This window comes from Oncorhynchus masou, chromosome 5 (genome assembly GCF_036934945.1).
Source record: "Oncorhynchus masou masou isolate Uvic2021 chromosome 5, UVic_Omas_1.1, whole genome shotgun sequence".
Lineage (NCBI taxonomy): Eukaryota > Metazoa > Chordata > Actinopteri > Salmoniformes > Salmonidae > Oncorhynchus > Oncorhynchus masou.
In genome coordinates, this window is record NC_088216.1 from 35,635,494 (window position 1) to 35,707,582 (window position 72,089).

The window sequence follows — 72,089 nt, forward strand, 5'->3', positions numbered from 1 at the left end:
ATGAAGAACAAGGAACACACCAGGCAGGTCCGAGATGCTGTTGTAAAGAAGTTTAAAGCCGGATTTGGATACAAAAATATTTCCCAAGCTTTAAACATCCCAAGGAGCACTGTGCAAGCGATAATATTGAAATGGAAGGAGTATCAGACCACTGCAAATCTACCAAGACCTGTAACGTCGTTCTTCGTTTGTAGAAAGAGAGTCGGACCGAAATGCAGCGTGGTGGTTACTCATGACTTTAATGAAAAAAGTGACACATGAAATAACTATACAAATACAAAAACAACAAACGGAATGTGAAACCTAATTACAGCCTATCTGGTGAAACTACACAGAGACAGGAACAATCACCCACGAAATACAAAGTGAAACCCAGGCTACCTAAATACGGTTCCCAATCAGAGACAACGAGAATCACCGAAATACAACAACATAAACCCATGTCACACCCTGGCCTGACCAACTAATTAACGAAAACACAAAATACTAAGACCAAGGCGTGACAGAACCCCCCCCCCCCTAAGGTGCGGACTCCCGGACGCACCTCAAAACCATAGGGAGGGTCCGGGTGGGCGTCTGTCCATGGTGGCGGTTCCGGCTCGGGACGTGGACCCCACTCCATAAATGTCATAGTTCCTCCCCTTTGCGTCCTGGGATGATCCACCCTCACCGCCGACCATGGCCTAATAGTCCTCACCCAGAACCCCACTGAACTGAGGAGCAGCTCGTGACTGAGGGGCAGCTCAGGACTGAGGCAGCTCGGGACTGAGGGGAAGCTTGGGACTGAGGGGCAGCTCGGGACTGAGGGGCAGCTCGGGACTGAGGGGCAGCTCAGGACTGAGGGGCAGCTCGGGACTGAGGGGCAGCTCGGGACTGAGGGGCAGCTCGGGACTGAGGGGCAGCTCGGGACTGAGGGGCAGCTCAGTACTGAGAGAAAGCCCAGCACTGAGAGGAAGCCCAGTACTGAGAGGAAGTCCAGTGCTGAGATGAAGCCCAGCCAGGCAGTTGAATCTGGCAGATCCTGGCTGACTGGATCTGGAAGAGTCTGGTTGACTAGCGGATCTGGAAGAGTGAGGTTGACTAGCGGATCTGGAAGAGTCTGGTTGACTAGCAGATCTGGAAGAGTCTGGTTGACTAGCAGATCTGGAAGAGTCTGGTTGACTGGCAGATCTGGAAGAGTCTGGCTGACTGGCAGATCTGGAAGAGTCTGGCTGACTGGCAGATCTGGAAGGGTCTGGCTGACTGGCAGATCTGGAAGAGTCTGGCTGACTGGCAGATCTGGAAGAGTCTGGCTGACTGGCAAATCTGGAAGAGACTGGCTGACTGGCAGATCTGGAAGAGTCTGGCTGACTGGCAGATCTGGAAGAGTCTGGCTGACTGGCAGATCTGGAAGAGTCTGGCTGACTGGCAAATCTGGAAGAGACTGGCTGACTGGCGAATCTGGAAGAGACTGGCTGACTGGCGGATCTGGAAGAGTCTGGCTGACTGGCGGATCTGGAAGAGTCTGGCGGATCCTGGCAGACTGGCGGCTCTGGCTGCTTCATGCTGACTGACAGCTCTGGCTGCTCCATGCTGACTGGCGGCTCTGGCTGCTCCATGCAGATTGACAGCTCTGGCTGCTTCTTGCAGACTGGCAGCTCCTTGCAGACTGGCAGCTCCTTGCAGACTGGCAGCTCCATGCAGACTGGCAGCTCCATGCAGACTGGCAGCTCCATGCAGACTGGCAGCTCCTTGCAGACTGGCAGCTCCTTGCAGACTGGCAGCTCCTTGCAGACTGGCAGCTCCTTGCAGACTGGAAGCTCCATGCAGACTGGCAGCTCTAACTGCTCCATGCAGACTGGCAGCTCTGGCTGCTCCATGCAGACTGGCAGCTCTGGCTGCTCCATGCAGACTGGCAGCTCAGGCTGTTCCGAACAGGCAGGAGGCTCCGGCAGCGCTGGAGAGGAGAAAGGCTCTGATAGCGCTGAACAGGCGGGAGACTCCGACAGCGCAGGAGAGGAGGAAGGCTCTGATAGCGCTGAACAGGCGGGAGACTCCGACAGCGCAGTAGGGAAGGAAGGCTCTGGCTGTGCTGAACAGGCGAGGCGCACAGAAGGCCTGGTGCGTGGTGCTGGAACTGGTGCTACAGGATCGAGGACACGCACAGGAAGCCTGGTGCGGGGAGCTGCTACCGGAGGACTGGTGTGTGGAGGTGGCTCTGGATAGACCGGACCGTGCAGGCGCACTGGAGCTCTTGAGCACCGAGCCTGCCCAACCTTACCTGGCTCGATGCCCACTCTAGCCCGGCCGATACGCGGAGCTGAAATATACCGCACCGGGCTATGCACCCGCACTGGGGACACCGTGCGCACCACTGCATAACACAGTGCCTGCCCGGTCTCTCTAGCCCCCCGGTAAGCACAGGGAGTTTGCGCAGGTCTCCTACCTGGCGTAGCCATACTCCCTGAAAGCCCCCCCCAAGAAATTTTTGGGGCTGATTCCCGGGCTTCCATCCACGTCGCCGTGCTGCCTCCTCATACCAGCTCCTCTCCGCTTTAGCCGCCTCTCGTTCCTCCTTGGGCGGCGATATTCACCAGGCTGAGCCCAGGGTCCTTTTCCGTCTAATATCGCCTCCCAAGTCCAGAAGTCCTTTTATCGCTGCTCCTCACAATTAACAAGGAGAGTAGGCTCAGGTCTGACTCCTGACTCTGCAACTCTCTCCCTGAGCCCTCCCCCAATAAATATTTGGGGGTGACTTTCGGGTTTCGCTCTGCGCCGCCGTGTCTTTCTTTTCGACTCCATTCTCCTATAGCCCTCTTCGCACTGCTCCAGCGAATCCCAGGCGGGCTCCGTCACTCTCTCTGGGTCGGCCGCCCACCTGTCTATTTCTTCCCACGTCGTATACTCCAAGCCTCTGCTGTCCATAACGTCCTCCCTTCGCTGCTCCAGCTGCCTGTTACCACGCCACTCGGTCCGTGTGTGGTGGGTGATTCTGTAACGTCGTTCTTCGTTGGTAGAAAGAGAGTCGGACCGAAATGCAGCGTGGTGGTTACTCATGACTTTAATGAAAAAAGTGACACATGAAATAACTATACAAATACAAAAACAACAAACGGAACGTGAAACCTAATTACAGCCTATCTGGTGAAACTACACAGAGACAGGAACAATCACCCACGAAATACAAAGTGAAACCCAGGCTACCTAAATACGGTTCCCAATCAGAGACAACGAGAATCACCTGACTCTGATTGAGAACCGCCTCAGGCAGCCAAACCTATGCAACACCCCTACTCAGCCGCAATCCCAATAACTAAAAAACCCCACTACGAAATACAACAACATAAACCCATGTCACACCCTGGCCTGACCAACTAATTAACGAAAACACAAAATACTAAGACCAAGGCGTGACAAGACCTGGCCGTCCCTCTAAACCTTCAGCTCATACAAGGAGAAGACTGATCAGAGATGCAGCCAAGAGGCCCATGATCACTCTGGATGAACTGCAGAGATCTACAGCTGAGGTGGGAGACTCTGTCCATAGGACAACAATCAGTCGTATATTGCACAAATCTGGCCTTTATGGAAGAGTGGCAAGAAGAAAGCCATTTCTTAAAGATATCCATAAAAAGTGTTGTTTAAAGTTTGCCACAAGACACCTGGGAGACACACCAAACATGTGGAAGAAGGTGCTCTGGTCAGATGAAACCAAAATTGAACTTTTTGGCAACAATGCAAAACGTTATGTTTGGCGTAAAAGCAACACAGCTCATCACAATGAACACACCATCCCCACTGTCAAACATGGTGGTGGCAGCATCATGGTTTGGGCCTGCTTTTCTTCAGCAGGGACAGGGAAGATGGTTAAAATTGATGGGAAGATGGATGGAGCCAAATACAGGACCATTCTGGAAGAAAACCTGATGGAGTCTGCAAAAGACCTGAGACTGGGACGGAGATTTGTCTTCCAACAAGACAATGATCCAAAACATAAAGCAAAATCTACAATGGAATGGTTCAAAAATAAACATATCCAGGTGTTAGAATGGCCAAGTCAAAGTCCAGACCTGAATCCAATCGAGCATCTGTGGAAAGAACTGAAAACTGCTGTTCACAAATGCTCTCCATCCAACCTCACTGAGCTCGAGCTGTTTTGCAAGGAGGAATGGGAAAAAATTTCAGTCTCTCGATGTGCAAAACTGATAGAGACATACCCCAAGCAACTTACAGCTGTAATCGCAGCAAAAGGTGGCGCTACAAAGTATTAACTTAAGGGGGCTGAATAATTTTGCACGCCCAATTTTTCAGTTTTTGATTTGTTATAAAAGTTTGACATATCCAATAAATGTCGTTCCACTTCATGATTGTGTCCCACTTGTTGTTGATTCTTCACAAAAAAATACAGTTTTATATCTTTATGTTTGAAGCCTGAAATGTGGCAAAAGGTCGCAAAGTTCAAGGGGGCCGAATAATTTCGCAAGGCACTGTATATGGTCTTCAGAGACAGATGGGAGGTGTTGATTGTAGCTGAAAGCTGGGACTAAAAAAAGAAAAAAGATGACTAATGTAAAATATTCTGCCCGTGAAATGTATGTAGTATGTACAGTATAAGCTGGAAGTGGATGCCTAAGTATTGTTGACCATTCGTTCACTCCAGTTAGGGGAAGGGTGGAAAAGCTAGGTCAAAATAATAAATAAGGAAATATTTTACAAAAAAATATATACACTACATGACAAAAAGTATGTGGCCACCTGCTGGTCAAACATCTTATTCCAAAATCATGGGCATTAACATGGAGTTGGTCCCCCCCTTTGCTGCTATAACAGACTCCACTGTTCTGGGAACGCTTTCCACTAGATGTTGGAACATTGCTGCAGGGACTTGTTTCCATTCAGCCATTAGGCCTTGGTTAGGTCCAGCACTGCTATTAGGCCATTAGGCCTGGCTTGCGGTCAGTGTTCCAATTCATTTCAAAGGTGTTTGATGGGGTTGATGTCTGTACTCTTTGCAGGCCAATCAAGTTCTTCCACACTGATCTCGACAAACCATTTTTCTATGGACCTCGCTTTGTGCACGGGGACATTGTCATGCTGAAACAGGAAAGTGCCTTCCCCAAATTATTGCCACAAAGTTGGAAGCACAGAATTGTCTACAATGTCATTGTATGGTGCAGGGCTAAGATTTCCCTTCACTTGAACTAAGGGGCCTAGCCCGAACCATGAAAAACAGCCCCAGACTATTATTCCTCCTCCACCAAACGTTACAGTTGACACTATGTGTTCGAGCAGGTAGCGTTGTCCTGGCATCCGCCAAACCCAGATTTGTCCTTTGGACTGCCAGATGGTGAAGGGTGATTCATCATGCCAGAGAATGCTTTTCCACTGCTCCAGCTGAAGCTTGGCATTGCGCATGGTGATTTTAGGCTTGTGTGCTGCTGCTCAGCCATGGAAACCCATATCGTGAAGGTCCTGACAAACAGTTCTTGTGCTGACATTGCTTCCAGAGTCAGTTTCAAACTTGGTAGTGAGTGTTGCAACACAGGACAGATTATTTTTACATGCTACGTGCTTCAGTACTTGGTGGTTCCGTTCTGTGAGCTTGTGTGGCCTACCACTTTGCGGCTGAGCCATTGTTGCTCCTACACGTTTCCACTTCACAATAACAGCACTTACAGTTGTCTGGGGCAGCTCTTGCAGGGCAGAAATTTGACAAACTGAGCAGCTTACCGATCGCTGCAGCTGTACACAGCCCACCTGTACATAGCCCATCCAACTACCTACCTCATCCCCATATTGTTTTTATTTACTTTTTTTTGCTTTTTTGCACACCAGTATTTCTACATGCACATCATTATCTGCACATCTATCACCCCAGTATTGCCTACCTCCTTACTCCATTTGCACACACTGTATATAGATTTTTCTAATGTGTTATTGACTGTACATTTGTTTATCCCACATTTGTTCATCCCAAAACAACTCTGTGTTGTTTTCTGTCGCACTGCTTTGCTTTAGAACTTGCTCTCAACTTGCCTACTTGGTTAAATAAAGGTTCAATATATATATATATTTTTAAACTCCTATATTTTAGAACTATTTGTTTAACATTTTAACTTTCTCACAAACAAGCATTTTCTGTTTGGAGCTCATTTTTGAGTGCCTGTCAGAGATCTGCAGTTCTCACACTGAGAAGCTTGGGAAAGCTCCTTTTCACCCACAAATAATTATAAATGTGCAACCAGAACAAGTCAAAACAAAATACATCAAAGACACTTGTTTATTTTGGACCTGTGCAAATATCTATACATTTGAAAGCCTCCGGGTCAAAATGACACGCGACATTATGTTCGTATACAAAATATACAGAGACATTCCACAACATATCAGTGTGTCCACATTTTGAAGTTAGGTTCATGACCGTAAAAGAGGTAAAGTAATTTAATATCATGGAGAAGAAGAGAGGTTAACTAGTATTTTAGACAACTCAAAAGTGGAAATGGGTCAAATTGACCAGCAACATAATAGGAAGGATAATCAAGGCATCTAGCACATCACAAGTACAAAATTGTTGGAACAAAAACAAAGATTCACTACAAGTTGACTGATCTTCCATCGAGCCAACTGGAGGCTGGGTGAGGGAAGAGCAGTCAATTGACTGACCAGGTTAAATTGAAACATAATGTCTTCAAATAAAAATCCTGCCGAGATAAAATGCTGATTAGAAGTATCACTTATCAACATTTTCTCAGCAATGATGACAGACTCTGATAGAAAGGAGAGGAATTTCCACGCTTCAGTGCATTTCTTGTTTTTCAAAATTTGGATGGATCAGCAGTCTGACATAAAACTTAAAAAGTAGCTTGACTTAGCTTTCTTAATTGAGGAAGTGCATATATTTATCAATTGCCTGAAAAGCTGCCAATAAACCCGCGAGTCAGGTTTTCTAGCCTTGGCCCAGGTCTGATTTCTCATCAGAACGAGATCTGAAATTTCTACATAAACCAAGGATTTGTTCTATTTCTAACTCTTCGGCGGGGTGTGTCTGTCAACCAAAGGTATGAAAATAGATAACAATTTTAGAGCCAATCCAAGGTTAGGCTTGCAGCTGATAGAGAAAAGCTCAGAGCAATAAATATCATAACGGAACGCCTGTGGAGAATAAAACAATATATCTTCCTAATTATACGAGGATCAATGTTTTTCTGTTATGTACGTATCTCTAATACATGCAATAGTAGGAGAGGGATCACTGAGGTCATTAGCTTGTACTTGTGGGGGCTATTTGTCAAAATTAGGTCAATCAGCAAGGTGTTTGATTGGTTTCCTTAAATTTAACCTTGTAGTTTCGTTGAGTCAGGTTAAAGTTGAGACATGATGACACAACGGTCAATTTCACATATATAGCAATCCCTTGCCCCCATTTCAGTCTAACACATCTGAAGATGTAATAACCAGCCATTTCAATGTCCTTCTTCATGATGGAACCATTGAGCCAGGTCTCTGTGAGAACCAGAATATCAGGTCTCGTATCATGCTCCCAGACATCAAGAAGGTTCATATTTGACATCAAGCTTGGCACGTTTACGTGCAACAGTCCAAGCCCTCTACGTGATTTGAAAACAGTGGGGTTATCTATATAGGTATTTGAAATAATAGCACTGGATGAGCTGAATACAGTGGACTTCCCATTTGGGCTAACAGAGCTAACAGTGGAATACAAATTTATGGGCACAAGATTGTCAATGACAACACCCCTGAGAATATGGATATCTTTAGCAGTAAGATGATAACTCTGAAATAATGGGAATGGGAAGCATTACCTGAGCAGGGGTTGATCTGTTTTTGAGTCAATGTTTTACAAGAGCCTCCTCGATGTTGGCAGAGAGAACTCATGCCCCCTCCTATATGAATCCCTCTTGAAAAACATGGGCCTCTCCCAGAAGTTTTCAAAATTGTCAATGAACTCCAAATCAATTAAGGTACAGTAAGATTTAAGACAGTATTGCAGACTGTGGAGAAGACTAAACTGATTAATTCCGTGACCTACTGTTGTTAGAAGCCCGGAGATTAGAACCTGCTTGTCGGTCTTCTTGGAGCACTTTGAAGTGAGCTTTGAATTGCTCTGACATTGTGGCTGATGCCTATTGTACCAACATGAATGACTACTGTGTGAGCATTCGGGTGCTTCTCCATCACAGTAGGGACCTGGTGATTTATGTCACAAACACAGGCTCCAGGGAAGCATTGGGTCCTTGCTGCCGTGACCATCACATCCCTAGTTATGGAGCTCCTTATAACAGCCAACACCACCGGAGGATGAGGAGAGGATCGTTGTGAGCCTGTGGAACGTGTTCTGGGAGCTGCTCCAGGCAATGGCCGGTTTAGTAATCCAGGACCAGATTCAGAGGACCTTGCTCTTGGCGCTGAGGTGGAGTGGGAAGGACGGTGAGAACAGCGAAGGACCTCGTCGGAGGGCCCCGGTGAAGTCAGAGAGTAAAAATTTGGCGAGCCGCAGGTCTGGATGAGAGGGCAGAGGCAGGATACATTGGTATATTCTTAATTTCCTACCTTTAACTCGATTCATCTTTGCCTCTGATAGTGTAGAACATCGTCGGTGGGATTTGGTAATACGGCAAGTGGTCCAAGGTAGTATCCTCAGTAGCTACTGCACAGTAGCCCAATCTTTTAGAGCACTCTGGATTATCCCCTCTGACGTTTATAATTGTTACATCAAAAACAGCATGCAGTCTTGAAGTCTCTTTAGCCAGATTGAGATGTTATTTTAGCACCGTTCTCCCCTTGTAGGTCAATGATCTTTTGAGGCAACAAGTTGCTTACATTTTTCACAAATGTATAAAATCAGTCAATTCTTCCTCTTTCACTATGCTGAACGTATCACAGGTCTCACATTTTATGGCTTTACTGTCCATATATGGATCCGAATCCAAAACAGAGCTGTCTGACATTCTTATACTCTTATACTTGTAGCCAGTACAGCTGTTTATAAGAGCCAACCTTGACGTGAGAGAAGCTTTGCCGGTGACAGCCAGGTAACCTAGCTAGCAGAGCTAGCCAGGGCTAGGCTGCTAATGCTAGCTCCAGGAGACCATAAAATCCAGAAAAACACGGTGGGTTAAGAACAGCAGTAACACTGTGGTCCTGAAATTACACACTTAAAACAAACGTTTTAAAGTTATAACATGTTTAAGTGTCTTAGAAATATAAAAAGTATGGCGAAGTGTTTTTTTTAAACTATATTTTAAACTATAGCGCTGTATTGCCACTGAAAATGTTCTGCTTATGGAGGAGAATGGAGGAGAAAACAAAAAGTAGCTGTTATTGGCAGAGAGGTTTGGAACTCTTTCATATTGGTCTATTAACTAATTTACTACCTGGCAGGCCAAAACTCCATCCCACCAAAACAGTCGGAAACTTCAGGGGGTCTTTTCAAGCAGCTCCTACAGGAAAAGTGTAATGAACACGACACGAGGGGAGACTGAGGTGGTTTCAAGCGCAGGGTGCAGCAGGTGTTTATTGCAAAGGACCACAGGAGGAGTCAGGTAGCTGGGTCCAGGGGTAGGCAGAAAGTTATGCACAGGGGGACCAAAAGGGCAACAGTACAGGCTGGGAAAAGGCTAGGAGCATAGGCCAGGAGATCAGGCAATAGGTAGATAACAGGAAATCCAATATGCTAAAGTACAGGCAGGGAATAGGAAAAAACTATCATACACTGGAGGAGTGGAAAAACATCACTCTGAAAGCCGTGTGTCACAAAACAAACTATACCTCACAGTGATGAGGTGCAAAGAACTGAGCGTTTCCGGAGTGATAGTGAGTGATATTGATATACCGGTGTGTCAACAGATGATTAGAATTCAGGTGATTGGGATCTGGAGAGTGAGCTGCGTTCAAGGGATCTAGGTGTTTGAGAGTGTGGGTTGGAAAGTGAGCTGCGTTCAGGAGATCTATGTGTTTGAGGGTGTGAGTTGGATGCAGATGTTACAAAAAGGGCATTATCATATTCACAATTTCATAGTATTATTCCAACATCAGTGTGGAATTTTTTTGTGACTGCACTGGGCCTTTAAACTTGGCACTCTCATTCAGCATATCAGGAAGGCTCAATGTACTAATTTTAAGATTACATTTCATAGAATTTGTCCATATGAGCCAATGAATCAGTTGCATTTACTGCCACTGTCCTCCTGCTAAGTCCTAATGCAAGGACACGGTTGATGCGAGCTGTTCTGTCAGTGTGATGTAAATGTACGCCGATAACAAAACCTTTCAATATCTGCCCGCTGTCCTTGGGGATTCGACACAAGAGTGTTTGCATTCAAATGAAAAGCATGGAAGGTGGGCGTCTCTAAGCCCCTATCCCACCGATTCTTTCCCTCCTACCTATCATTTGCAGTGAGCACTTTCATAAATATTATATCCTGAAGTAATCCTCAAGGTACACCTACGGTTTTAATTATTAATTATTAAGACCCTCGAAATACAAGGAATTTATGGATTATACACATTAACAAACAAATACATGCACACACACACACACACACACACACACACACACACACACACACACACACACACACACACACACACACACACACACACACACACACACACACACACACACACACACACACACACGCATGCATATTGTGCAGCAATTATTTAACGTTTCTGTTTACATGGGGCTACTTATGTTCTTCAATTCAAGGCTTGTTTTTCCTCTGAGCATGGCCAGATTACTTGAACGGCCTCTCCAGAAGATAAGAAGGTTGTTTTTGATAACTTTTGCAAGCCCTCTTTTCCCCTCTTGCGGCGTAGCAATAACTGTTTATCTATGCTACCATCGTTCACATCCAAGACAAATTCATGCAGGTGAAGCCTGATCCTGCAGGCACCACAGAGCTGCAAAATCAATTGATACATTAACAAAAACTATTATTTGATCTCTAATAGTCTGTATAAAAAATAGCAAAGGATCACTTACTTTCCTGGTATTTTTGTAGTTAGAACTCAGTCATTGGTAGAATATCCTTCAAATAGCTTGCAGAAGGAAAATAAAGTAAGCAGAACACCATATAAACATGACAACATGGTGTTCTTATGTGTTATATCCTAACTGTCAGACTGAACTGATTGAAGCTATCAACCCTACATCAAGGCATATAATTTCAACTCTCCACAGGTTCTCTTAATAAGTCAATATATTATAATGCCTTTTTCCCCCGCAGGTATTGTGTTTAGCACCACATTGTTTTCCACTTTTAACCGGCAATAAAAACACCAGCGGACAAGGCCTGTTCTCCAACAGGAAACAAAGCAGTTGTGGGACCTCCAACCACGTCAATTCAACAGCCATCTTTCATATTAACAGCGACAGCAGGGAAAATACAGAACTCTCACAGCACAGTTTAATGTTTCAGACAGAAATGGAACACCTTTTTACAAAGGACCAGAGATCTCATCTGGGGGTGCTTGTTTATTTTTGTGCTCTTGATCGACAGACATGCTTGCGGTACATAAGTCGGTCCCTGTGGGGAGAACAGCACTGCGCACGGAGTGTGTGTAGCCTTCGCTCGGGCTACGAAGGCGAAACGTGTGCACTGAGGTTTGTTTTCTCTTGGTTACTACCTACCCTGACTATTTGCATAACCCCCCCCCCAATTTTTACACTACTGCTACTCTGTTTATTATCTACATGTACATATTATCTCAATTACCTCGACTAATCTGTGCCTCTGCAATACCCCCTGTATAGAGCCTCGTTACTGTTATTTTATTGTTGCTCTTAAATAATTTGTTATTTTTCTATTTTATTTTTTCAGTTTAATTTAGTAAATACTTTAACACTTATTTTTCATAAAACTGCATTGTTGGTTACGGGGATGTAAGTAAGCATTTCACTTTAAGGTTGTATTCGGCGCATGTGACAAATAACATTTTATTTTGATTTAATACATTCTTCCCATTCAGCTTCCTATACATTATTCCTGTCACGGCTTTCGTTGTGGGAAGGAGGAGCGGACCAAAATGCAGCGTAGTTGTGATTCATTTTATTTAATACGGAAACTATACACGATAAACTAACAAATGTACGAAAAAACCGAAAACATCCCTATCTGGTGCAAAACAGAGACAGGAACAATCACCCACAAACACACAGTGAAACCCAGGCTACCTAAATATGGTTCCCAATCAGAGACAATGACTAACACCTGCCCTTGATTGAGAACCATATCAGGCCAAACACAGAAATAGACAAACAAGACATCCAACATAGAATGCCCACTCAGATCACACCCTGACCAATCAAAACATAGAAACATACAAAGTAAACTATGGCCAGGGCGTGACAATTCCCCCTCAGCTTCCAATACCATTTTTTTTATAATGACCTGTGAACTAGGGAAAGAGAAACAGATGCACCTGTTCATTCGGATGAGTCCGGTTGAACTGTCTGATGACAAATGAAGATGTGATCTGTTCAAACATGTTCAGTTAAGATTCTGACAGCCTATGTCAAGTATTTCAGAAACAAACATGACTGAAAATGGGGATTTCTAAGGCATGAAAAAATGGCAATTATCAACGTCTTGTTTTTTTCTGCCAGGCTCTAAATTGTTATATTCACTGTAGAAAACAAACTGTCAAGATACACAATTTTAGCAGCATGGAAACCACAATTCAGTTGTTGTTCAGCCGGGTAATGTTGTTGCCTATCACGTGGGGTCATAGGACAAGCTGTTGTTGTTTACACCTGTTTGTCTCTCGCCTATTCATCGCCTTGTTCTTCAGCGGTCCTCGAAATTGGCTTCCATCTAAATGCCAATTGAAAGGAGAGTTCACACCTCTGCTCTGAGTGACTTCCCCAGTGATTTATGCCTCCCCAGAGAAGCGTGATAAGGGGCTTATGTCCAGCTATCTGCGGCAGCCAGGCCCCTAAACAATCATTCAGGATGCCTAAGAACATAATGTATCCAATGCTCGGTGACTGATGTATAGACATATTATCTCCTGCTGCTGGCTTTAGATAGTGGCTGACAAACAGTCCTCCTGTGGGGGAAATGTGAAATATATCACCTGTGGTAAAGATAATTCCCTGTGGGATGAGATTTGGTTATCCTCTTTGTGAGGTGTAATGCCCGCCAGATAACAGAATTAGGGGAAATGGTGGATAGGGACCTTTATGGACACTTTCACACTGTCATCAGCCATTATGATCGGTGTTGTCACATCGCCGCGATTGCAGTCATAGTCTTGAGCGACGAGTTGTCTTTCAAACGTATGGTGCTAAACAAAAGCTGTGGCAGGAATATAGTGATGGATGTGTTGATAAATAAAGTTGGCTGCCGTCACTCTAGGGGTGCGTTCTGAAGGCGCCAACGGAAAACCCTCGGTAAACTAGGGTCAACTAGGGTCAAGGCAACACTTTACTGTAGGAGTCCTTATGAATGCATTCATGAAGCCTTTATAACAGCTATATAACACATAACATTTGTCATATGATGTAAGAAGTAGTTTTGGTCCTGCTTTAAATTATGTGCAGCTTATAGAGGCTTCATAAAGCCTTCAAAAACACCACATCAATGTGTTACACATCATCTATGTCATGCTCTATAAAGGTTCATAAATGTGGCATGCAGTAAGTGTGACATAACCACCAATGTTAAATGTGACATAACCCACTATTTCAAATATGACATCAACTTGTGCTTTATAAAGGGTGGCATAAGCACTGCTTAATAAAGGCATTATAAACCATATTAAATTGAGGCTTTACAAAGCATGTATAACCCTGTCATGCATCCAGGTAAAGCATTGCAATGCCAGGATATTGGGTTCGATTTCCGTGACCATTGCATGAATGCAAGTTGCTTTGGATAAAAGCATCTGCTAAATTTGAAATATTATATTTCACTAAAACATTTCTAGGATGGCCGAACGTCTTTCTTTCTTGGGTGCATAGACAATATTGGACCTGATCTCAACTTCCCCAAAAATGCTGTGCTGCAGGATGACACACATTCATGCAAAACACATTGGTAGGGCCTTTCATGTTTCGGATTTCCCCATTTCTTTCTTGATTACCCCAGTTTTTTCAAACTTTTTTAATAGAAAAACTATTTTCTGTGTTCACAAGAATGCTCAAACCACCTCAGGGTCTGACTTTTGAGGTCTAGGAAAAACCGAGGCAACTTTATTTTTAAGTGTAGTTGCCCTTTAAATCAGTGAGACTGCCCTGCACTGTTGTTTCGTTGGTGGGTTTTCTGTAGTACAGTAAGTGCACGTGATGTGATTTGGACTCCAATGGAATGGGTGGAGTAACAGTCCAGCAACAATCCATATAATTCAGATCCCTATGAAATGAGTGAAAGTACCATATATACTTTTTACAGACCCTCCTGTGTATTCCCTACAATACTTTTACTTCAGCACCCAGAATAGTTCTTACTCTAAGCCAATACAGTATCTATTCCATATACAGTGATTCGCAATTTAAAAAACAAAACAAATGTAATGCAAATGTCACTTAAATATGAACAAATATGAATCATTGTTAATGTCCAGACAAAAAAATGTCATATATCATAAATGGTTATTGGCATTTTCTACTATTACTGTAACGGCGTTCTTCGTTTGTTGAATGAGAGTCGGACCGAAATGCAGCGTGTTGGTTACTCATGTTTTTTAATGAAACAAATGAATCGCGGTACATGAAATAACTGATATAAATAAATAACAACAAAACGGAACGTGAAACCTAATTACAGCCTATCTGGTGAAACTACACAGAGACAGGAACAATCACCCACGAAATACAAAGTGAAACCCAGGCTACTTAAATACGGTTCCCAATCAGAGACAACGAGAATCACCTGACTCTGATTGAGAACCGCCTCAGGTAGCCAAACCTATACTAAACACACCCCTAATCAACCACAATCCCAATGCCTACAAAAACCCCAATACAACAACACAATAACATAAACCCATGTCACACCCTGGCCTGACCAACTAATTATCTAAAACACAAAATACTAAGACCAAGGCGTGACAATTACATGAGAGACATAAAATATATATATATATATATATGTATATATATATATATATATATATATTTGATGACACGGAAGTACCATTTTGTGTTGACGAGAGGCTGATCATGATCAAAAGTCCCACTTGTGCTGCCACTGGACAGCAAAAAACAAGTAAGTTATGTATTGTAATTTAAATGAGTTTGTAGTGGTTAAGTGTTCAGTTAGATTACATACTGTAGCTACCCCAATTGGTATTTCAAATAAGTTAGCTGACTTAACAGCAATCGCTAGCTAGCCGAAATGTAACTAACTAGCAGGCGTAGCTAAATAAAAATCCCCCTCGATACAGCCACGTCATGAGATATGTAAATGAAAGAGGAATATAATAATACGAATTAAATGGAGTTTACCATTTTCCCATTTAGAGTTTCTGGCACAGCACAGAAATGCCCTTATCCAGATGGTGGGACAAAGGCATTTCCTGACAGACTTGCTAACTTTATCAAAAAGAAAGAAGGACCAAGGCACTCTTCATATAATTCATTAAAATGCCTTTATTTGTATGGCATGTTCAATATAAATAAAGTTTAAAAAATTCGGCTGCATGGTCTTTGTCAGGGAGTACTAAGAAATGATAATACAATGTCCTCTTTTGAACAGCTTTTTCCAATCAGCCCTAATTAGAAGGAGTGGTTACAAAATTAATTGGACAACAACTAGTAAGAAATAATATAATAAAGTGAAAGTTAAAGTGAAATACTGTAGATATGTTAACTAACTTTCTTTGTTGATACTTTTAAGGTTGGAACCAACATGCAGTACATCCAGCAGGAAGAGAGGCAAGAACCATTGGTCCGCCAGTTCAGGGACAAGCTAAACTATTCACAGCCTTTTGTCATTTTCAGTGCAATTGCATTGCTGGACTTTTTGAAACTATGTATTTGTATTGTTTTAAAAATGTATAAATTAAAGGAAATGTGTGGATTAAACATGTCTTTAATGTTTATGTGTTTTAGCTGTTAGTGATAATTCCCTAAGTGTTAATACATTTGTAATTACCTCATTAAGTCTTTATGTAATGTATGTGTTATGAATGACGAAAGGTCTCTGACTTTATAGTAGGTATTAACATTCTGCTGACTTATGAAGGTTCTCTCATGATCCACAGGTTATTGAAATGATTTCTTTGGACCTGCAAAGCTTGTGTTTGTGTGTCAGAACCAAGATATTTTGGAGGAGTCCAACCTGAGACTACCACACAAGGTATTCCTCTCCTGTTCCAATGCTGGAGACCAGGGCTTGATTACAACCTGTTGAATTGGTGCTGGTATTTTGTGGCTGATCTTTCAGCGGGATAGTGGGTGAATGTGTCAAAGAACTGACTGGGCCCAGCACCGTGAGGTATGGCTAGTTTTTGTTTGTGTACTCAGGAACATGCAACTTGGTTCCAGAACAAAGACACTTAATTTCTTTAGGTTGGGGACTTCCATCAAGGTAAGTGTTTCTTGGTGTAACGTCGTCCCCAGGTTATTGCACGCACAGCACATATAAGCCTGGGATATCAACTATTCAAAGTTGGCCTTAGTGTGAGTGACCATAGAAGTCTATAGGAGTGAACTTCCTGAGTAAAGAATTTGTCATCGTCACTACTTAACACAGTCAAAAATACCTAATTATGGCTAATTAGGCTAGACCTAATTACCACAATTTAGCTTCTTAAAATTAGATTTTAATCCTAACCCTAACTAATTAGGGCTGGTCCCTCAGACCTTCAGTGCATTTGGGCGGAAGTGTCTGGGAAGGAGATTAGGTGTAATGTGATTAACATGACATCACTTTAGAGCATATGCCATCCTTCAGTACAACATGTCGTCCTTTATAAAGCACATGTTTATGTCACATTTGACATTGGTGATTATGTCCCACAGTGATGTCACACTTATTAACCCTTTATAAAGCATGATTCATGGTTATAGATGCTTTGCAATACATGTAGTGCCGATGAAGGCTTTGTGAAGCTTTTCAAAGCTACACGTCATTTAAAGCGGGACCGTAGTTGGGGGGAGGGGGATAGATTGGGAAGCTCTGTATTCCTGCTGTGTGGCATCTGCGAAGCCTCTATGTTATACCGATCGTACTGTACATTGCTGTGTGTAGATATGGTTGTCCTTGTTTGATAGAACCATTGGACGTCTTTCAGAGATGCTCCTATTGGCACATTTATTGCTAAATATGCAAGACTATTTTAGCCACACAGTTGCTAACCGGTGCATATAATTGCGCGCAAACACTCACTACAGAGTTCCAAATTGCCTCTGGAAGCAACGTTAGCACATGAACTGTTCCCCGGGAGCTTCATAAAAATGGGTTTCCATGGCCGAGCAGTCGCACTCAAGCCTAAGATCACCATGCGCAATGCCAAACTTCGACTGGAGTGGTGTAAAGCTAGCCACTATTGGACTCTGGAGCAGTGTAAACGTGTTCTCTGGAGTGATAAATCACGCTTCACCATCTGGCAGCCTTACATATGAATCTGAGTTTGGTGAATGCCAGGAGAACGCAACCTGACCGACTGCATAGTGCTAAATGTAAAGTTTGGTGGAGGAGGAATAATGGTCTGGGGCTGTTTTTCATGGTTCGGGCTTGGCCCCTTAGTTCCTGTGCTTCCAACTTTGTGGCACAAGTTTGGGGAAGGCCTCTTCCTGTTTCAGCGTAACAATGCCCCCGTGCACAGAAACTTGACCTCCAAACCCATCAAACATCTTTGGGATGAATTGGAACGCCGACTGCGAGCCACGCCTGATCGTCCTATATCAGTGCTGACCCCACTAATGCCATTGTGGCTGAATGGAAGCAAATACCTGCAGCAATGTTTCAACATCTAGTGGAAAGGCTTTCCAGAAGAGTGGAGGCTATTATAGCAGCAAAGGTGGGATCAACTCCATATTAATGCATTTTGGAATTAGATGTTCGACAAGTAGGCATCCACATACTTGTGGTCATGTAGTGTAGCCAGTAAACATCTTTCGGTAGCCATATTTATGACTAAAAAGAGAAGAGGTTTTACAATAAAACCTTTTCTGTTTTTAGTAGTAGATATAGTTACTAAACAGCAAGTTACAATGTTACAACCAGCCACCCTATGTTTACCAGCAGACATTAGTACATGACTGAAGTTGGCTATTTAGCCACACTTTACGTTTCTAACTTGTGAGCAAATATGTAACATCAGCAACTGTACATAATTGTGCTAACTAGTTATGTAACATCATTGACGAGGGTTCATATTGGTTATGATTATGACTGGATGCATTTTAATCTCACAAAATTATAGGCATGACACAATAAGATTTCAAACAGATGTAAATAAGCAAGCTAGCTCGCTAAGTTTACTAACAGTAAGGAAAAACAATAAAATAATTTACTATTGTAAATCTCAAACTGAAGCTGGTTTTATTATAAAAAATATTTTGCCTACGCATGCCTGTTAGACATGACTGTATCTAGATACTGTCTGCCTACCTACCTACCTAGGTACATTTGTACAGTCTGGTCACTATACAGAAGTTCAGGTTTATGCCATATTTCTTTCTATTAGGCTAGATATTTTTCTAAATGTATGCATGTTCAACTAGCCTACCCTACTGTTGACGTTATGCTGGCAAAGTTCAACTGTGAATGTAACATTATTGCTTAATACCCAGTTCTCTTTCTTAGTTAACATTGAACAGTGTACACTCCCCTGTGTTTTAAATTTTGACAAATTAAAATGATTTGTTCATCTGTTTGATGCTACAGAGCCCTGTACAGATTATATAAATATATTCAGTGAATCCATAAAGGTAGACAAATTTTGAAGATTGATAGAAAATATCCATATTTAATTTAGTAGTTCTACTTGGTCTTATGCTGAGCCACACTGGCTGCAATTACACAGGCAGCCCAAGTCAGATTTTTTTCCGTTTAACCAATCACTTCAGAACTTTTCACATCAGATGTTGTTCAGAACTGATCTGATTGGTCAAAAGGCCAATTAATGAAAAAAGGATCCGAATTGGGCTGTCTGTCTAAATGCAGCAATAGCCCTTGATCCGGCTTTGGCAACGGTGTTTGGCGTGGTGAGCTGGGGAAGCTGAGACTCTGTGCTTGTGGCAAAGGTTATTTTCCTGTCTGCGGTGTTCGGCCAGCTGGATAAGACTCTGCCGGAAGTGGTGTAGGGCTTCTTAACCACCAACTATTTGGACCTCTTGCAGAAGATCTGCTGGTACTGCACGTCTCCTGGAAAGACATGGTTGGGGCGTTAGCATTTTATACTTTTTTTGTAAGGGATGTAGGGCAATTCGCCTTTGTTGGTAAAGGTGTTAACCGAATGGGATCTAAGTGTTTAGAGACAGGCTAGTGTATTGTTTAAGGAAAACGAGGGACATTAGGAGCTGCCCTTGAGAGGAAGAGCAATCAACAAAGTGAACGGGCTGCAGAAAGTGTGAAAAGTCTTAGGAGGGCAGTTCATACAGAGTATGTATTGTTGTGTTTGGGAGATTGAGGCGAAATGGCACCTCTCAATCGCTCTCATATACAACAATACATTTACCGTCACTAAACACTACCATGCACAAAAAAATCCTTCCTCATCTCAAAGACCTGTCTGTAAACCTCCTCCAGCCTATTGACTTTGACATATAATTCTTGTCAATAGTACCCCTTGGCAGAGGATTTCTGTAGACATGTTTTTTTATTTGTGTTTTGAGAATCTTCAGAGAGAAGAATGAGGTGGTTGTGTCATTACTGTTGTAGTCTTGATTTTATACCTTTCAGTGTCCCTTGCTGGTTTCTATCCCACAATCTTGTTGCGCTCCCTAATTGCAAGGTGTGTCCACTCCCTCATGCTTGTGTACACAGAATTCCGCCGCTTTGGGGTATTTTTCAACAGGGCGCTGTGGAAAGACTCCAGATAACCAGTGTTTTACAAAGAGAAAAGGTGAAAGGGGGTAGTCTAAATTGATTACATGGTCTGGAAGGAACTCTGTGGTCCTCAGGCTACCTCTAACCACCCCATAACACAAACCCATACAAACACTACCCAATTCATACTTATGCCATGCTTACTGTAAATATATCTAAGCCGTTAGCTTGAAAATATTTTTGAGAACTTGCCTTCACCTTGTGCAGAGCTAGGGGTTGGAAGCACATGGTGGTGGAAACAGATTCTGTACCACCTAAAACAAAATACACAATAAACAATTGAACCACCCTATTATTTGTATTGATCGCTATCTGACTGGATTGCTTGGTACACTTAAAATGGACATTTCAATATGGCTAGCTTGCTCTTAGCTAGCGAGCATCACTAAATTGGAAGCGCGATTGCTAGCCAGCTGAAAACCAACTAACCAACCATAGACAATTTATGCACAGTCATCATTGCGACCATCACAGAGAGTGAGTTAGCTATATGGACAATTATATTTTTAGTAATGGAATGTTTTCCAGACAAGTGTGGAATAGAAGGCTACCAGATTGAGCTATTCATATTTGCTTACGTTAGCTAACGTTAGTCAAGATAGAATGAACAAACATGTTTATTCTGCTTCTGATAGCTACCAGTCTAGCAGTGATTATCATGGCATAGGTGAAATTGATAGACAGTGTGTATCCAAAAGATAGCTATATACAGGCAGTGGCGAGCCACATTTTTTTCAAGCAAAAAATATATACAGTTGAAGTCAGAAGTTTACATACACCTTAGCCAAATACATTTAAACCCAGTTTTTCACAATTCCTGACATTTAATCCTGAAATTCCCTGTATTAGGACAGTTAGGATCACCACTTTATTTTAAGAATGTGAAATGTCAGAATAATAGTAGAGAGAATTACTTATTTAAACTTTTATTTCTTTCATCACATTCCCAGTGGGTCAGAAGTTTACATACACTCAATTAGTATTTAGTAGCATTGCCTTTAAAATGTTTAACTTGGGTCAAATGTTTTGGGTAGCCTTCTTTTTCAGTTCTGCCCACAAATTTTCTATAGGATTGAGGTCAGGTCTTTGTGATGGCCACTCCAATACCTTGACTTTGTTGTCCTTCAGCCATTTTACCACAACTTTGGATGTATGTTTGGTGTCATTGTCCATTTGGAAGACCCATTTGCAAACAAGCTTTAACTTCCTGACTAATGTCTTGAGATGTTACCTCAATATATCCAGATAATTCTCCATTCTCATGATGCCATCTATTTTGTGATGTGCACCAGTCCCTCCTGCAGCAAAGCACACCCAAAACATGATGCTGCCACCCCTGTGCTTCAGGGTTGTGATGGTGTTCTTCAGCTTGCAAGCCTCCCCCTTTTTCCTCCAAACGTAACGATGGTCACTATGGCCAAACAGTTCTATTTTTGTTTCATCACAGACCAGAGGACATTTCTCCAAATGGTATGATCTTTGTTCCCATGTGCAGTTTTAAACCGTAGTTATCCAGGTGTTATAAATACATGCATTATAATTATGATAATTTCATTTTGTAAATACAAGTTCAATCTGTACTTCAACGCACATATGGTGTGCCTTATAAAACAAGGAAGAAAGACGAGGTGGAGAGAGGTGTAGAAGACAGAAAGGGAAGCAGGTAAGAACAGAGGCAGACAGCATATGATTAATTAATTATAGTGCTCCCTTAATATTATCTCAGTTCATCACAATTACAGTGTCTCTAGTGGTGTCTCCTAACCAGGCTTGGGCCCCCAGTTGGCCCGAAGGTTATCTTAAGAGCCAGTGAGGTGACGATGATGGGACTGAATATCTCTCTCAAAACATACCTGCAGACGAGAGACTGATGGATAGAGAGCATTATTAAGCCTTGTTTAAAAAACAAATCTAACACGGTCAGTCATCATCAGGAAGTGAAATGCAAAATTAACCTTTGATCATTAACTGGGACTACTACCTCTCTCTGTCTGTAATTTTAATGTAAAGCATCTCTTTAATAATACTTCCTGTTGACCCGACCAAGTGACATCTCACCTATGATCATGCTGTGCCCTCTGTGTCAGCCAATTGATATAACCTTGAGGATTTAGGTGAGAAGGGGGAGAGGGATGAAGTGACGAAGAGAGACAGTTATTGTGTGTGTGTGTGGTCTCACCTGGTGTCCACACTAAGTGGCTACAGAGTACTTTATGCTGAAAAACAGACACACAACGACAAACAATAGAAGATACTGTATGTGACGCAGACACCTATGGGAGTGTACCTGAAACATTTGAATATAGAGGGCTATGTGTTTCACCACTTGATTATTGCAAGGCTAACCCCCAGGGAAATCATGACTAGGCAGCAACAGATAGTCCAGTGAAAATGGCTGTGTTTATGTGGTGTAAATCTGAAAATTAGCAGCTGACATCTTAATTAAAAAAAAAAAATCTTAGCTTAGCTAAATGGTATAGTCGTTGTGCTTTATTAATGGACATTCGGGTGCTTTCGTAAATTCGCCCTGGCTATCTATAGGCTCGACAATAGAATGAGTCAAAATTCATCCATTGATGGAATCGAACATTCGCAGAGCCTGTTTTGACTGGAATGATGCTGAGAATTCCATTAACAATGTATCCCTTTAAAAAAAAATTCCACTACAATCTGTTCGGGCGAAACTGGAAAAAAACGACTTGTGTAGAAAGTAAACATCTGCACCTCGATGGTGTCAACTGTGCTTATATTTGCGTAATGAATAAGTAGGGAAAAAATAAAAACTTCTGACCATTTCTGGTCTAGTAATCGATGACAAACGAGCTCGCTGCCCAGACTTACATAATTATAAAGAGGAGATTCTCCTGATTTGCTTCCCTCCCTGTCCTCGCCCCTACCTGGGCTCGAACCAGGGACCCTCTGCACACATAGACAACAGCAACCCTCAAAGCATCATTACCCATCGCACCATAAAAGCCACAGGGAACAACTACTTCCAGGTCTCAGAGCGTGTGACGTCACCGATTGAAACGCTATTGGCACGCACCCCGCTAACCAGCTAGCCATTTCACACCAGTTACACCCGACTTGAAAGAAATATAAATTTACACATTGTGAGATATTTGGCGAAATCGACAGACATGCCTATATTTCCCCCATAGGAAACAATGGGAAGCCAGCAAAGTTCCAATATTATTTTTGTTGTTTAAATTAACTATAAAACAACGTGAGCAGGTCTCATTGCCAACAATAGCGAAGCAGGCATTGTGACGTTGAACAATAAGCTGGGAATAGAACGTTCCGAAGGCGAGTTGGTGCCATGGTGCTCAATATAACTAATTGGAGCATGCACTAAAATAAGGCCTGTTTTTTTGCAATTACTTTAAAACGATGGTAAGCAGCTGGGAAATCCTCCTCCATGCTTCACGGTGGGAACCACACATGTGGAGATAATCCATTCACCTACTCTGCTTCTCACAAAGACACGGCGGTTGGAACCAAAAAATCTCACATTTGGACTCATCAGATCAAAGGACAGATTTCCACCGGTCTAATGTCCATTGCTCTTGTTTCTTGGCCCAAGCAAGTCTCTTCTTCTTATTGTTGTCCTTTAGTAGTGGTTTCTTTGCAGCAATTCGACCATGAAGGCCTGATTCACGCAGTCTCGTTTGAACAGTTGATGTTGAGATGTGTCTGTACTTGAACTCTGTAAAGCATTTATTTGGGCTGCAATTTCTCTCTAATCTCTAATGACCTTATCCTCTGCAGCAGAAGTAACTCTGGGTCTTCCTTTCCTTTCCCGTGGCCAGTTTCATCAGCACTTGATGGATTTAGTGACTGCACTTGAAGAAACATTCAAAGTTCTTAATTTTCCCGATTGACTGACCTTCGTGTCTTAAAGTAAATGAGAGACTGTCATTGCTCTTTGCTTATTTTAGCTTTTCTTGCCATAATATGGAATTGGTCTTTTACCATATTGGGTTATCTTGTCACAACACAACTGATTGGCTCAAATGCATTAAGAAGAAAATTAATTCACTTCTTGTCGGCCGGTGGCAGTATTTGGTATTTCGAATGACTGACGTGCCCAAAGTAAACTGCCTGTTACTCAGGCCCAGAGCTAGGATATGCATATAATTAGTAGTATTTGATAGAAAACACGTTGAAAAACTGTTAAAATAATGTCTGTGAGTATAACAGAACTGATATATTGTAACAATACAGAGGCGGATGCAAGATGCAAGCAACAATGGTTTAATGAATATAGTTCACAGCAGCAACAGGACAGACAGACTGTACTCAGACGGAATCCGACCCAGGGACTCGGGCGCATCTTCCGATGATAACGTGCTGAGAAAACCAGGGGAGTGTGTCCGGATGAGTAGGAAGGAGTAACCCATCTGGGGGTCGATTAGAAGTCTTCCCAGTGGCACAAACCGAGCAAGCCAAGACAAAACTGTGAATGTCACGAGCCATCAGTGGCCACCAAAAGCGTTGCTTAACCAAAAAGCTAGTGCGGCTGACTCCTGGATGACACGCTATGTTGGAGCAGTGCCCCCACCGAATAACATCGGACCGACACCCCTCCGGCACAAACAACCGATTAGGTGGGCAACCGGGCGGAGGCGTTACCCCTTCTAAGGCCGTTTTGACCCTCGATTCAACCTCCCATGTGAGTGTGGAGACCACTAGGGTCCCGGGTAGGATGCACTCGGGAGTGGATGGGCGTTCGGAATGGTCAAAAATGCGAGAAAGGGAATCGGGTTTGACATTCTTGGAACCCGGGCGATACGAGAGAGAGAAGTCAAAACGTCCGAAAAAGAGTGCCCACCGCGCCTGCCTGGAGTTGAGTCGCTTGGCGGTTCTGATATATTCCAAATTCTTGTGATCGGTCCAAACTATAAAACCCTCTAACCAATGGCGTCACTCCTCCAGTGCTAACTTCACTGCCAACAACTCTCTGTTGCCAATGTCGTAGTTGCGTTCCGCAGGTGATAACCGATGGGAAAGGAACGCGCAAGGGTGCATCTTGTCGTCAGAAGAGGAACGTTGGGAAAGTACCGCACCTACCCCCACCTCTGAAGCGTCCACCTCCACCACGAACTGACGCGAGGGATCGGGAGCTATGAGGATGGGAGCCGAAACAAAGCGGCTCTTGAGTTTGGCGAATGCAGCCTCGGCTGTATCGGACCACCTGAACGTCACTCTGGGGGAGGTTAAGGCGGTAAGAGGAGCGACTATCTGGCTAAAGTTGCGAACGAAACGCCGGTAGAAATTGGCGAATCCCAGAAACCTCTGTAGGGCCTTACGGGAATCTGGGCTTGGCCAATCCACCACAGCCTTAACCTTGTCAGGATCCATGCGAATACCTTCAGTCGAGACGATGTAACCTAGGAATGGAACGGATTGTGCATGAAAAATGCATTTCTCCGCCTTGACAAAAAGTCCATTCTCCAACAACCTCTGAAGCACTCGTCTGACGTGCTGAACGTGTTCCTGGAGAGAAGAAGAAAAATCAGTATGTCATCCAGGTAAACATATATGAACTGATCAATCATATCTCTCAGCACGTCATTGACGAGTGCCTGGAAAACCGCTGGGGAGTTGGATAGCCCAAAAGGCATGACCAAATATTCGAAGTGCCCTCTGGGGGTGTTAAACGCGGTCTTCCATTCGTCCCCCTCCCTTATGCGAACCAAATGATATGCATTACGTAAATCCAACTTAGTGAACACGGATGCTCCCTGTAACCTTTCAAAGGCTGAGGACATCAACGGTAAGGGATAGGTATTCTTCACTGTGATGTTATTCAACCCATGGTAATCTATGCAAGGACGCAGAGATCCGTCCTTCTTCCCCACAAAGAAGAACCCCACCCCCGCTGGAGAAGAGGAAGGACGAATGAATCCAGATGCCAGAGAACCAGAGATGTATCTCTCCATAGCCTCCCTCTCAGGAACAGAGAGTGAATATAACTTGCCTTTAGGCGGAGACTCACCTGGCAATAATTCTATTGCACAGTCATAGGGACGATGCGGAGGAAGAGAAGCAGCACGGGACTTACTGAACACCTCCTTCAGGTCGAGGTATTCAACGGGCACGTTAGACAAATCCACTGCCTCCTCTAGAAACACAGAATCAGACACAGACAAACAAGCAGACACTAAACAGGACTCAAGACACTTGTTACTCCACATGGATATAGAGTTATGACCCCAGTCAACTCTGGGGTTGTGTTGGGTGAGCCAAGGGTGGCCGAGAACTAATGGTGCAAGGGGTGAGTCCATGAGTAGGAATGATAGTGTCTCAGTGTGATTGCCAGAAGTGATGAGTGTGATAGGTTCAGTGGTGTGAGAAATGTTGGGGAGTTCTTGACCATTGAGAGCGTTGACGGATATCTTGTGCGTGAGTGAGGTGATAGGGATCTGGAGTTTGTGAGCGAGCTTGAAGTCCATGAAATTACCCTCTGCTCCTGAGTCCAGTAAGGCTTGGGTGTCGTGCGTGTGGGTGGCCCATCTTAGTCTTACCGGGAGGAGAGTAGATGATGAGGTCTTCTCTGTGGTGACACCACCCGATAGTAGCCTCATGTTTACTACCGGGCCTGATCTTTTACCGGGCAGGAGTGGATAAAGTGGCCCGCTCTACCACAGTAGAGACAGAGTCCTTGGGATCTCCGCCTCTCCCTCTCTTCCCGGGAGAGGCGAGCTCTCCCCAGCTGCATGGGTTCGTGAGCGGAGGCTGAACTGGCCGTGTTCCCGCCGCTGGCATGCCAGCCCTCCGTGTCGTTATACGGTCTGTTAGGGCATGCTCGGCGGCCAATACGACTCAGACGAGCGTCGACCCTCAAGGCTAGTTCCACTAGTCCATTTAAACTCCTGGGAAGGTCCAGAACATAACTCTCCTTCTGGATCCGGTCCTCCAGCCCATGCAGGAACATGTCCCACTGCGCCTCCTCGTTCCACTGACACTCTGCGGCCAGAGTGCGGAATTGGATGGAGTATTCCGATACTGAACAGTCTCCTTGGCGAAGGTCAGCGAGTAGTCTGGCCGTCTCCCTACCCGCCACGGCCCGATCGAAAACCCTTCTCATCTCCTCGGAGAGTGTCTGGAAAGAGGTGCAGCATGGGTCCTGGTTCGCCCACACCGCCGTTCCCCAAAGAGCCGCTTTGCCTGATAGCAGTGTGAGTACGAATGCTACCTTAGACTGTTCACGGTTGAAGGTCCGTGGCTGCAACGAGAAATACATGGAACATCTCGTAAGAAAAGCTCTGCAATAGTCAGGATCACCTGAATAACCCTCTGGTGTCGGTAGCCGTGGCTCTAGCTGGGAATCCGGCTCTGGCGGGGCGGGTTGAACTGCCGGTGTAGGTGGCGCAGCGGAACCCCTCAGATGTTGCAATTGTTGGGTCAGCTGGGATACCTGCGTCGCAAGGGCTTGTACTGCCCGACCTGTGCTGGAGATGTTCTCCTCTTGTTGATCCATTCTCGTGATACTGCGGGAAATGAATTCGGTCAGACTCGTTGAACTCGCTGCATCCATGGTCTGGTCAGATCGTTCTGTAAGAGGCGGATGCAAGATGCAAGCAACGATGGTTTAATGAATATAGTTCACAGCAGCAACAGGACAGACAGACTGTACTCAGACGGAATCCGACCCAGGGACTCGGGCGCATCTTCCGATGATAACGTGCTGAGAAAACCAGGGGAGTGTGTCCGGATGAGTAGGAAGGAGCACAGCAGATAATCCACACAAGAGAAGAGCACGGACACACGACACAACCTCAGGGAAGAAACAACGATCTGACAACAAGAAGCACTGGTTACAGAACATATAAAGGGAAGATAAGTGGTTCCAGCTGGCGCAGACAATCAGGCCGAGATTGGGAACCACGCCCACACAAACACGGGAGATAGAGAGAGAGAGAGAGAGAGAGAGAGAGAGAGAAAGAGAGAGGGAGGCAGTGGATTCATGAACCGTGACATATATAGCAGCTGAAAGCCAGAGGAGAATCATTCCAGGATTTTATTTTTTTTGCTCACCACTCATTATAATGGCTGTCTATGGGAATATCAAAGGAATAGCTCCCAGATTGCAGTTCCTAGGGCTTCCAGTAGATGTCAACAGTCTTTAGAAAGAGTTTCAGGTTTGTTTAAAATAAATTAGCTAGAGTTTGTAGTTTTTCTAAGTGGCTCCCATTTTGGCTGTAGTGTTGTGGCGCGCATCGGTGAGGGCGTGCACTTCGTTATTCATCTACCGGTAATGAACATATTATTCTCCATTTTCAATTGTTTATGTACATATTAGGGTACCTGAGGATTGATTAGAAATGTTGTTTGACTTGTTTGGATGAAGTTTATTGGTAACCTTTGGGATTCATTTGTATGCAAGCGCGCCAACTAAACTGACTTTTGTGGGATATAAAGAAGGACTTTATCGAACAAAAATACCGTTTGTTGTGTAGCTGGGACCCTTGGGATTGCAAAAAGAGGAAGATCTTCAAAGGTAAGTGATTTGTTCTATCGCTATTTCTGACTTTCGTGAAGCCTCTGCTTGGTTGGAAAATGTTTAATGCTTTTGTATGAGGGACGTTACAGCCTTTTTGAAATCAGACAAAGCGGCTGGATTGCAAGAAGTTAAGATTTTAAATGATGCAAGACACTTGTATTTTCATGAATGTTCAATATTACGATTTTGTATTTTGAATTTGGCGCGCTCCGATTTCACCGGATGTTGTCGAACTTCATCCCGGTATTGGGATTTCCTCTCTAAGTTAAGAGGCAGATGCGGTGGGACTCGAGTTTCGCCATCAGTTGGTAGACTGTCCCCTCTCTAGTCAGTTACACTGAAGAAAGGGTGAGAGCAGTGACCTTGAGAGAGAGAGAGTCTCTCTCCCGCTCAAAAATATTTTTTTGATTGGTCATCCAACCTTGGAAACTCTGGCATCTTTCTAGAGCTCCAACCAGTTCCTCGTTGTCTTGAAAGCACCATGACCATCAGATGCATGTAGCATCAGTCTATTAAAATAAAAAAGCGAATTATTCCAATTTATGCTCATCTGTGCCTCGCAAGTGCTACACTAATTGAGCTATTATGTTGTCAAAGCTCGATTTTTGAAATATGATACGGTCTGAGAAGAACAATATTGGTGGGCCAAGCATATAGCCGATATGCTGTGATAATGTATTAGGTCTATTGCACAAAACTCATTACTACAGAACTGTTTTTAAAAGTTACATGTTTTCAGTTGTAGATCTCTGCTTGCTTTTTGACTGCAAAAGTGACCCTGACTCAAATGTTGGTGGCCAATGTTGTAAAGTCTCCTTTCACTGAAAGATGTGCCACCAATTAAGCCCCCGAGGATTGGAGTTAGATAGATAAATAAAACAACATGCTCCATCAATCCTAATCTGGAATACGATTTAACCATTTGCAACTATGACAGAATTGCATTTGTTGACCATCAGTCTTAGATTTCCAGGGTAAATACAGTACCAGTCAAACATTTGGACACCTACTCATTCCAGGGTTTTTCTTTAGAATAATAGCGACGACATCAAATCTATGAACAACAGGTTGAGATAATGCCAATAGTGTGCAAAGCTGTCATCAAGGCAAAGGGTGTGTAATGGTTTTCTTCCTGGGAAGGAGAGGAGGACCAAAATGCAGCGTGGTTATTTATAGACATCTTTAATGAAAGATGAAAACGTGAACACTATACAAAATAAGAAAACGTGGTAAAACCGAAACAGTCCTAACTGGCGCAAAACACAGAGACAGGAACAATCACCCACAAAATACCTAAAGATATGGCTGCCTAAATATGGTTCCCAATCAGAGACAACGATAAACACCTGCCTCTGATTGAGAACCACTCCAGGCAACCATAGACTTACCGAGAACACTCAACTGAACACAACCCCATAGACTACAAAACCCCTAGACAAAACAAGACACATAAATCACCCATGTCACACCCTGGCCTTGCCAACATAATAAAAAACACAGAATACTAAGGCCAGGGCGTGGCTCTTTTGAAGAATATCCGCATGTGTGGTTCCCACCGTGAAGCATGGCGGAGGAGGTGTGATGATGTGGGGGTGCTTGCTGGTAACACTTTTTTTTGGTTACTACATGATTCCATATGTGTTATGTCATAGTTTTGATGTCTTCACTATTATTCTATAATGTAGAAACTAGTAAACATAAAGACAAAACCCTTGAATGAGTAGGTGTCAACTTTTGACTGATACTGTATATTCTAAATGCAGAAGACACATTTCAGTTGAAGGTATTAACTAGGTATCCCCCTTTCGTTCAGTTGAGGATGTTTTTTTTCATCATTGGATAAGGTGGTTGTTAGGCAGAAAGAAGAATGAAAGTTTCCAGCCATTCAATATAATGTCATGTTAGTCTTAAACACTCAATACAGGTGTTTATTTTGTGCTAAGTCTGTTTACATCTCCACCATATAGCTCAAATAGGGAATACAATTGTAATATCTTTGTGCAGTAGGCTAATGTTGGGATAGTATGTAATCAATACTCAAAGTAAATTCTGGGTAGTTAATTTTCCTAAACAGCTTCGATGCCTAGAATTCTAGATGTCTACTATTTTATTAGATAAAACATTATTGTTATTGGCCAGCTAGGGGAAAGATAATGATGGAATAAACAACATGGTCAAAAATACTTTGGTAAACACAGACTACAGCAATCTGATTCTGCTCCAATATTCGACAATGGTGAGGCTGGAAACATAGGCTTGCCAGGTGTTGATGTCGATTTATTCCTTTTATGAAGGTTCAAATATATTTGAGAGCTTCTACGTCAAGTAATGAAGCCCAGTTCAGATACATCAGGCAAGACGAGATAAAAGTAGCTAGCTTTAGAATGGAGTATTACAATCAAGAAGAGATGCGCAGTTGATATTGTTTCCATGGTAACTATATTTCAAATTATGTGATTAAACTTTTAAAACAAAGTTGCCACTTGTAGCAAATGAGTGTCTGAAATAGATGTTCCAGAAACAGGGTACATTGACTTGTCAGAAAAATATCAGCAAGCTAGGCTAGCTATTTGCAGCAAAATGGCTAGCTAGTTCTCCATTTGGCTAGCTAGTTAGCTGTTTGGCTAAACACAAAACGTTAGTTCATTGTTCTTTGCTTAGCTAAATGGATCCGTCTCCTCGCAAGACATTGGCTAAACATTTAAGCTCTGCCGAGCTATATGCTGAATCCTCGAAACTCCAGCCGACGACATGAGATATTCTAAAAGTAGACCGTTCAGATCAAACAAACCATTGCATCATGCCTCATGTTCACAGAACCCAAAACAGCTGCGTGCGTGCGCCATCTTGCATAAATGTATTTTGTCCCCCCACACAAAATGCGAACACACCACACGGGATAAAATATCAAAACAAACTCTGACCCAATTATATTAATTTGGGGATAGGTCGAAAAGCATTAAACATTTATGGCAATGTAGCTAGCTAGCTTGCACTTGCTAGCTAATTTGTCCTATATAGCTAGCTTGCTGTTGCTAGCTAATTTGTCCTGGGATATAAACATTGAGTTTACCTGATATGCACAAGGTCCTCTACTCCACCAATTAATCCACACATAAAACTGTCAACCGAATCGTTTCTAGTCATCTATCCTCCTTCTAGGCTTTTTCTTCTCTTTTTTATATTTTTTATATATATTTTTTATAATAATATGTTTATTATTTTCCAAAAAAAAATAAATGTAAAAAGACAGCAATGTAAACAATGACATTCATTGTACTGTTGAATGGGATGGCCAATTTAGAGGACAAAACAAAACTGAACTCACACATACATACACAAAATAAAACAAAATCCTATTAGGTGGTACATGTATAAGAAGACAGCATATAGTCATTACATTACAACAGTGTAGTTAAGCCAAAAATAAATATTGAGTGGAGTACAGCACAGAGTAGCAGCAGATCGTTACCAGTTATGAAGCGGGACTAGACCATTTATCCAGTATCTGCTGCCATATTTTGTAAAACATTGGACATTCTATTAGAGGTATTGTATTGAATCTTTTACATATGTATTACATTCCCTAAATCCCGTAACCATATGTCAAAGGTAGGTACAGTCTCCAATTTCCAAAATTGCAATATGACCCTTTTGGCTAATCGAGTACAAAGAGGGACAGTTTTCCCTTCCTGGTTATTCCCATCAACTGTACCAAACAGAGCGATCAATGGGTCTGGGGCTAGAACTCTAGATACTGTGAGTAATCAAAAATGAGAGTAACTTAGAACATGTCCAGAATAAGTGGGTCAACGTCCCCTCATCCTGCTTGCACCTCTCACACAGTGGTGAGGTGTCCGGGAATATACAGTTTTATGCAGTTTTACTTTTGAGTAATGTAACCTGTGTATCACCTTAAACTGTACAAGGTTGTGTCTGGCTCCTGAGAGCTTCTAACCAGTCCTCATCTGAGATTTCTGAACCAAGTTCTTGTTCCCAAACCCTTTTAATGGCATCTGTGGATACCTCTATGTGGGCCTGTAGCACATCATACAGTCTAGAGACCGACCCTTTTGAATGGGGGTTGACAAGGATCAAGATATCTAATGTAGGACTATTTGGCTTCATGCCATACTGTGGGATATGTGTCCTTACGAAATTCCTGATTTGGAGGTATCTGAAAAAATGTGTTGGCATGTTGAACTTTCTCTGTAATTGTTGAAATGAAGCTAACTGACCATCTATGTATAGATGACCAATTGTTGTGAGCCCATTCTCCCTCCACTGTGAAAGCACTACATCATCCAATGCAGGGTGGAAAGCATGATTCGGGCTAATTGGGCTGTCTATGTAAACTAGAAGTCGACCGATTAATCAGAATGGCCGATTAATTAGGGCCGATTTCAAGTTTTCATAACAATCGGAAATCGGTATGTTTGGGCGCCGATTTTTACACCTTTATTTAGTCTTTATTTAAAAAAATCAAAAATCCAGTTAGGAACACATTCTTATTTTCAATGACGGCCTAGGAACGGTGGGTTAACTGCCTTGTTCAGGGGCAGAAAGACAGATTTTCACCGTGTCAGCTCGGGGGATCCAATCTTGCAGTTAACTAGTCCAACGCAATAACGACCTGCATCTCTCTCGTTGCACTCCACAAGGAGACTGCCTGTTACGCAAATGCAGTAAGCCAAGGTAAGTTTCTAGCTAGCATTAAACTTATCTTATAAAAAACAATCAATCATAATCACTAGTTAACTACACATGGTTGATGATATTACTAGATATTATCTAGTGTGTCCTGTGCTGCATATAATCTGACTGAGCATATAAGCATACAAGTATCTAAGTATCTGACTCAGCGGTGGTAGGCAGAAGCAGGTGCGTAAACATTCATTCAAACAGCACTTTTGTGCGTTTTGCCAGCAGCTCTTCGTTGTGCGTCAAGCATTGCGCTGTTTATGACTTCAAACCTATCAACTCCCGAGATGAGGCTGGTGTAACCGAAGTGAAATGGCTGGCTAGTTAGCGTGCGCTAATAGCGTTTCAAACTTCACTCGCTCTGAGCCTTGGGGTGGTTGTTCCCCTTGCTCTGCATGGGTAACGCTACTTCGAGAGTGGCTGTTGTCGTTGTGTTGCTGGGAGCCCAGGGAGGAGCGAGGAGAGGGACGAAGCTATACTGTTACACTGGCAATACTAAAGTGCCTATAAGAACATCCAATAGTCAAAGGTTAATGAAATACAAATGGTATAGAGAGAAATAGTCCTATAATTCCTATAATAACTACAACCTAAAACTTCTTACCTGGGAATATTGAAGACTCATGTTAAAAGGAACCACCAGCTTTCATATGTTCTCATGTTCTGAGCAAGGAACTGAAACGTTAGCTTTCTTATATGGCACATATTTTACATGGCACACGTTGCACTTTTACGTTCTTCTTACGTTCAATTGTATTCACTTTTGTTTTTGCATTATTTAAACCAAATTGAACATGTTTCATTATCTACTTGAGGCTAAATTGATTTTATTGATGTATTATATTAAGTTAAAATAAGTGTTAATTCAGTATTGTTGTAATTGTCATTATTACAAATACATTTTTTTAATCGGCCGATTAATCGGTATCGGCTTTTTTGGTCCTCCAATAAATGTCATCGGTATAGGCATTGAAAAACCATAATCGGTCGACCTCCAATGTAAACAGTGGGTATGTTAAGAAAATACCTAATCTGTTTCCAGATCCTAAGCGTATGACAAATGACTGGGTTAGTCATAAGTGGATTTTTTCACATATGATGGGCTATTAACAAGTGCAGGGAGTGAGGAACGTTGACAGGAGGCCTGCTCAATCAAAAGCCATGAAGGCATATCATTCTGTCGCATTGCAGGTAAACCTTCCCTCCAGAAAGACACAATGTTCAGATTAGCAGCCCAATAATACAGTTTAAAGTGAGGAAGGCCAAAGCCCCCCTCTATCTTGTACTTGCATAAATGCTTATTTGAAATTCTGGCTGCCTTGTTATCCCATAAAAATTGAGTTACTATTGAATCCAGTTTCTTAAAATAGCTTTGTGGTATGAAATTGGGTAGACATTGGAAGAGGTAAAGAAACCTGGGTAGGACAACCATTTTAATAGCGTTTATATGACCAACCAAGGAGATAGGCAGAGTTTTCCTAAAATCTATATTTTGTTTAAACTGATATATTTTCCTGTCCCAATTCGCTTTCAATAGCTGATCAAGGTCTCTTGTCACTACAATGCCAAGGCTCGTGAACTTGTCCATCACTGTTCTAAATGGGGTAGTGTCATGCCTTGGTCTTAGTATTTTGTGTTTTAGTTAATTAGTTGGTCAGGCCAGGGTGTGACATGGGTTTATGTTATTGTGTTGTCGTATTGGGGTTTTTGTAGGCTTTGGGATTGTGGTTGATTAGGGGTGTGTTTAGTTTAGGTTTGGCTGCCTGAGGCGGTTCTCAATCAGAGTCAGGTGATTCTTGTTGTCTCTGATAGGGAACCATATTTAGGTAGCCTGGGTTTCACTGTGTATTTCGTGGGTGATTGTTCCTGTCTCTGTGTAGTTTCACCAGATAGGCTGTAATTAGGTTTCACATTCCGTTTTGTTGTTTTGTATTTGTCTCAGTTATTTCATGTACCGCGATTCATTTCATTAAAGACATGAGTAACCACCACGCTGCATTTCGGTCCGACTTTCTTGCGACAAACGAAGAACGCCGTTACAGAATCACCCACCACACACCGACCGAGCAGCGTGTTAACAGGCAGGAGCCACAGAAGAGGCAACAGAAGCAGCTTCAGTGGGAGAGGCTGCACCACTTGGAGAATTGGACATGGGAGGAAGAACTGGACGGAAAAGGACCCTGGGCTCAGCCTGGTGAATATCGCCGCCCCAAGGAGGAACTAGAGGTGGCTAAAGCGGAGAGGCGCTGGTATGAGGAGGCAGCACGGCGACGTGGATGGAAGCCCGGGAATCAGCCCCAAAAATTTCTTGGGGGGGGGGGCTTACAGGGAGTATGGCTACGCCAGGTAGGAGACCTGCGCAAACTCCCTGTGCTTACCGGGGGGCTAGAGAGACCGGGCAGGCACCGTGTTATGCAGTGGTGCGCACGGTGTCCCCAGTGCGGGTGCATAGCCCGGTGCGGTATATTTCAGCTCCGCGTATCGGCCGGGCTAGATTGAGCTTTGAGCCAAATGCCATAAAGCCGGCTCTACGCATCTGGTCCCCAGTGCGTCTCCTTGGGCCGGCTTACATGGCAACAGCCTTGCGCTCGGTGTCTCCGGTTCGCCTACATAGCCCAGTGCGGGCTATTCCACCTCGCCGCACTGGCAGAGCGACCGAGAGTATTCAACCGGGTAAGGTTGGGCAGGCTCGGTGCTCAAGAGCTCCAGTGCGCCTGCATGGTCCGGTCTATCCAGTACCACCTCCACACCCCAGCCATCCGGTAGCAGCTCCCCGCACCAGGCTTCCTGTGCGTGTCCTCGATCCAGTACCACCAGTTCCAGTACCACGCACAAGGCCTTCAGTGCGCCTCGCCTGTTCAGCGCAGCCAGCGCTTTCTCCCTCTCCTGCGCTGTCGGAGTCTCCCGCCTGTTCAGCGCTTCTAGAGCCTTCCTCCACTACAGCGCTGCTGGAGTCTCCTGTCTGTTCAGCGCTAATCAGAGCCTTTCTCCTCTCCTGCGCTACCGGAGTCTCCCGCCTGTTCAGCGCTTCTAGAGCCTTCCTCCTCTACAGCGCTGCCGGAGCCTCCTGCCTGTTCGGAGCAGCCTGAGCTGCCAGTCTGCAAGGAGCTGCCAGTCTGCAAGGAGCTGTCAGTCTGCAAGGAGCTGTCAGCCTACATGGAGCAGTCAGAGCTGTCAGCCTGCATGGAGCAGCCAGAGCTGTCAGTCTGCATGGAGCAGCCAGAGCTGTCAGTCTGCATGGAGCAGCCAGAGATGTCAGTCTGCATGGAGCAGCCAGAGCTGTCAGTCTGCTTGGAGCAGCCAGAGCTGTCAGTCTGCATGGAGCAGCCAGAGCTGCCAGTCTGCAAGAAGCCGCCAGAGCCGCCAGTCTTTATGGAGCGGCCAGAGCTCTCAGTCTGCTTGGAGCAGTCAGAGATGCCAGTCTGCATGAAGCTGCCAGTCTGCATGGAGCTGCCAGTCTGCATGGAGCTGCCAGTCTGCATGGAGTTGCCAGTCTGCAAGGAGCTGCCAGTCTGCAAGGAGCTGCCAGTCTGCAAGGAGCTGCCAGTCTGCAAGGAGCTGCCAGTCGGCAAGGAGCTGCCAAAGCTGTTAGTCTGCATGGAACAGTCAGAGCTGTCAGTCTGCAAGAAGCCGCCAGAGCCGCCAGTCAGCATGGAGCAGCCAGAGCCGCCAGTCAGCATGGAGCAGCCAGAGCCGTCAGTCAGCATGAAGCAGCCAGAGCCGTCAGTCTGCCAGGATCCGCCAGTCAGCCAGACTCTTCCAGATCTGCCAGTCAACCAGACTCTTCCAGATCTGCCAGTCAGCCAGACTCTTCCAGATCTGCCAGTCAGCCAGACTCTTTCAGATCTGCCAGTCAGCAAGACTCTTTCAGATCTGTCAGCCAGACTCTTTCAGATCTGCCAGTCAGCCAGACTCTTTCAGATCTGCCAGTCAGCCAGACTCTTTCAGATCTGCCAGTCAGCCAGGATCTGCCAGAACTGCCAGAACTGCCATAGTCCTCACCCAGAACCCCACTGAACTGAGGAGTAGCTCGTGACTGAGGGGCAGCTCGGGACTGAGGGGCAGCTCGGGACTGAGGGGCAGCCCAGCACTGAGAGGAAGCCCAGCCAGGCAGTTGAATCCGGCAGATCCTGGCTGGGCTTCCTCTCAGTGCTGGGCTGCCCCTCAGTCCCGAGCTGCCCCTCAGTCCCAAGCTGCCCCTCAGTCCCGAGCTGCCCCTCAGTCCTGAGCTTCCCCTCAGTCCCGAGCTGCTTCAGTCCCGAGCTGCTTCAGTCCCGAGCTGCCCCTCAGTCCCGAGCTGCCCCTCAGTCACGAGCTACTCCTCAGTTCAGTGGGGTTCTGGGTGAGGACTATTAGGCCATGGTCGGCGGCGAGGGTGGATTATCCCAGGACGCGAAGGGGAGGAACTATGACATTTATGGAGTGGGGTCCACGTCCCGAGCCGGAACAGCCACCATGGACAGACGCCCACCCGGACCCTCCCTATGGTTTTGAGGTGCGTCCGGGAGTCCGCACCTTAGGGGGGGGGGTTCTGTCATGCCTTGGTCTTAGTATTTTGTGTTTTAGTTAATTAGTTGGTCAGGCCAGGGTGTGACATGGGTTTATGTTATTGTGTTGTCGTATTGGGGTTTTTGTAGGCATTGGGATTGTGGTTGATTAGGGGTGTGTTTAGTTTAGGTTTGGCTGCCTGAGGCGGTTCTCAATCAGAGTCAGGTGATTCTTGTTGTCTCTGATAGGGAACCGTATTTAGGTAGCCTGGGTTTCACTGTGTATTTTGTGGGTGATTGTTTCTGTCTCTGTGTCGTTTCACCAGATAGGCTGTAATTAGGTTTCACGTTCTGTTTTGTTGTTTTGTATTTGTCTCAGTTATTTCATGTACCGCGATTCATTTCATTAAAGACATGAGTAACCACCACGATGCATTTCGGTCCAACTTTCTTGCGACAAACGAAGAACGCCGTTACAGGTAGATTGCAGAATTGCATATCGCCGTGATATTGGCAAGTTAAGTAAGGGTGGAATAGAGGTTTTAGGCTTGGACAAAAACAAAAGAACATTGTCTGCATATAGGGAAATGTTGTGCTGTGTGTCCTTTATTTTAACAGAAGCTATATCGGCACATGCCCGAATGTGAGTAGCAAGGGGTTCCATGGCTATAGCGAAGAGAGCAGACGAAATAGGGCACCCCTGTCGGCACCCCTTGAACAAGCGGAATGACTTCAACATTTCCTGATTGGTTACCACGGACGCCATTGGGTGTGCATAAATCATTCTTATCCAATTAATAAATTCCTTTCCAAACCCGAAGTGCTCCAGAACCGACATCATGTACTTCCACTCAATATGATCAAACGCCTTCTCTGCGTCAAGAGCTATTACCACTGCCTTAACCTTATGATCGTGATACATTACGTTGAAAAGGCATCTCAAATTGTAGTATATATGTTGGCCCGGGATAAAACCTATCTGGTCAGGGTGTATGATGTCGGAAATATATGTTTTCAATCGGTTTGCCAATATCTTTGTCAACACCTTGTTTTCTATGGGGAGTAACGACACGGGGCGATAAGACGACACCTCCATGGAATCTCTATCTTTTTTCAAGATCAGTGCTATTATAGCCTCATACAGTGTTTGCGGGAGTTTGGCATTTTCTTTGGATTGTTTAAACATTCTCAACATAAGTGGAGATAGACTGGCGCAGTACTTCTTATAGAATTCTATTACATATCCATCGGGCCCAGGGGCCTTGCTGTTTTGGAGATTGTGCTATCGCTGTGTTAATTTCCTCTAACGTCATCCCTGCATCGAGTGCAGCAGCTGCCCCCTATCTAGTTTAGGAAGTTCACATTCAGCGAGAAAGCGTTCCATAGTTTGTGGATCAGTAGCATCACATTTTGATTGGTATAGCTCTGAGTAAAACTGCGCAAAGCATTTATTAATATTCTGCGGATCTGTTACTATTTTACCCTTCTTGTCTTTTATTTTGTGAATAGCTCTAGATGCCTGTACATGCCTTAGCTGTCTTGCTAATAATTTATGTGGTTTGTCACCCAGTTCAAAATAGCTTTGTTGCGTTCTAGCAAGTAAAGAGCCCACCTGTTTCGAAAGGATGGTATTGTATTCATATTTTAACTTTGATCTTCTCAAGGACTGTATACGAGGAATTCGTCCTAAAAACGTTCTCCTGCTCTTTCAATTTCTCTCAGCCTAGTATCGGCGTGTTTCTTCCTCTCTGATGTATAAGAAATAATGTAACCTGTAATCACAGCCTTTAGAGATTCCCAAAGGGTGGAGTCGTCAACATCCCCTGTGTAGTAGGTTCAGAGGAAAAAGGCAATCTGCTCCTTCAAATACTGACAAAAAGCCTCATCTTTCAAAAGGTATGCGTCTAAGCGCCACAGTCGAGCACCTGTCAACATATTGTCGAGTTTCAGCACCATGGACAGAGGAGAGTGGTCCGTAATTAGAATAGGGTGATAGGTAACCGACTCCGCTGCTGAAATTAGTTTGGAGTTCAACAAAAAATAGTCAATTCTGGAATATGATTTATGAACTGATGAAAAAAAAAGAATAATCCCTGTCTGTTAGGTGCGTCAGTCTCCAAATATCGACAATGTTAAGGTTTGTCATCAATGTATTTAGACAGACACTGGCCTTTGATTGTTGAAGTGACATTGATAGCTGTTTATCTAAAAGAGGATCTAACATACAGTTAAAGTCCCCTCCAACAATAACACTTGTATCCGAGATATTTGGTATGTCCTTAAATACCCTTCGAAAAAATAATGGATCATCGAAGTTGGGTCAATATAAATTGCCCCAGGTTACTGCTTTCAAATTCAGTGTAACAGCCACAATAATATACCAACCATTAGGATCAGAAATCGAGGATGAGTAAACAAAATATTTTTTTTCTTTTTCAAGATTGCTACCCCTCTCGCTTTTGCATCAAAGTTAGACTGGTATATCTGACCGATCCAGCCGACTCGTAGCTTGGCCTGAGAGGAGCGTTTAATATGAGTTTCTTGAAGAAGCACTATGTCAGTCCCCAGTGATTTAAGATGAGAAAAAATCTTAGCTGGTTTCACCACATGACCTAAGCCATTACAGTTCCAGCTGACTATCTTTATTCCACCTGGTCTACTTTGTGCTCTGTCACTATATGGCATTTCTTATTTTAGAGCAAATTGTTGCTGTCATACAAAACCCAGAAGAAAAAACGTCCCGCCGTGCGGGAGCTTGTCATGCCACGTGTACTAATAAACGTGAACATAAAACACAGACCCCATCCCCCCTCCCGTCCCTTTACTGAGTGACTTCCCCAAACAAAGCACTCCTTGGCTAACACACAAACCTTAGGGTGTCTAGACATACAGCTTGAACTAACTCGTCGTCTATAGATGCTCCGCATATAAACTAATATTAAATAACACTTAACTCTAACGTTAGGGGGTGAAAACATGATATGCTAAACAATGCTATATTAGCCACAACATCTCACCTATCATATAAGTCCCAATTTCTGATCTTCTAATCGAAAAGACATTCCTGGCCTGTATTTGGCCATTTAGCCGGCTGACACAGCCGTTCTGTATCCTCAGCCAGGGAGCTTGCTTGTCAAGAACAGATCGGCCTCTTTTGGGTTGGCAAACGTACGTGTTGATCCTTCGACTGTCACCTTAAACCGGGCAGGGAAGAGGAATCCATATCGGATGTTGGCTGCCCTGCATTTGTTGCGTACCTCATCATACTCTTTCCGTTGGTTCCTCACCTCCAAGGTAAGATCTGGGTAGAAAGACACCCTAGCTCTGTTGCAGTTAAGGGGGAACTTTTGACTAGCCAGCTTCAGGATGAGATCCCTGGTCTGGGGATAGTGCAGCCGTACAATGAATGGCCTTGGTGGCCCGCCCTTGGCCGGCTTCGTTGCCTGAGATCTGTGTGCGCGGTCGATCAGGATGGCTGTTTTGAAGTGTTCACTCCCCAGTAATGCCAGTATCAGCTCCGAGACAAATTCAGTGGGTTTCCCTTTCTCAGTGTCCTCCTGGATGCCACATATTCGGATGTTCTGGCGTCTTGAATGCGACTTGAGCATTTCCAGTCGGGCTTTCAGGGTTTTGTTGTCATTTTTGAACGTTGCGCACTGTTTTCTCTATGTCCTGTAGCCTGGCCTCGTGATCGACTGTCGTCTGCTCAACCTCATGCACCCTTCCATTAGTTGCCTTCACAGTTTCGGCCAAAGTCCCAATACTCTTTGAGATATCAGCCAACCTTGTGTCCAGCTTCTTGCTTAGTGAGTTTATGGCAGCCAGTATGTCACTTTGAGTAGGATCTGTGGGGAACTCTAGGAAACTAGCCTCTTCAGCTAACTCCTCGTGGGTCGGCGACATTGAAATTGGTTCGTTGTCTATCTCATTCAAATTATCTTGTTTAGCGCCCCCTTTTTTGGTGCCTTTTCCCTTTGTCATATTTGTTTGAAGTTATAGGTCGTGAGAGGTTAAGATAAATACTAATTTGTTTCAAAATAGAGCGGAGCACTAGCAAAGCACGTCTACTCCATAGCACGCTTTTCTTCTCTTGACTTTATATTGCGATTGGCAACTTTCAGAAAATTACATGCAATACCGCCACCAACCTATTTTGTCTTTCATTCACCCACATGGGTATAAGCAATGAGGAGATGGCATGTGTGTACCTGCTTCTGTAATGAGGAGATGGGAGAGGCAGAACTTGCAGCGCGATCTGCATCAGAAATAAAACTGACTTCTATTTTAGCCCTTGGCAACGCAGACGCTCGTTGGCGCAAAAATTGAATAATATAGATTTCTACATTTATTTTGCAATGCTCGCGTCGTGTAGTCATCCTGTTATGTATCTGAAATGGCTTTATGATTATGGCTAATTCGTACCAGTAGAGTAGTGTGATGTAGATTTCAGCGTGGCTTTCAGACCACAAACATCAGAAATATAACTCAAGGTCAATTAACAATAGCTATATACATAATTTAGCTAGCTAGTTACGATAAACTAGTGAAGCGACATTTTATATTCAAATTAAACAAACCATGTTGCAGTCAGCTAATAGGCTACACTAGCTAATGTTACTTAGCTAGCTAATAAGAAGCGTAATGGATGTGTGGCTTGGAAACAACAATCAAAGCAATTAATCCCAAATATAACACTTTGTATACAGATTAAAACTTTACTGAACAAAAATATAAACGCAACAATTTTACTGATTTACAGGAAATCAGTCAACTGAAATAAATTCAATAGGCCCTTATGGATTTCACCTGCAGGTGAAGAAGCCAGATGTGAAGGTCCTGGGCTGGCGTAGCTACACATGGTCTGTGGTTGGATGTACTACCAAATTCTCTAAAGCGACGGAGTCAGCTTATGGTAGAGAAATGAACATGACATTTTCTGGCAACAGCTCTGGTGAACATTCCTGCAGTCACCATGCCAATTGCACGCTCCCTCAACTTGAGACTTATGTGGTGTTGTGTGACAAAACTGCACATTTTTAGTGGCCTTTTGTCCCCAGCACAAGGTGCACCTGTGTAATGATCATGCTGTTTAATCCGCTTCTTGATTATGCTACACTTGTCAGGTGGATGGATTATCCTGCTCACTAACAGGGATGTGCACAAAATTTGAGAGAATTAAGAAAAAAAATTGTGCACATGGAACATTTCTGAGATATTTTATTTCAGCTCATGGAACATGGGACCAACACTTCACATGTTGCATTTATATTTTTGTTCAATGTAAATAGCAAAACCGTCACTTTATCTAGCAAGATATATTATCTAGGTAGCAATGCCTTACCTTTTCAGCAGAAAAAAATGCCAACACTAGGTGTGTTTTGAATCCCATCAACAACCTTAGTATTCTTTCCACAGTGAGCCCAAATTCAAGGTTTATTCTCGTTTTGACACGGGCTCTATCGCTTTCCCTTTTTGCCTGTCTACTCTACAAAGTTCTGTTTCTTTGCATCACATTGGATGACCACTAGCGACTTATTGGCTCTTTTAAACATAACAAAATACAAAGTTACATATTGAAGCTTTAAAGCAACATCAAGATTGAAATACCTGATTATAAGACTGAGCAGCGGGCTACAGAATATTATGCAAATAATATGCCATTACTACACACACAAAAAAAAAATCTTGATAAGTGGAGGCTGCTTCATCTTACTTTCTGGGGCAAAATAAATACTGTTAAAGTTGTTGTAGCTCCACAGTTCAATTGTGTGTCCATGATGTTGCCAGTGACCATCTCTCACTCATTATTTAAGCAGTATGATCAAGGATTATCTCTGGGATGGGGGAACAGAGGAGGACTAGCACTACCTAATGTAGAACTGTACAACATCAATTGAAAAAGCCAAATTGGCCAATTTTACAATTCCCATTTGGGATGTAGATTGAGAGGGCTATCACAGGAATGTTTAAGCCTATTGAGGCCTTATCACACAGACCCCAAAACAATCAGAGGCATCCAACAGAAGAGGGTAACCGAATCCTACAACATTCCCAAGAGGTGTGGGTTAAGATTCATTAGATGGAATTTCCCAGTATAAACAAAAATACTCTTCTATATTGCAAAATTCCTCAGTTGGCATAGGAAAACTATTTATCTGGGAGGTATGTCTTAGACAAGGCTTTCATGCAATAGGGCATTTATGAGGAAGGAGTGTTTTGTCTTATCTGGAAAATGTAATTTCTCCTTCAGTTCTCATAAGGGAGACATCTGGAAATATTTTCAACTAAGGAGCTGCTTGGGGTCTCTTATGAGTAATAACCTCCAAAAAGATTCAAATTTTGTTCCCAGTAATATTAAATTTAGCATCAATGTTTTTATAGAAGAGTCTCATGTGCACAACATGGAAACTGAGGATTTAAGGTTGACATGGCATGGTCTTAATTGTGACATTGAGGAGGATGTATGGACATTTTTTGTTTTCAATGCAGTGTGGTGTACCAGGGAAGTAACGGTGACATTTACACATAAACTTGTTCATAGGTATCACTGGACCCCGGTTAGATTACACAAAATAGCACTACTGCAAAATCATTTTTGCCGGAAATGCAAGGGAAGTAGGAAACTTTTTGCATGCTATATGGGAGAGTCCCATAGTGCTCCCTTTTTGAAAGGAGGTCATGAAACAGCTTGAGTAATGGTGGGACAGATATCCCAGTCTCCACAGTTGTGCTTTTAAGGGGATATCTATTTTTCCACCAGGTGTCAGCAGAGTTTGGTCTTGCCTCCGTGGGTTTTCTTACTGCAGCTTGACACATACTACATAACTGGAACAGTGCAGATAGTCCGAAATCAACAGATTGGCTAAAGCTCATGGTAAAGACCGCATCTTACTAAACAATGATACAAAAATTACAGGAGAGGAGAGGAACATTTTGTCTATGAGAATTTTTTTTTATTATATGAGGGATTGAACGTGTGGGTGAGAAGCTGGGATATAAATGAGTACAAATATAACACAAGGTTGGTGGCTCCTTAATTGCTCATAGTAATGGCTGGAACAGAATAAATAGAATGATATTGAACTCATCAAACACATGGTTTCCATGGGTTTGATACCATTCCATTCACTCTATTCCAGCCATTATGAGCGTTGTTCCTCTCAGTAGCCTCCTCGGATGTATAATGGGTGTTTTTCTGTTTCATGTAACTTGTTATTGCTGTTTAATATTCCAACCAGTGATGTATAGTTGAAGGGTGCTGTCTTGTTGTTTGTGTTTTTGCTTAATAGTGTTATGTAAGGGAACACCCCCCTGAAATGTACAAAAATGAATGAGAAGTCATTGGCACTGGACAAACCATATACACGGTGTCCAATACCACTCAATTCGGCGTCGTTTCATTCATGCCATATGCCATATGGCAAATGCCAAGTAACACTTTAAAAATCCAACAGATGGCGAGTGCGCTCCACCGTGGTTTTTCATATTGCAAATGTAACACAAGTCAACATCCAAAAGTAAAATTTGGAAAAACTGATTTTTTTTTCAAAAACGTATCACCCCCTTAACCGCTTACATCTATGGGGGCGCTATTTCATTATTGGATAAAAAACGTGCCCTTTTTAAGCGCAATATTTTGTCACAAAAAGATGCTCGACTATGCATATAATTGACAGCTTTGGAAAGAAAACACTCTGACGTTTCCAAAACTGCAAAGATATTGTCTGTGAGTGCCCCAGAACTGATGCTACAGGTGAAACCAAGATGAAACTTCCAACAGGAAATGAGCAGGATTTTTGAGGCTCTGTTTTTCATTGTCTCCTTATATGGCTGTGAATGCGCAAGGAATGAGCCTGCCCGATCTATCATTTCCCCAAGGTGTCTGTAGGCATATCATTGGAAGATTGACCATAAGAGACTACATTTGCCAGGTGTCCGCCCGGTGTCCTCCGTCGAAATTGGTGCGTCATCTTCTGCTGCACGTCTTTTTCCAAGCGATTCAGAGGAGAAAGTAGACATCCACGAACGATATATCAATGAAGAGATATGTGAAAAACACATTGAGGATTGATTCTAAACAGCGTTTGCCGTGTTTCAGTTGATATTATGGAGTTAATTTGGAAAACAGTTCACCGTTTTGATGACTGAGTTTTTTTTTGGTACCCAAACGTGATGTACAAAATGGAGCGATTTCTCCTACACAAAGAATCTTTCAGGAAAAACTGAACATTTGCTATGTAACTGAGAGTCTCCTCATTGAAAACATCCGAAGTTCTTCAAAGGTAAATGATTTTATTTGAATCCTTTTCTGGTTTTTGTGCAAATGTTGCCCGCTAAATGCTACGCTAAATGCTACGCTAGCTATCAATACTCTTACACAAATGCTTGTTTTGCCATGGTTCAAAAGCATATTTTGAACATCTGAGATGACAGTGTTGTTAAGAAAAGGCTAAGCTTGAGAGCTAGCACATTCATTTAATTTAATTTGCGATTTTCATAAATAGTTAGCGTTACGTTATGCTAATGAGCTTGAGGCTATAACTGGATACAGGTTTTTTTCATAGCCAAACGTGAACAAAACGGAGCGATTTGTCCTACACAAATAATATTTTTTGAAAAACTGAACATTTGCTATCTAACTGAGAGTCTCCTCATTGAAAACATCTGAAGTTCTTCAAAGGTAAATTCTTTTATTTGAATGGTTTTCTTGTTTTTGTGAAAATGTTGCTGGCTGAATTCTAGGCTTATAGCTATGCTAGCTATCAATACTCTTACACAAATGCTTGTTTAACTATGGTTGAAACGCATATTTTGAAAATCTGAGATGACAGTGTTGTTAACAAAAGTCTAAGCTTGAGAGCAAATATATTTATTTCATTTCATTTGCGATTTTCATGAATAGTTAATGTTGCGTTATGCTAATGAGCTTGAGGCTATAAATAGGATCCCGGATCCGGGATTGCTCGACGCAAGAAGTTAAAGTGCTTTCTGGACAGTTTTTCGAAATTCTTTCAATTTTTTGGTCAATTACACACATGTAAGAACTGTATGAATATACATTTGTCCAATTTTATTATCATATTTTTTTTTTAAATATTTGTTTTTTTATACTTGTGCATAAGGCATATGTTTTGTCCATTTGCAACATGATTTCATAGGAAGTCAAAAGTCAAAAGTCACTTTTTTTGGGCCAAATGCCATAAGAAATGTACAAATGCAATATGAAAGATTTGAAAATGCCAAATCAGGATGTTATGTCCATTTGCTATGTACCATCACAAATTTGTCATGCTCAAAAATCCTGCAGAAATGCAAAATTAACTGGCCTGATGAACACAGGATGGCTGGGCAGTGATAGTGGTTCCTCTCCATCGCTCGTTTTGTTGATTTCATCATGTCCATTCGGTGATGTTTTTCACTGTTGAATCATATTGCAAATGCATGTGCATTTGCAATATGTTTCAATGGGCATTTACCATCATGAATTTGGCATGCTCAAAAATCCTGCAGAAATGCTAAATTGACTGGCCTGAAGAACACAGGATGGCCGGGCAGTGACAGTGGTTACTCTCCATCGCTCGTTGTGTTGATTTCATCATGTCCATTTGGTGATGTTTTATCACTGGAGCAATTGCACTGTGCATTTGCAATATGGTTCAATGGGAATTTACCATCATGAATTTGGCATGCTCAAAAATCCTGCAGGAATGCGAAATTGACTGGCCCGATGAACTCGGGATGGCTGGGCAGTGATTCTGGTTCCTCTCCATCGCTCGTTGGGGTTGATTTAAGAATGTCACTTTGGTGATGGTACCTCACTGTTTAAACATATTGCAAATAGACAAAAGTCACCAGCAAGTCACCGTCCATCAGTCAATTAGATATCATTCAAATAATAGACACCAAACTGATACAAACTGACACCACACCCACTTTTTCCAACTCGTTTAGAAGCCAAATATCACATACTTCAGAGCTGGCCCAAAATTCACAACGCCTTCTGTTCAAACCATAATAAAAACATAAAACACGTAGTTACGTTCTAGCTGCGGGTCCAGTTCTGACATTATGTGTAGGCCTAGCTGAGGCGACCCCGAATCCCAAGTTTCGGCTTGATAGGTCATTTGGTGCCCGAGCAAGACCTTAATTGGCGCTGAACATCCACTTTTTTCCATGACTTGCTACGGGGTCATTGAATGAGCTATCGGACAGAAACGTTGGGGTCCGTCTATATGGGCCGAGGCGGTCACAATGCACCTAGTCTTGCAACTCTGGGACATATCTAAATGTCGTAATTTTCGTGATGCAAAAATGTATTGAAGTTATTGCAAATGTACGAGGCTGTTTCTCGGGGTGAGAACCTTGTAGAGCCACATAACTCCACGCACTATCGACCTGAGCTCTAGAACAGGTTTCTAAAGTTTCAGAATTCTAGGTCAGATGGTAATAGTTCAAACAAAGTTAACTATTGCAGAATCTGTTTGTCTCTAAGGACCACACTGTGTCCCTCTGTCCTAGCTGTGTGTGCGTGATTTCTTCTTGGAAATTTTATGGGAGAAATTACTGATTTACAGTTCTTGGGGGTTGCCTAATCGCACATATAAAGTTTTGAAAAGAGCTGACCTTTTTAACCCTTCGAAACAGCCACTATGACATCATTTAAGCCACTTCCGGTTGGCACAGGAAGCTATAAGTAAACTCATATCCTGATTGGGGTATGCCTTTACAGAATTGTGTTTACACTAAGAACTGACCGATTTATACAGGGTTGAATGCACTATTTATCACAAACTGCTGGTTGGGTGTGGAAAAACACTTTTAGGGTGATTTTAACCACGTCCGGTTGCTTCAGGAAGCTTAGAATCAACTCAGGTAGACCTCATAGAGGCTTGATGGATTGTCATCGAAGACAGGTTCATAAGACATTCATAACCCACATACGCTTCAGGTTGAATTTAGGGGTGCAGGCAATGTATTCCTATGGGCATAGAAGTCATTGTAAACTGTTTGATGTAAACACCTTCTTTTAACTGTTAAGGGTTAATGCCACACGGTCAAGGTTAGGCTTGCAGATCGGGAGAACCTCAGGAACGTTCCTGAGGTCAAATTGTGCTTCTCATCCAAATGGTTCTCTCACTGTCACCCAAAAGCAAATTACATTTAGGGCCAGGCTTCATTTTGGGCCTACTTTTTTCACGGTCGCTGCACTCGGAGCGAGCTACGGTCAAGCGGGGCATCTCGTTGAACTCGGCAAGGCCTTGAGAATATGGAAATGCCATTGCAGGCTCTGTGTGTCTTTAAGCACTGCACTTTGTCACTCCATCCTTGCTGTGTGTGTGTGTGTATGTGTGAGAGAGAGCTTTTCTTTGACATCTGCTGGGAGAAATGACTGACTTACAGTTCATGAGGGTTGCCTAATCACACATATGAAGTTTTGAAAAGATCTGACCTTATTAACCCTTCGAAACAGCAACTATGACACCATTTTAAGACACTTCCGGTTTGCACAGGTATCTGAAAGTGAACACATATCCTCCTTGGGGTAGGCAATGATAGAATTTTGAGTCTTAAGTCTTTACGTTAAGAACGGACTTATTTACGGAGGGTTTAGTGAGTGTGTGTTATTTCAGAAAATCACAAAAAATTACAGAAATCTTAAAAAGATTTGTATGAACACGATGCAACTGGATCTGAAACTGTTTTTTTTAAACACCTATTTTTGAACATCCCCAATTTGACATTGTACGATTTCTCTTAAATGACGATAGATAAATGGCTGGTTCTTTTTTTATTGACACCGTAGGTTCCTTTACTTTGACGTGAAGTGGAAAAATTATTGCTCTATTTTCATTTTGGACCTTTAATCCCAGAAAAATGGCCATAACTCAAAAACCGTTTAGGCCTAGACGCCATCTTGTTCGGAGCCAACTGCCCATTATGCCAAACCTATGCTCACCAAGTTTCAGCTTCGAATTCTTTTCCATTTAGGAGATAAGGCCACGTCGTGATTCGTGATGTTTTGTACATTTGCAATGTGAATCCATTCGCCCTCTTGTGGGATTTACCGGAACAGCGAAAAAATGACCGAAATTTGAATATTTTATCAAACGGAAACCGAATGTCCGAGAGAGTTCGTTTGATGACTTCCTGGAAGATCCGGCCCGATGCCGTCCGTAAATTTTACAAACGTTTTCGGACATCTAGTAAGGGACCGTACATATGCAATATTGACTTTCTCACTAACCGTATGGCAAGCGTCAAAATGTTCCCTTAAGGTATGTAATGGTGTAATGTCATATTGAAAAATAAACTTTATTGACCCAAAAAAGGCCCAGTGCAGTCGAATGTGATTCTCTAGTGATTTATTGTAATATACATATGTAGAAATGTATAGTACCATTCAAAAGTAACTGTTTTTGAAAGAAAAGCACTTTTTTTGTCCATTACAATAACATCAAATTGATCATAAATACAGTGTAGACATTGTTAATGTTGTAAATGACTATTGTAGATGGAAACGCTAGATTTTTTTAATGGAATATCTACATAGGCGTAAAGTGGCCCATTATCAGCAACCATAACCCCTGTGTTAACTAATCCAAGTTTATAATTTCTAAAGGCTAATTGATCATTAGAAAACACTTTTGCAATTATGTTAGCACAGCTGAAAACTGTTGTTCATATTTTAAAGAAGCAATAAAACTGGCCTTTAGTCTAGTTGAGTATCTGGAGCATCAACATTTGTGGGTTTGATTACAAGCTCAAATTGGCTAGAAACAAAGACCTTTCTTCTGAAACTCATCAGTCTATTCTTGTTCTGAGAAATAAAGGCTCACATGCGAGAAATTGAAACTGAAGATCTCATACAACACTGTGTACTACTCCCTTCACAGAACAGCGCAAATTGGCTCTAACCAGAATAGAAAGAGGAGTGGTGCATAACTGAGCAAGAGGACAAGTAAATTTGTGTCTAGTTTGAGAAACAGGGGCCTCACAAGTCCTCAACTGGCAGCTTCATTAAATGGTACCTGCAAAAAACACCTTTCTCAATGTCGACAGTGAAGAGGCGACTCCGGGATGCTGGCCTTCTAGGCAGAGTTGCAAAGAAAAAGCCATATCTTAGACTGGCAAATAAAAATAAAAGATTAAGATGGGCAAAAGAACACAGACAATGGACAGAGGAACTCTGCATCCCGGAGTCGCCTCTTCACTGTTGACGTTGAGACTGGTGTTTTGTTGGTACTATTTAATTTATTAATAATTCAGTGTATTGAGCAGTCCTCTTATTTTCTCTGAGTTTGGAGATAACCAGTCCCAGTTAAGTCGGCCATTAGGTGCATTAAATTCCCCCCCAACCACACATCAGTTCAGTAAGAGAATCCAGGGATTCTACTTTTGCAGATGGAGGTTATAACGTCCTATTAAATCTAAGTTCACAGCTTTTGATAAGTGCAGTTTCAATGCTAAAAACTCAAACGGTTTTGGTTTAGATCAAGACCTTAGTTCAGTAACCACACATCTGTCTTTAATATAGATGGCTATACCTTCCCCCTTACTTCGTCGGTCACATTGATAAACATTATAACCATCCAAGCCTATAGACTTATTTAGAACATATTTCTTAAGCCAGGTCTCGGACAGAAATAAGACATCTTGGTCAGCAGTGTGAACTTTTTTCATGTCCATTTTCGGCATCAGACTCCTCACATTACTATGCATCAGTCGCAACCCCGATCTAGTTTTAAAATCAATCAGGAGTCGGAAGTTCATCCATAGCCAGTGGGCCTGGGTTTGGGTGAATGTTTCCTCACACCAAAAGCAGAAGTGAATATTTAATTGCTATTGGTCATTTCATGCTGGTTGAAAAATATTTTGATGTGGGGCGCCATCCTCAAACAATCGCATGGCAGGCTTTTGCTGTAAATCTTATTGTAAATCGGACAGTGCAGTTAGATTAACAATACTTAAAGTGTTTAACCAATAAGGCACTTGTATGTACCTAGATGTTTAATATCCATAATTGTTATGATTATTTATTTGAATTGCGCGCCCTCCAATTTCACCGGAAGTTGTCGACAGGTGTCCCTCTGGCGGGACGCTTAGCCCTCAGAAGTTTTAAGGCAATAAGCAAATAAGAAAATTCTCATACAGAAGCGGCGCTCCTAGTGGCCGGGGATTTTAATGCAGGCAAACTTACATCCGTTTCACCTCATTTCTACCAGCATGTCACGTGCAACCAGAAGTAAAAAAAACTTGAGACCACCTTTACGCCGCACACAGAGACGCGTACAAAGCTCTCCTTTGCCCTCAATTTGGCAGATATGACCATTATTCTATGCTCCTGATTCTTGCTTACAAGCAAAAATAAAGCAGACAGTACCAGTGACTCACTCAATACGGAAGTGGTCAGATGCTATGCTACAGGATCGTTTTGCTAGCACAGACTATGTTCCGGGATTCATCCAATGGCATTGAGGAGTATACCACTTCAGTCACCGGCTTCATCAATAAGTGCATCGACGACGTTGTCCCCACCGTTAACGTACGTTAATTTCCCAACCAGAAGCCATGGATATCAGGCTCCTCAAGTTTGTAATTTCCACTTTAAGTTTTTTGTTAATCTGACAACCCCACCCCCCCAAAAAATCCACTTTATTATAATCCACAAAATAATTAACATTTCCTGTCATTGCAGGATTATTTTCAAAATCATACATTTGCACCACGTTGTAGCAGCATGAAGCACAACCGTGTGCAGAAATAGTGTCTTGCATCATGCTCATCTCAATGGGCTTTTTTCTCTGCTCAGATGTTGCTGACACTTGCCAGATATTACAACATCTGGATCGATTTGTTATGTATCAGGTAACTAACCCCATCATGGTCACATTCCCCTGCTCAGACGATGCATGCATCAATCAATGGTTGCAGACTGCTATACCATAATACAGTACTAGTCAAAAGTTTGGACACACCAACTCATTGAAGGGTTTGTCTTTACTTTTTACTATTTTCTACATTGTAGAATAATAGTGAAGACAAACTATGAAAAAACACATGGAATCATGTCGTAAGCAAAGTTTTAAACAGATCAAAATATATTTTATGCACTCTCTCAACCAGCTTCACCTGGAATGCTTTTCCAACAATCTTGAAGGAGTTCCCACATATGCTGAGCACTTGTTGGCTGCTTTTCCTTCACTCTGCGGTCCAACTCATCCCAAACCATCTCAATTGGGTTGAGGTCGGGTGATTTGAACCAGGTCGGGTCATCTGATGCAGCACTCCATCACTCTCCTTCTTGGTCAAATAGCCCTTACACATTGTTTTGGATCATTGTCCCGTTGAAAAACAAATGATAGTCACACTAAGCGCAAACCAGATGGGTTGGCATATTGCTGTGCATTGAATTCTAAATAAATCACGACAGTGTCACCAGCAAAGCACCCCCACACCATCACACCATCTCCTCCATGCTTCACGGGGTGGAAACCACACATGCGGAGATCATCTGTTCACCTACACTTCTCACAAAGACATGAGGGTTATAACCAAAAATCTCCAATTTCGATTCATCAGACCAAAGGACAGATTTCCACCGGTTTAATGTCCATTGCTTGTGTTTTTTGGCCCAAGCAAGTCTCTTATGCTTATTGGTGTCCTTTAGTAGTGGTTTCTTTGCGGCAATTTGACCATGAAGGCCTGATTCACGCAGTCTCCTCTGAACAGTTAATGTTGAGATGTGTCTGTTACTTGAACTCTGAAGCATTTATTTGGGCTGCAATCCAAGGTGCAGTTAACTCTAATGAACTTATCCTCTGCAGCAGCGGTAACTCTGGGTCTTCCTTTTCTGTGGCGGTCCTCATGAGATCCAGTTTCATTATAGCGCTTGATGGTTTTTGCGACTGCACTTGAAGAATTTTCCAGATTGACTGACCTTTGTCTTAAGGTAATGATGGACTGTTGTTTCTCTTTGCTTATTTGAGCTGTTCTTGCCATAATATGGACTTGGTCTTTTACCACATAGGGTTATCTTCTGTATACTACAACTGTTAGGCTCAAATGCATTAAGAAGGAAAGAAATTCCACAAATTAACTTTTAACAAGGCACACCTGTTAATTGAAATTCATTCCAGGGGACTATCTCATCAAGCTGGTTGAAAGAATGTCAAGGGTGTTCAAAGCTGTCATCAAGGCAAAGGGTGGCTACTTTGAAGAATCTCAAATATAAAATATATTTTGATTTGTTTATTTCATAGTTGGTCTTCACTATTATTCTACAATGTAGAAAATAGTAACAATAAAGAAAAACCCTTGAATGAGTATGTGTGTACAAACTTTTGACTGGTACTGTATGTGGTTAGCTAATATGTGAAATACCCATCCAGGTGTTGCAAGAAGTGATGGGTGTTAGAAATATTTCAGCAGAAGAACATGACCGACATTTTATAGCAATCTGTTGCCCGAATGTAATGTACCAAATAAGTGCCCTCTGTGAGGCATCAGAAAACGTCCCAGGTCTTTTGTGGTTGAATCTGTGTTTGAAATTCACTACTTGACTGAGGGACTTTACAGATAAATGTATGTGTGGGGTAGTCATTCAAAAATAATGTTAATCACTATTATTGCACACAGAGTCCATGCAATTTTGTGGCTTGTTAAACAGATGTTTACTCCTAAACTTATTAGGCTTCCCATACTAGGCTCCCATAACAAAGTGGTTGAATACTTATTGACTCAAGACATTTCAGCTTTTTTTTTTTATTAATTTGTAAAAATTTCTGAAAGCATAATTACACTTTGTGGTATTGCGCTTGTGTGTGTGTGTATACCAGTGAACAAAACATTCGTTTTGTCCCGCATTTTAATCTATTTTAAATTCAGACTAACACAACAAAATGTGGAAGAAGTCAAAGGGTGTGAATATTTTCTGAAGGCACTGTATGTGATGAGTCAAAACAAGTTAGAGCAAAAAGGGTCAATGTAGATAGTCCGGGTAGTTATTTGATTAACTACTGTATTTAGCAGTCTTATGGCTTGGGGGAAAACTGTTCAGGGTCCTGTTGGTTCCAGACTTGGTGCATTGGTACCACTTGATGTGCGGTAGTAGAGAACAGTCTATGGCTTGGCTTGGGTGGCTGGAGTTTTTGACGATTTTTAGGGCCTCCCTCTGACACCAGCTGGTATAGAAGTCCTGAATGGCAGGGAGCTCGGCCCCAGGGATGTACTAGGCCGTACGCACTACCCTCTGTAGCGCCTTGCAGTCAGATGCCAAGCAGTTGCCATACCAAGCGGTGAAGCAGCCAGTCAAGATGCTCTCAATAGTGCAGCTGTAAAACATTTTGAGGACCTGAGAAGGGGGAGGAGGTGTTGTCATGCCCTTTTCACAATTGTGTTGGTGTGTGTGGACCTTTATTTATCCTCAGTAATGTGGACACATAGGAACTTGAAGCTCTCGACCCGCTCCACTACAGCCCTGTTGATATGAATGGATATGTGCTCAGCCCACTGTCTCCTGTAGGCCACGATCACCTTTGATTTGCGTCATTTGTGGATCTGTTGGCGGTATGCAAATTGGAGTGGATCTAGGGTATCCGGGATGATGCTGTTGATTTGAGCCATGACCAGCCTTTCAAAGCACTTCATGGCTATCGACGTGAGTGCTACAGGGCGGTAATCATTTAGGCAGGTTACCTTCACTTCCTTGGGCACAGGGACTATGGTGGTCTACTTGAAAAATGTAGGTATTACAGACTCGGTCAGAGACAAGTTGAAAATGTCAGTGAAGACACTTGCCAGTTGGTCCGTGCATGCTTTGAATACACGTCCTGGTAATCCGTCTGGCCCCGCGGCTTTGTGAATGTCGACCTGTTTAAAGGTCTTGCTCACATCGGCTACCGAGAGCGTTATCACACAGTCGTCCAGAACAGCTGGTGGATTCATGTATGCTTCAGTGTCGCATGCATCGAAGCGAGCATAAAAGGCATTTAGCTCGTCTGGTAGGCTCGTGACACTGGGCAATTCGCGGCTGGGTTTTCCTTAGTTGTCCTTTTTAAATTTGTTAAGCTCTGCCAAATCTGATGAGCATCAGAGCTTGTGTAGTAGGATTCAATCTAAATCCTGTATTGACGCTTTGCCCATTTGATGGTTCGTCTGAGGGCGTAGCTGGAATTTCCTATAAGCTTCTGGACTAGTGTCTCGTTCCTTGAAAGCAGCAGCTCTAGCCTTTAACTCGATGCGGATATTGCATGTAATCCTGGTTGGGATATGTATAGTTGAAGTTGGAAGTTTACATACACCTTGGCTAAATACATTTAAACTCTGTTTTTCACAATTTCTGACAGTTAATCCTGGTAAAAAAAACCTGCATAAATAATGATTATTTGATTTCCTCCCTTTGCAATGATTGTTCTTCAAATGTTTTATATAATCGAGGAAGTAACAACCTAACAGATACTGTAAATCAATACATTTCTGAAAGTAATCAATGAAGGTGTAAATAATTTCAATTATAGGACATCTCATGTCTGTATGAGTTGCATTACCCAGGGATCAAATCAAGCCCTGTACCTTATAACACAGACTTGTCACATTGCTTTGGATATGGTTGTTACTGATTTTAAGCCGTTAGCAACAACTTGTCACAATTTATGAATTAACCCCAATTTCATGTCTCTTATTGAAGTAAATCAGAATGACTCATCTGAATGACTCTCTGGCTGATTAGCACTGCGTGGGTAAAACTCAAGGTGATGATATACATGTGAATGACTGTTATTGTGCGGTCTAGGTTCACAGTCAAACTCAACCACGACAGCTCCCCTTCCAATCATGTGTCCCAAACAGAACATTTTTGCAACCTCGTTTCATATTTTTATTACAGTGTGTGTATATAGATGGGGTGAGATACATGACGGGTGGCATACAGACATGAACGGTTCTGACAGGATTCGGCACACAAAGGCCAATTGATTGCTTCTGCTCTGTCCACGAGAAGGGGATCTTTAGTGATGCTTAGGTAAAGGATAGATTACGCAAATCATTTAATAAGATTGGGAAATGGAATCAATGAGGAGAGGATAATACAAATATGCTTAGTGTTCAAAATAGCGCATAGCAGACATTTAATGGAAAAAATGTACGATACTGCAAATAATTTTCCTGAAGCTCACACACGTTACACATTCAATGTGGAATTTAACAAATCATAATATTATTCTTAATATGTTGAATGACTCCACAAAGCATTTAGGTCTGAACAGATCATTAATTCCTTTTATTCTAAACTCAGCAAAAAAAGAAATGTCCTCACTGTCAACTGCATTTATTTTCAGCAAACTTAACATGTGTAAATATTTGTATGAAAATAACAAGATTCGACAACTGAGACATAAACTGAACAAGTTCCACAGACATGTGACTAACAGAAATTGAATAATGTGTTCCTGAACAAGGGGGGAATCAAAATCTAAAGTTACAGTCAGCATCTGGTGTGGCCACCAGCTGCATTAAGTACTGCAGTGCATCTCCTCCTCATGGACTGCACCTGATTTGCCAGTTCTTGCTGTGAGATGTTACCCCACTTGTACACCAAGGCACCTGCACGTTCCCGGACATTTCTGGGGGGAATGGCCCTAGCCCTCACCCTCCGATCCAACAGGTCCTAGACGTACTCAATGGGATTGAGATCCGGGCTCTTTGCTGGCCATGGCAGAACACAGGAGGGTAGCACATGAGGGAGGAGGATGTCTTCCCTGTAAATGCACAGGGTTGAGATTGCCTGCAATGATAACAAGCTCAGTCCGATTATGCTGTGACACACCGCCCCAGACCATGACGGACCCTCCACCTCCAAATCGATCCCGCTCCAGAGTACAGGCCTCAGTGTAACACTCAATCCTTTGAAGATAAACGCAGATCCGACCATCACCCCTGGTGAGACAAAACTGTGACTCGTCAGTGAAGAGCACTTTTTCCAGTCCTGTCTCGTCCAGCAACGGTGGGTTTGTGCCCATAGGTGACATTGTTGCCGGTGATGTCTGGTGAGGAACTTCCTTACAACAGGATTACAAGCCCTCAGTCCAGCCTCTCTCAGCCTTTTGCAGACAGCCTGAACACCGATGGAGGGATTGTGCATTCCTGGAGTAACTTGGGCAGTTGTTGTTGCCATCCTGTCCCGCAGGTGTGATGTTCGGATGTACCGTTCCTGTGCAGGTGTTGTTTCACGTGGTCTGCCACTGCGAGGACGATCAGCTGTCCATCCTGTCTCCCTGTAGCTATGTCTTAGGCATCTCACAGTACGGACATTGCAATTCATTGCCCTGGCCACATCTGCAGTCTTCATGCCTCCTTGCAGTGTTCCTAAGACACATTCACGCAGATGAGCAGGGACCCTGGGCATCTTTCTTTTGGTGTTCTTAAGAGTCAGTAGAACAGCCTCTTTAGTGTCCTAAGTTTTCACAACAGTGACCTTAATTACCTACTGTCTGTAAGCTGTTAATGTCTTATTGAACATGCACCTGTGGAATGGTTGTTAATTGTTTATGGTTCATCGAACAAGCATGGGAAGCAGTGTTTAAACCCTTTACAATGAAGATCTATAAAGTTATTTGGATGTTTATGAATTATCTTTGAAAGACAGGGTCCTGAAAAAGGGATGTTTATGTGCAGTACCACTGTATTTTCATGTACGATTTTACAATGCTCCTTAATTGAAAAGGACGTTTAAATCACAAGAGAACCTTAAATGTAATCCACAACAGTGGTATTACTCAAATCAGTGGCATTACTCTCTCTCCTCTCTCTCTCTCTCTGAGCGGTTTGGCTCAGACTTGGTGGCCAAGTTTCTGTCTCTGTCAGGAGTCTCTGTTATCCAGGAGAGATGAACCCCAAACACTAGACTGACACAACCTATCCATCTGCACAACAAGGTTAAACCGCACACCAGGACAATGGAGACAGATGAGTAAGCTGGCTTGGTCCGTCCGGAAGGATATGTAAACATGATCCCCTAGAACAGATCCGTTTTTAGGGCATATACTGGTGTCCTTTAAGGTGTGACTGACATTCAAGGTCGGCTGTCTGCAGCAGAAACAGGTTTTCTATTATGGTCTTTTTTATTGAGGTTTGGGGACTACAATGCTTTGCAGTGCTGTTAACAATGCTTGTCTTATCTATTCTTCTTGCATTTCTAAATAGATCGTTTCTGTATCTTCAAATCACTTCTCGGAATTCACAGAATACATTTTAGGACATCTTCAGTTAAAATCTTTGGTTTTCAGTTTTCAATGTTCGTAGTGTTGCATCTGAGGATGTCCTAAAATGGATTCTCTATTCACTGTTTGTTTCGCTTGATCCCACACTGCATTTGAGGGAAAAAAATGGAATTATGTCTGTGTGTATGGTCTCATAATGGACCTCTGAATGGCTGGTATGATGATGATGATGATGATAACTTTTCTCTACAGGCCTAATGGCTACAGTGGAGTGGGTCACTCTAATAGACTTTCAATGGGATTGAAACCAATCACACTGGAGATGGAAGATTAGATTTTTCTTCTGCTGCTGAGACGGCTATCAAAGCGGTGTATGTTTCCATTTTCCACAACTATTCTTTACCCGCCATTTAGAGAAGTGTGTTGTCATTAGCCCGAGGATAAATGGAGAATAAGGTCTGTTTGATAAATGTCCTCTCTGGTACAAGCCTCTGTAGCATTACCACAAAGAACGGCCTGCTCCCAGTTCGGGCCAAACCAACCACATTTACTCTTCCTGCTTCTTTGGGCTTTCAGCTATTACACGAGAACATTTGTCATGAGTCCAAAGTCATACAGAGTAATGTATTACACGGAAAAGACAATGCACTTGGGAATGTTTCGGATGTACCTGGCCAGTGTAGTGTAGAGTATTGCATCCTTTTATGGTGTTTCCAAAGTGTACTCACACAGACAAGTCACCAAGTATTGGACTGCATCTGTACTTAATCAATGTTCTTTGCGCATGGAAACATTGAACTGGTGGTTCTCATACTATTTAAGCTCAAAATACAAGACTTTTAGTTAATGAGGTCATATTCTGTCTTAAATCGAGGATGGTGCTTCATTAGGCATGGCTAAGGTATAAAGTGTTTTCATTATTCATGGGGAGCCAGCTGTCGTCGGCAGCTGTGAATGACAAGTGTCAAGAGAGAGGGAGGGCACACGTCCATTGTCATTGCACGGGCAGAGACCATGTCCTTCATGAAGCAGGCATTACTGACTCAAAGCAATGTCATATGACAAACAGTCTGGACACAAATGAGGCAGCAGCACATGGTACTGTGACAACTTTAGCTAACAGTGTTATTGTAAACAGTCTCTGTGTTGCAGTACGGGACATCAGCCTGACCTCAAAGACTAATTGTAAAATAGTAAATGTACATTTGTGACACTCAAATTAGTATGATATGTTACTTTGGTATGATTCCGTAAGACACAAGGTTACTTAAGGCCAAAACAAAAGGAGCGAGGATGGATGGAGGGGCGTAAAAAGTAAACGTCTAGCAACCCAAAGGTTGCGCGTTTGAATCACATCACGGATAATTTGAGCATTTTAGCTAATTAGCAACTTGTTACCACGTTTGAACTACTTTGCAACTACGTAGGGTTAAGGGTACGGGGAAGGGTTAACTAAAATGCTAAGGCTGAAAAATTATTATTGGAAAAAGGTGTTCCTAATGTTTAGTACACTATAAATTATATTTTCAATGAAGTTGCCTGCAAGTGAGGAACATAGCTCTTCACTAAGTATGCTGAATGATGATCAGTGATGAGTTAATAATCAACCGTAGATTCTGACAGTAAAGGTCTGTTTTAGTGCCTAACTTAATATTCTCATATTAAATATTTAATCTCATCATATAAAGATTAGAAGTGCTTCACTCCACTCTCGTGAAATTGGGCTGACCCCAAGCATCATCTCTGCATTTTGATAAATCTTGAGCAGAATTGTCTCATCTATTTTTAATGAGCACCTGATACAGCTTTAAAAAAATATTTGCTTAGGCTCAAACCCTAAATGTGTTTTGCGAATGCTCATCGTTCGATCAACAAGCACTAGGCCTAACATTTTCAGATATTTTGGAACCAACAACAACAACAAAAACATCAACAACCAAAAATCCTGTTACAGCCAAGAACGGACGCATTAAAGGCTGTGGCACACTCCTGAATCCCATCTTGACTTCCTTTACCCCCTTAAGCAGAAGGTTAATCCCTTCTCTGGCTGGAAAAATCGGTTACAGTGTGGCACTATGTGATTACACAATTATTAATATGTTTATCTTTATGAATAGAAGACCACATCTTTTTAGTAAATGATGCCAACAAGGGCAATAGGTGACCCAGGACAAATGAGCTCATATCTGCTTTTATGAATGTTGGATGACTTTGTTGGTCAATTTTATTTTATTTAACTAGGCAAGTCAGTTAAGAACAAATTATCATTTAGAACGACAGCCAAACCCTAACAACGCTGGACCAATTGTGCGCCGCCCTATGGGACTCCCAATCACGGCTGGTTGTGATACAGCCTGGAATCGAACGAGGGTCTGTAATGACACCTCTAGCACTGAGATGCTGTGCCACTCGGAAGCCCCCGCGGCAATGACACATTCGTTCAGCCCAAATTACACGTCTATTCCCTGTGGTGGCAATTGAGCTGCTGGAGAGGAATGCGAGGTGTTCAGAAGGCAACACAGATGGGAAGTTGAGACATTAACATATGAAAGTAGTCCCGTGGCACCCAGTGGCTTTTCATAAATGGGCATGAGGAAACTGCAATTAAGTCCCAGTTACTCATATTAGAATTTGCTGAATTTCCCCCCCTCAATCTCAATTCAGCCCCCATCCCCCATATACACTTGTGCAGATCTGAAAGGTTTGGATAGGTATAAGCAAAATGGATCCTCCATCTTGCTCTCTGACAGGCCAGTTTCAATTGTTTGTCTTTAACTCTCCTTCTCAGAGGTAGGAGCTGGGGGTTGATTTGACATTCAGGGTTAGAATGGTGGACTAGGGCATCAATCACAGCTACAGTTGAAGCTTAATTATTAAAAGAGTAGTTCACTAGTTACCAACTTGATGTTAGATGGTTCCTCACCCTGAAAGTAGTCTATGGGCCAAGATAACTGTACCCTGGATTACAGTTTATCTTCAAACAGCCACTACAAATGTGAGCTAATCTTAGCCACCACAAGCTTCAAGTCAATGGAAGTGATTGGGGCATGTAAAAAATAAATAAATACTGAAATCCAACTTCATATTTGTTTTGATGTTGCTTTAAAGGCGATTTGGCCAAACAAATCACATGCCCCTATGTGTGTGTGTGTGTGTGTGTGTGTGTGTGTGTGTGTGTGTGTGTGGGGTCTACTAAACTAACATACGGCATTGTTTTAAGATGGTCATACCATGGTTCATTTAGACTAATGATTTGTAATATTTGTTGAATTTGTCCTTTACTACTATGGCTCATATACATTCATAAATGGCAAAGACAATTATCCAAACATAAATAACAAGGAATAAGGTTTTGAAGTGTCTGTCCTATAAAAAAAATCACCTTTATTTAACCAGTTAGGCCAGTTGAACAATTTCTCATTTACAATTGCGACCTAGCCAAGATAAAGCAAAGCAGTGCGACACAAACAGAGTTACACATGGGATAAACAAAACGTACAGTCAAACACAATAGAGAAATCTATATAGTGTGTGCTAATGTAGTAATATTAGGGAGCTAAGGCAATAGTGACCAGTGAGCTGAGATAAGGTGGGGCTTTACCTAGCAAAGACTTCTGGATGACCTGGAGCCAGTGGGTTTGCCAACGAGAGCATACAGGTCGCAGTGGTGGGTAGTATATGGGGCTTTGGTGACAAGACGGATGGCACTGTGACAGACTGCATCCAGTTTGCTGAGTAAAGTGTTGGAGGCTATTTTGTTAATGACATTGCCGAAGTCAAGGATCGGTAGGATAGTCAGTTTTACGAGGGTATGTTTGGCAGCATGAGTGAAGGATGCTTTGTTGCGAAATAGGTAGCCGATTCTTAATTTTGGATTGGAGATGTTTAATGTGAGTCTGGAAGGAGAGTTTACAGTCTAACCAGACACCTAGGTATTTGTAGTTGTCCACATATTCTAAGTCAGGACAGCGATCGGTTAAAGAGCATGCATTTAGTTTTACTTGCATTTTAGAGTAGTTGGAGGTCACGGAAGGAGTGTTGTATGGCATTGAAGCTCGTCTGGAGGTTTGTTAACTTCTTGAAACTCCCCATCCCGGATCCGGGTTTGTGACTAAAGCCTCAGGCTCATTAGCATAACGCAACGTTAACGATTTCTGAAAATCGCAAATAAAATGAAAATAATGCGTCTGCTCTCAAGCTTAGCCTTTTCTTAACAACACTGTCATCTCAGATTTTCAAAATATGCTTTTGAACCATAGAAATTGACTAATTTGTGTAAGAGTATGCAAAGCTAGCATAGCATTTTGAGTAGCATTTAGCACGCAACATTTTCACAAAAACCAGATAACCAAATAAATAAAATCATTTACCTTTGAAGAGCTTCTGATGTTTTCAATGAGGAGACTCTCAGTTACATACCAAATGCGCAGTTTTTCCTGAAAGCGTCTGTGTGTAGGAGAAATCGTTCCGTTTTCTACATTGCGTCTGGCTACCGAAACGAACCGAAAATTCAGTCACCTACAACGTAAAACTTTTTCCGGATTAACTACATAATATCGACCGAAACATGGCAAACGTTGTTTGGAATCAATCCTCAAGGTGTTTTTTCACATATCTCTTCATTGATATGCAGTTCGTGGAAGCTTGCTTTCCTCTCTGTATCCCATGGAAAAATACTGGCAGGTGACTTTTGCGCACCAATTTCGGCGCAGGACACCGGGCGGACACCTGGTAAATGTGGTCTCTTATGGTCAATCTTCCAATGATCTGCCTACAAATACGTCACAATGCTGCAGACACCTTGGGGAAACGACAGAAAGGGCAGGCTCATTCCTCTCGCATTCACAGCCATATAAGGAGACAATGGAAAACAGAGCCTCAAAAATCCTGCTCATTTCCTGGATGCCATCTCATCTTGGTTTTGCCTGAAGCTCACGTTCTAGGGCACGCACAGAGAATATCTTGGTCGTTCTGGACACGTCAGAGTGTTTTCTTTCGAAAGCTATCAATTATATGCATAGTCGAGCATCTTTTTGTGACAAAATATCTTGTTTAAAACGGGAACGTTTTTCATCCAAAAATGAAATAGCGCCCCCATAGATGTAAGAGGTTAACAGTGTCCAAAGGACCAGATGTATACAGAATGGTGTCGTCTGCGTAGAGGTGGATCAGAGAATCACCAGCAGCAAGAGCAACGTCATTGATGTATACAGATAAGAGAGTCGGCCCGAGAATTGAACCCTGTGGCACCCCCATAGAGACTGTCAGAGGTCTGAACAACAGGCCCTCCGATTTGACACACTGAACTCTGAGAAGATGGCGGTATGATATTGTTTAGGACCTTGAGCGTGGATGAGGAGCATCCATGACCATCTCGGAAACCAGATTGCATAGTGGAGAACGTACCCTGAGATTCAAAATGGTCGATGATCTGTTTATTAACTTGGCTTTCAAAGATTTTAGAAAGGCAGGGTAGGATAGATATAGGTCTGCAACAGTTTGGGTCTAGAGTGTCTCCCCCTTTGAAGAGGGGGATGACCACGGCAGCTTTCCAATGTTTGGAGATCTCAGACGATACAAAGGAGAGGTTGAACAGGCTTGTTATAGGGGTTGCAACAATTGCGGCTGATATTTTCAGAAAGAGAGGGTCCAGATTGTCTAGCCCAGCTGATTTGTAGGGGTCTAGATATTGCAGCTCTTTCAGAACATCAGCTATCTGGATTTGGGTGGAGTAGACTTGGGCAAGTTGCTGTGGGGGGGTGCAGAGCTGTTGACCGGGGTAGGGGTAGCCAGGTGGAATGCAAATTCTTATTGAAATTCTCGATTATCATGGATTTATCGGTGGTGGCAGTGTTTCCTAGCCTCAGTGCAGGGGGCAGCTGGGAGGAGGTGCTCTTATTCTCCATGGACTTGTGTCCCAGAATGTTTTGGAGTTTGTGCTACAGGATGCAAATTTCTGTTTGAAAAAGCCTTAGCTTTCCTAACTGCCTGTGTATATTGGTGGTATATTGGGGGCTATTCGATGCTAATGCAATATGCCACAGGATGTTTTTGTACTGGTCAAGGGCAGTCAAGTCTGGAGTGAACCTAGGGCTATATATGTTCTTAGTTCTCAATTTTTGAATGGGGCACGCTTATTTAACTTCTTGAAACTCCCCATCCCGGATCCGGGTTTGTGACTAAAGCCTCAGGCTCATTAGCATAACGCAACGTTAACGATTTCTGAAAATCGCAAATAAAATGAAAATAATGCGTCTGCTCTCAAGCTTAGCCTTTTCTTAACAACACTGTCATCTCAGATTTTCAAAATATGCTTTTGAACCATAGAAATTGAATAATTTGTGTAAGAGCATGCAAAGCTAGCATAGCATTTTGAGTAGCATTTAGCACGCAACATTTTCACAAAAACCAGATAACCAAATAAATAAAATCATTTACCTTTGAAGAGCTTCTCATGTTTTCAATGAGGAGACTCTCAGTTACGTACCAAATGCGCAGTTTTTCCTGAAAGCGTCTGTGTGTAGGAGAAATCGTTCCGTTTTCTACATTGCGTCTGGCTACCGAAACGAACCGAAAATTCAGTCACCTACAACGTAAAACTTTTTCCGGATTAACTACATAATATCGACCGAAACATGGCAAACGTTGTTTGGAATCAATCCTCAAGGTGTTTTTTCACATATCTCTTCATTGATATGCAGTTCGTGGAAGCTTGCTTTCCTCTCTGTATCGCATGGAAAAATACTGGCAGGTGACTTTTGCGCACCAATTTCGGCGCAGGACACCGGGCGGACACCTGGTAAATGTGGTCTCTTATGGTCAATCTTCCAATGATCTGCCTACAAATACGTCACAATGCTGCAGACACCTTGGGGAAACGACAGAAAGGGCAGGCTCATTCCTCTCGCATTCACAGCCATATAAGGAGACAATGGAAAACAGAGCCTCAAAAATCCTTGTCATTTCCTGGATGCCATCTCATCTTGGTTTTGCCTGAAGCTCACGTTCTAGGGCACGCACAGAGAATATCTTGGTATTTCTGGACACGTCAGAGTGTTTTCTTTCGAATGCTATCAATTATATGCATAGTCGAGCATCTTTTTGTGACAAAATATCCAAAAATGAAATAGCGCCCCCATAGATGTAAGAGGTTAAGATGGTGAGGAAAGCACTTTTAAAGAATAGCCAGGCATCTTCTACTGATGGAATCGTAACTACGGGACAGAGCATCGACTTTGATTTTCTAGGAACTTGGGTGATAGGTCAGCTATAGGTCAGCGTGTACTCATTCCTATGGTCGGTGAGGATGAAGTGTCTCCACTTCTCTAATGCCAACTTCACCGCCAGGAGCTCCCAATCGTTGGGTTCATAATTCCTCTGTGGAGGACAGTTTCTTGGAGAAAAAAGCACAAGGATTCAATGTCAGTGGGTTACCCTGTCTGTGACCAAATTGCCCCCACGATCATCTTAGATGCGTCTACCTCAACCACGAAATGTAGAGTGGGATCTGGGTGTTTTAGCAAGGAGGCAGAGGTGAAACGCCCCTTGAGTAGACGAAAGGCCTCGTCGGCTGCTGGAGACCACCAACCTATGAGGCCCAGCCTTGAGGTGAGAGGGGCGGCGACGGCGCTGAAGTTCCTGATGAAGCGGCAGTGGAAGTTGGCAAATCCCAAAAACCGATGTAACCCTTTGATGTTGGTTGGGACTGGCCATGATCTTACCGCATCTACCTTCTTGTCCTCTATCCTCACTCCCTGCAGGCTGATTTGGTAACCCAAGAAGGATACAGCCCTTTTGTGGAATTGTCATTTCTCCGCCTTGACGAACAGGTGATTGACCAAGAGGCGTTCCAGGACTGCTCGAATGTGGGTTATGTGATCTTCCAGGTTGGTCAAGAAGATCAGGATGTCATCGATGTATATAATCACCTGACATCCGAGCATGTCCCTGAACATCTTGTTGACAAATGCCTGGAACACTGACAGAGCATTGGCTGAGCCAAAGGGCATAACCAAATACTCATAGTGACCAGACATTATGCTGAACTCAGGCTTCCACTCATCCCCCTCTCGGATGCGGATGAAATTGTAGGCACTCCGCAGGTCCTGTTTGGTGAAGAACTGGGTCCCGCGAAGCAGCACAATGTCTAACGGCAACAACGAGAGTGTGTCAATACTTCTTGGTGATGTCATTGAGTACTCTGTAATCAATAGATGGGAATAATCCTCCCACCACGAAGGAACCAGCCAATGCAGGAGACGTGGATATGTGGATGAAACCCTGTTGGAGCGCCTCTTGAATGTCATCCTCCATGGCCTGGGTCTCAGCCACAGACAGAGGGTAGATGCGTCTGCACGGAGGTGTAGCACTGGAAAACAAGTAGATGGCACAGTCCCGAAGAGGAAGGAGACAAGTGGCGTGGGTCTTGGAAAATACCTCCCTTAGGTCCTGGTATTCCTGCAGGATGGTGGGCTAAAGGGCAACTACAGAACTCTCAACTGACATGGAACTACAGGGGACAGGGGAGCAGATCTTCCGGCATTCAGGTGACCGGTCTGATTCTCACCCTCGGCCATGAGATGGTAGGGTCATGGTGTTGGAGCCAAGGGAGGCCGAAGATGATTTTGTGAACTGGTGCACTGGTGATGATAAAGGGGATGCTCTCCTGGTGATTGAGCTCCACTGTGAAGGTGAGTGGTTGAGTGATGTGTGTGATGGTCCCAGATCCTAATGATCGACAGTCAAGACCTTGAACCAGAAAAGGAGAGGAGAGCGGGTACATGTTAGTGGAGGAGGCAAGGGTCTGATCCATCCGCGGCATCAGAAGTCAGGGGCAGTCAGCCAGAGTGATGGACACCAAAAAGAGTCTAGCAGGAAGAGCTGAATCTGGAATACTCACTTCTGGTCCAGGGGATGGAACATCAAGTGATCGTCCCTCTGCTCTAGTGGATCCCGGATTCTGAAGTACCGGACACCACTGGAGCCTGTGCCCTCCTTGCCCACAGTACAGACATAGCCCCAGCTCTGTCTGTCTGCGTTGTTCTGCTGCGGAAAGACGTGTTGACCCCCTAGCTCCCAGGGTTCAGGCTCTGATCCCGAGTACTCGGTGAAAGGAGGGAGAGAAGTGATGAGAATTTTGACGCTCCCGGAAAAGGTTATCCAGGTGGATGGCCACCGCAATGAGTGCGTCCAGTGTGAGATTGTCGTCCCGACAGGCTAGTTCCATCTGAACTTCCTCACACAGACCTCTTCTAAATAGTGTGCGAAACACCGGCTCATTCGATCCACTGGAAGCTGCTACTGTGAGCGCATACTCAGCAGTCGTGCAATTCCCCTGCTGTAGCTGAAACAGACACTCACCTCCCCCTCTGCCCTCTGCGGGATGATCGAAAATGCATTTAAACAGAGCCATGAACTCCTCATAAGAATCTAGCTCCTCCTCTCCTCTCTCCCAGACGGGCGTATCCCATTCTAATGCCTGCCCGGTCAGCAGAGAAATAACCGTGGCAACCTTTGACCTCTCTGTGGTGTGGGCTCCCAACTGCTGTGAAAAATAGAGGGAGCACTGAAAGAGGAAGCCACGGCATTTAGATGGTGTACATGACATCACTGACTTGAGTTAGTTGCTGAATGGGCCATTGTGCTGGCTCACTGGGTAGACTGGCTCTAGAGTATCCTCCGCTGCTGGAATGCAACATCTCCTGGGAGTGTTCGAGACTCTGCAGACTGTAGAGAACCTCTTCAATGGCCATCCACAGTTGAGCCAACTGGTCATGGTGTTGACGTAGAAGGTACCCTTGTTTGTTGACCGTCTGAGAGATGTCCGTTTTTCCGGCTGCTTTCATAGTTAGTTTGAGTTGGTATTCTGTAATAATAGAGCTGTGAGTCAGGAAGCAGGTGCAACGTTTAATAAAACAACAAAACCAAGAACGAGACAATTCCATGAGGCTACACGCCGGAACGCAAGAATAACACCAACTGATGCGTGAACATAAGATAGTGACATATAAAGGGGAGGAAATTAAAGTAAGTTCAGATGTAAATCATAATGATCAACAGGTGCATGTAATTATACGTGCCAGGTGTGCGTAATGATGAATTGTACGCCAGAGGGGAGGAGCAGGAGAAGCAGGAGAAGATGTGACAGGCACAGCCCATGCAAAAAAACGGATATCTCTTGCTTAAACCGATAGAGTTTGATGGATCCTTTTTATTTTTTTAATACTCTTAAAGATTAAGACCATTCAGTGTCTGGCAGTCAAATCCAATTTTGAATCAAATCAAATGTAATTTGTCACATGCTTCGCAAACAAGTAGACTAACAGTGAAATTCTTACGGGCCCATCCCAACAATGCAAAGGGAAAAATATAGGAAAACTATAACACAATGAGTAACGATAACTTGGCTATATACAAAGGGTACCAGTACCGAGTCAATGTGCAGGCGTACGAGGTAGATATGTACATAAAGGTAAGGGTAAAGTGACTACGCAACAGGATAGATAATAAACAGTAGCAGCAGCATATGAGTTAAAGGAGTTAAAAAATGGTCAATGAAGGCAGTCCGAGTAGCTATTTGGTTAACTATTTAGTAGTTGTATGGCTTGGAGGTAGAAGCTGTGCAGGGCCATTTTGGTTCCAGTCCTGGTATATCGGTTCTGCTTGATATGTGATAGCAGAGCGAACAGTTTGGTACCAGACATGGTGCACCTGTAACGCTTGCCATGTGTCGGAGCAGTGATAGCAGTCTGTGACTTGGGTGGCTGGAATCTTTGAACATTTTAGGGCTTTCCTCTGACACCACCTGATATAGAGGTTTGGATGACAGGGAGCTTGGCCATAAATCAAAATCAAATTGAATGTATTTATATAGCCCTTCGTACATCAGCTGATATCGCAAAGTGCTGTACAGAAACCCAGCCTAAAACCCCAAACAGCAAGCAATGCAGGTGTTGAAGCACGTTGGCTAGGAAAAACTCCCTAGAAAGGCCAAAACCTAGGAAGAAACCTAGAGAGGAACCAGGCTATGAGGGGGTGGCCAGTCCACTTCTGGCTGTGCCGGGTGGAGATTATAACAGAACATGGCCAATATGTTCAAATGTTCATAAGTAACCAGCATGGTCAAATAATAGGTCTAGGACAGGTAGCAAGTCCGGTGAACAGGTCAGGATTCTATAGCCTCAGGCAGAACAGTTGAAACTGGAGCAGCAGCACGGCCAGGTGGACTGGGGACAGCAAGGAGTCATCATGCCAGGAAGTCCTGAGGCATGGTCCTAGGGCAAGGGTCTTCCGAGAAAGAGAACAAAAGAGAGAATGAGAGAATTAGAGAGAGCATACCTCAATTCACACAGGACATCGGATAAGACAGGAGAAGTACTCCAGATATAACAAACTGACCCTAGCCCCCCGACACATTAACTACTGCAGCATAAATACTGGAGGCTGAGACAGGAGGGGTCAGGAGACACTGTGGCCCCATCCGATGATACCCCCGGACAGGGCCAAACAGGAAGGATATAACCCCACTCACTTTGCCAAAGCACAGCCCCCACACCACCCGAGGGATATCTTCAACCACCAACTTACCATCTGAGACAAGGCAGAGTATAGCCCACAAAGATCTCCGCCACGGCACAACCCAAGGGAGGGCGCCAACCCAGACAAGAAGATCACATCAGTGACCCACATCAACCCACTCAAGTGACGCACCCCTCCTAGGGACGGCATGAAAGGGCACCAGTAAGCCAGTGACTCAGCCCCTGTAATAGGGTTAGAGGCAGAGAATCCCAGTGGAAAGAGGGGAACTGGCCAGGCAGAGAAAGTAAGGGCGGTTCGTTGCTCCAGAGCCTTTCCGTTCACCTTCACACTCCTGGGCCAGACGACACTCAATGAAACGTGAAGAACAAACGGAGCTATTTCGCCTACAAAAATAATATTTTTGGAAAAAAGGAACATTTGCTATCTAACTGGGAGTCTCGTGAGTGAAAACATCCGAAGCTCATCAAAGGTGAACGATTTAATTTAATTGCTTTTCTGATTTCCGTGACCAAGTTACCTGCTGCTAGCTGGACAAAATGCTATGCTAGGCTATCGATAAACTTACACAAATGCTTGTCTGGCTTTGGCTGTAAAGCATATTTTGAATATGCTTTGAATATATTTCACTTGTGATTTTCATGAATAGGAATATTTTCTAGGAATTTTTATGTCTGTTGCGGTATGCTAATAAGTGTCAGTCGATGATTACGCTGCGGGATGGGGAGTCATTAGAGGTTTTAAGAAGCAGTGCGGCTTGGTTGGGTTGTGTATCGGAGCATGCTTGACTTTCAACTTTCATCTCTCCCGAGCCCGTACGGGAGTTGTAGCGATGAGACAAGATAGTAGCTACTAACAATTGGATACCACGAAATTGGGGAGAAAAAGGGGGAAAAAATAAATGAAGCTGGTCCCAGGGATCAGGGCCTGGTCCGGGGTAAGCATAACTTCCAGAGCTGCCGACTCGTAAAGCAGAAATCTTCACCCAAAACGAGGTTAAGTGATTGCTGTTCTGATATCCAGAAGCTGTGGTAAACTCAATGTTTTCAGATGAATCACGGAACATTCCAGTCTGTGCTAGCAAAGCAGTCCAGTAGCCTAGCATTCACTTCATTGGACCACTTCCGTATTGAGTCTGTCACTGGTACTTCCTGTTTGAGTTTTTGCTTGTAAGCAGGAATCAAGGCAAAGGAAAGCCTTGTATGTGTTTTGTTTTGTTGCCTCTATTTGCACAGGTGACATGCTGGTAAGTTTTTTGGGCAAAACTGCATCAAAATCACGGGCCACAAGAAGCGCCATCTCTGGATGTGTATTTTCTTGTTTGTTTATGGACCTATACAGCTCGTTGAGTGAGGTCTTAGTGCCAGCATCGGTATGTGATGGTAAATAGGCAGCTAAGAAAAAAATATAGATAAACTCTTGGTAGTATCATGATGTATTCTAACTCAGGCGAGCACCTTGCGACTACCTCTTTCAAGTCCCAGGGATCAGGGCCTGGTCCGGGGTAAGAATAACATCCAGAGCTGCCGACTCGTAAAGCAGAAATCTTCACCCAAAATGAGGTTTAGTGATTGCTGACTTTTAGAGAGTTTCACTGCGTCACTTCATTAATTATGCATGGCCAGAAAAGCCAAGTCACCCACGC